This window comes from Bombyx mori, chromosome 11, assembly GCF_030269925.1.
Source record: "Bombyx mori chromosome 11, ASM3026992v2".
In the NCBI taxonomy this organism is placed as follows: domain Eukaryota; kingdom Metazoa; phylum Arthropoda; class Insecta; order Lepidoptera; family Bombycidae; genus Bombyx; species Bombyx mori.
The window spans coordinates 14248980-14321068 of record NC_085117.1 but is presented as its reverse complement, the minus strand read 5'-3'; the positions used below and the strand labels follow the sequence as shown (position 1 = coordinate 14321068).

Genomic DNA, 72089 nt, shown 5'->3' with positions numbered 1-72089 from the left:
TGAATATTTTTTTCCTTGAACTATATTGCGCGAGTTTAGTCTATCTCCGGCTGCATCGATGGTATTGTGTACTTCACGTGGAAATCGTGGAAGATGTGAAATTCAGGCTTCAGCAGTCTCGGAGAACTCAAATCTCTTTCAAAATCACTACGGAAGGACGCGGGACTCTGGCACGTACTTTTTATCAAGAAAACCTCAATGTAAATATATCCTCTTATGTTACAATAATTCTATCCAAATTAAGGATACAATAAATATTGTTCCTCAACAAACAAAAACAAATAATTATAACACCAATAGCAGTTCTGTTTTTTTATAATTCTATGTCCATCCCCTTAACCAAGTGTATTGTCTCTGCGTAGATGGTTTTTGTTCTAATAAACCCTTAACGTTTGTTAATGAACGAAATAACCTCTCCTGTTTATTAGTTTGTTTTGTGTTAATGAAAATACTTTTCCCTTTGTCGGGTTTCATTTACAACGATACATGTATGATATTTTGTACAATAGCAATTCTATTCTAAATTGCAAATGACGTGGGATCTTAATGCATCGACATAATCACTTGTTTTTGTTTTCCAACGTGGTTCCAATAAATGGTAAACTTATTTGATGGTAATTTATAAATTTTGATGAAAAGGATATAGATTCCAGAATAGGTATGCGCCATTAGTTTAGATATTATTATGAGGATAGTGTGTGACTTTAGTACTAATTTAGATTGAGACTTTTCTAGATAAACTTAACTCATATTTTAGTGGAATGCAATTATAAGCCCCGGGAGTGTCACATGTCTAATGGGGGAAACGCACACATTGACACTTACGAACACATTCAAATGTCTCATCCATACATGACAGGGTTGCCAACTGTTAAAAACTTAAATTAATTCGAATTTTTCGGCCAGTTTCGACCTACTTATATCTATAGGAAAATGAAATGCTGTTCGCTGGTAATCGCATTATTTTAGAGTGGCTGATCCGATTTTACTATTCGAGGTCTTAAAATCTCTGTGTTAGTCCAAATGAGGTTAGAATAATATATATAAAAGTAGGTCGAATAGAGCTTTAGGTTGTTTTTCGTATAACAATGGAGGTATCTGATTGGTTGTCTGAATTATGATTATTTTAGTGTATATTTGAGTGTGCCCATGGATTTATAAATAAAAATGGTGGGTAGCGCCACAAGCAGATTTCAATAATTTTCTAATAATTGTGTCTGAATAGACCTTGGTTTAGACAGTGGTAATTGAGATGAATATTCTTTCTCTGTCCCACAAAAAGCTTTATTATACAATTAATACAGCGCTCTTGAACGATGACGTCATTACAACTTCAACTTTATCATTTTTAAAGAGTTGCTATCTTTATTATCTTTAGCAGGGTTTTTTATTTTTTTAAATAGTCGACAAATGGTTTCTGTTTATAGGACGTAATGTCTGTAGTTGATTTGCATTCTACGCAGAAGTGATACAATAAGTTTGCGGGTCTTAACAGTGAAACAAATAACATATCTACATACATGTGCGATGGGCCACAATATCGAGCCATGATCATCCGAATTGTGGGTATTATTGTCATAAAATTGAATTGTTTTTGTAACATGTGACTGTGTATTTTCGTTTTCATCATGTATTAATTCATCATTATTATTTCATTTATTTCATTAATTTTTGTATCTTAAGCTGTACCGAAATTAAGAATTTAAGAGAAGTAATTAAGAATAAGCATTGATTTCAGAAAATTCATTGGGTATTACATTACATTTAACATATTACATTTTACGTATTGATATAATATATTTTTTACTACCAAGCAGTAGCATATTTTAGCTGTGAGAACAGAACAGAACAGTAGTCGACTACATGTCTGAGTCTCTGAGCTATGGCTACACAAAGACATCCTTAGCTCGTCTTTGTATAAATACCAAAAAATATAAAAATATTCCTACACGATCTATCAATTAATATTTTTAAAACATTAAGTTTTGCGTGACAGCCCTAATGTATACATACGTGTAACCGGACGTCACCCCAAGGATTAGTGGCGGCTATGAGATTACCACATCGGCCGCAAATGAAAAATCACCCATTTTAATTAATAATTCATTATCTAGTTCAATAACTTCAGTGAGTTCCGAACCAGAATATCGGTTTCATTAAATAAGCGTTCTATATGATTGTTCTTTTTAACTCAATTTTCATTATAGAAATATTACAGTTGCCTATAAGTATGATTTAATTTGTATATTTGATAGTTCAAAATTTTAGTCTTACATTTACAATCTAATTAAAAGTTTTAAAATTAAAGACGAATTCTCTATGTTAACGATTCACTAGACATTAAGATTTATGCGCCTCCTATATTATTTGAGTATCGCAAATAAAAAATTCAAAACCAAAATTCAAAGCAGAAATGTCATAAACCGTTTAGCGAACAACCAAACATTCATTATACATTATAGCAATAAACTTAACGTTTCATACACGTCGTATTGCTTACACAAATTAGTCCGAGGACACATTTAAATTCTAAAACAGCGTATCATAAATACTTACTCATTCAAAAATAATCCAATGCCTCTACGCCTTCGGTCACTGAGCGATGCGATTTAATTAAGCTAAGTTCATAAACTCACGAAACTTTCTGGTCGCGCATCGTAAATAACATCGAATACTCGTCTTGCTACGTATTTTGTTTACATTTCAAAAGCAGAACGTCACATGTATCCCGGAGTTTTGACAGTTGATCATAAACCAACACAAGCGCATTCAGATTTGCATAGTCGGCGTTGTCGAAGCGCGTATCGCGAGCTCTGGCTTCGCGCGTTCCGTTTCGCGTTTCTTTTTTGTTTTTGTCAGTTTACGTTCCGTTTTCAGCTCGTTTTTCGTGTGTCCGTCACACAGTCTGCGTTAGTACTGACCACAGCTTAGGGCGCCGGCCATGCGGCGGCTCGTGTGTGTGGAGCTTTCTGCACGCGATCTCACCGCGTGTTCACGAGCCGGCCGTGCGTCCGTGTGCGTATACACGAGCTTGTGTGCGTCGCAGGCTAGACTCATTGACTGCGGCCCTTATTGTATGAATGTGGAAAAATTATAGTGTCGAGTGTTTTGCCTGAAACCGCGTTGCGTATTGTTTATGACCCTTGTACCAGAGCACTTAAGTCTCCCAATTTGCGGAGGAAGTTAATGTCTCGCTATTTTGTCTTGAGACACATTATTTCTTACAAAGTACCGTAATTAAAATCGGCGAGCGCTCTGAACAATGATTTTTTTTTTTCATACATCTCGTAATTATATTTTATGGCTGCTATTAGTCATTTAAATATCCGAATTTGTAATGCTTAAGATAAAGTTCATGTTCTTTAATATTATAAATTGTTGCTTAATAAATCAATGTTCCTCTGAATAAACCAAAATAAAATAAATATTCAATGCTTCATTAAAAACATGCTTTCTATATATATTTTTCGAGCTAACAAGGACTCCGGAATATGAAATAAGAGCTTGATTTAGGTTACTTCTAATTTATCGAAATGTTATGAAACCTATCTTTATACAACAATTTAAATTAAAAGGCCAAATCTAAGACTATGTTACCAATGTAAATCGCCAGATGAGTTGAATGTTCCTTTGTGTTAAAATTTTAAGACCACCGAATCCATCCTCACTGTGAGCGTGAATGCTCAACTTTTTATTAGCTCAAATATGTTTTAATACCTAATGCTCAAATCTCGACTGCTGGGTAAGCTACTGTTTTTAGTTTTTGCTGCAGGACAGTACTATCTACCACGCTAGCTAGCAAGCCCACAGTACTTATTTTCGATCAGTAATGTTTTCAACTGAAGAAGAACACTACTAGATTCTTTTCTATATGCTATCTTTGCGCCGAGTTTCCGAAGTTTATCTGTTTGACTTCGCGCAAAAGAGGGCGGCTTATAGTATCGTTAATCGTGTTTTCACGCATTTAGAAGGTCTGAGTTTGAGAGAATTCAGTTCTCATTATTATTATCCACCATCATAAGGTGGAAATAGACCTTTTACGATACTCATTGTAATCATTGCATTGTCTTCGGATTTTCTTATTGGTCCCCACTGTCTGCTGATCCGGGATTCCCACTCAAGACTATGTCTGCTACTGCTACTGTCAGTTCGCTAGCTTGCGTGACCAGTTCACTGACAATAATAAATAAATAAATAGAAGTAAAAAGCCTTTTACTTCATTTTATTTTATTTTTATTTTTAAGTGGGTGGACGAGCTTACAGCCCACCTGGTGTTAAGTGGTTACCGGAGCCCATAGACATCTGTAACATAAATGCCACCACCCATCTTGATATATGAGTTTTAAGGTCTCAGTATAGTTACAACGGCTACCCAACTCTTTAAGCTAAAACGCATTACTGCTTCACGACAGATTTAAGTAGGGCAGTGGTACCCTCTCCTGTGGACTCGCAAGAGGTCCTGCCACCAGTAACATTTATTCACCTAGCATTATTGCTAACATTATTCACCTTATAATACAGTATTATAGGTACTTAATTTAAAATCTAATACAATATTCCAAGAACCAATAATACATGCTTTATTAAATAAATTTTAAGTTAGTTTAAAATCAATATCTTTTGACTAACTAGAAGAGAATCCGAGAAATAATAATAAATAAATTTCAAAATTTGAACAGTGGCAAAAGATCATCGAATTATTTTACATTACATTTATAGTTATAGTATATCATTTATTTAATTTAAAAATAAGTATTTTTCACTGACTATGCGGCTTGCTAATTCTATGAACTATTCTGATGACGTTTTTCTTCTATTGGTAACCTCGTTTCGACTTTGACCCTTGGAGCGACTATAACCTAGTTCATTCTTTAATTAATACGTTGGGTAATCGGGAACTTTCACACTATAGGCAAACGAGCTTACGGTCTCTTGATAAGCAGCTACCGGAGTCTATAGACTACAAGCCGAAGTGGAGATTGAGTTGAAGTAGCCTACTTTTTAAGGCGAAATCTTTTTATTAAAATATTTGTTCTTGCTTAGATAGGTGGAGGAGCTTACAGCCCACCTGGTGTTAAGTGGTTACTGGAGCCCATAGACATCTACAACGTAAATGCGCCACCCACCTTGCGATATAAAGTTCTAAGGTTTCAAGTATAATTACAACGGCTACTCGACCCTTCAAACCGAAACGCATTACTGCTTCACGGCAGAAATAGGCAGGGTGGTGGTACCTACCCGTGCGGACTCACAAGAGGTCCTACCACCAGTAATTACGCAAATTATAATTTTGCGGATTTGATTTTTATTACACGATGGTATTCCTTCACCGTGAAAGTCAATCGGAGGACGTATTTCATTAGAAAAATTGGTACCCGCCTGAGATTCGAACACCGGTGCACCGCTCAACACGTATGCACCGGACGTCTTATCTTTTAGGCCACGACGACTTCAAAAGTTGTTGTTAATCGTGTGTTGTTCAAATCTACGTATGCGTACGTGTTCAATCTTCATTAAATGTGAACTGTTGAAAATTAATAATATCATCAGATATTGTGCGTATTAATCAACAGTAAACAAACACAAATACATCATCGAAAACTTACAACTTGCATTCTCGGAGTTCGACTTGTACATTTATCAATAGCACGGCCAAGCGCGACATTACATTAAGAAAAATTTCCGAAACATAAATCGTATCGTATCGATATTAAGTTTTGAAGTTTTTGTAAAGTATTGTCCTAAGTTGTATCGAGTTATCGGCGAAGCTACAACAATAACTATATCTACCTGTATATAAAATGTAATCGACTATGAACGATGAAGAAGTAGTCGATTTTGAATTCAGCCATTCTTTCGGTATTTATTAAGCTCCTCAGTTTTACACTAAATTGTATTTTAAGCTTTAATCATCTGGAACTAGAGTTCGTTATTCAATAAAACAAATGTGTAATTCGATTCACGTGTGTAAAAAACGATCGTATTTTACTCGATAATTATAAGTTAGTCGATTTAATTACTGAACGTTTTTTGTACTTACGTCATGTCGATACGCCCAGTTTTTTTATGTTGAACTCACGATCAAAGATGTTGTAGAATGGCTGTTTAAGACCAGAATAAACTTATTGTTAATGAAATAATATATAGGTGATCTTGAATTTTCTGACGACTTCTTATGTGAAATATTTGTGGTTTGGACAAAAATTGACTATATATATGTCAACCACATTTGGTTGATACTTGTGTGGAAGTCATTAGTAAAAATTGTTAAGTACGTACTTCATGAGAAAAAATTGTACCTGCCTGCGGGATTCGAACGCAGGGACAGGTGTATCGCTGGATACGAGTGCATGACGCGTCTTATCCTTTAGGCCACGACTTCAGACTTCGAAATGCGGATTTTTTAAGGACGGACGGATTAGTTGTGGATTGAAAAGGTCTTTTCAATTTCAACAGGACAGGTAAAATTGCAGTAACCCACACAGAAGACTTAGAAGATCAGAATAGACATCATTGATTACGAATTTGAAAAAAATAAATAAATATCCAAACTTGACTAGAATAAGAATGGCCTATCTACACTTGAATAATCTGCATTAAAATCCTTTTGTTTATGTCCATAAGAGTGGATGAATTACTATAGTTTTGATTGAGCTATTCGTACGCAGGAAGTAATTAAGTTATATTGAAAAGCCTATTGTGCTTTCAGCAAATAAAATTGAATGGACATTTTGCTAATGAGCTATAGCCGTCGTATTATTGTTAAAAATATGTGTAGTAGGTATATTTAGTTACCTTTTTATTTTTATATTATATATCTCTTAAAATAATAGCGAAGCATTTTAAATTTTATGTCACGAAAAAAAATATTTTGTTTTTATTGCTGAGATGGGTGGATGAGCTCACAGCCCACCTGGTATTAAGTGGTTACTGGAGGCCATAGACATCTATAACGTAAATGCGCCACCCACCTAGAGATATAAGGTCTACGATCTCAGTATAGTTACAACGGCTGCCCCACCCTTAAAATCGAAACGCATTATTGCTTCACGGCAGAAACAGGCAGGGCGGTGGTACGTACCCGCTCGGACTCACAAGAGGTCCTACCACCAATATATATAATAAAGTCTTCAAAGAAATCGTGAATAAGTTTTTATTTAATAATGTTCTCTTATCTTTTGAACGAAGTAATAAATATAGTTCGCAGCTTCGGGTCAGCTTCAAACGAATCAATAAGGCGATTTATTCAAATTTCTAAAGGGCCACACATCATCCGCTCGCAAGCAGCGTCTTCAACTGCCGTACGTAATTATAATGATCGCGAACCAGTTACACGATGTACAAAAATTAAATAGAATTACCGAACATATGGCGGCGTCCGAGCGGAAGTTCGTATCGTCTGTCAGGCCCTTTAATATTATAATGAAACCTTCTCATTTTCTTTTAACTGACCATTCACAATGAGGACAATGAGTTCGGCTTGACGTGGGCTCATCCGGAGGGTTCGCGTTCCAAATTCAAATTCGTTTCTCAAAACATCTGATTTGCGTTTATGATGTCTTTCTGTGTTTGGTTTTTAATTCATAAGTTAATTGGAACGAGCCATCTTTAAGCTGTGAAATTATCAATAGAAAAAAAGTTTCAAATTCCATTTAGTCTTAATATCTTTAATTATATTTCAAGAATTTTGCGAGAATTAAAAAAAAATACCACACTATAAATTTTAATCTATGTCACACACATACAATTTTTTTTAAATATTTTATGACCTTATTTATGACCTAATTTAATCAATTGAAATGATATTAAATAAAAGTAAATGAGATAGGAAGAAATAAAGTCTCAATAAAATGGTGGTTGTTCTTCCTATCTAGCGTTCCCGCCAAAACAAGGCAAACGAAGCTTAAAAATGTCATTCTTAGCGTGCAGAAGAAGAAATAAGCGAACAAATAATATATAGTTCAACACCTTCTCCAAATCTGTTCGTCAACCGATTTTTTTATTTAATAAGTATTGCCTAACTTTAATGTTCTTAACTAAAATAGTTACTTGGAAACGGTTTTTATTAGACCGTTTGTAAAATTAAATAAATAAGAAAACCAAAAAGAAAATATACTACACAATCTTATGACTTGTCAAAAAAAAAATAACAAATAAAAAATGTGAGTATAAAACTCAAATAATTCACATATTATTTATTTATTTTTATTTATTTATTTATTACACTTCATGTAAAATTTACATTGGCGGACTTAATGCCTAAGGCATTCTATACCAGTCAACGAAAGGTAGTGCAGAGTGGGTAGTTGTAGGTGCAATGAAATTTATATTAAATTACAAAAAGTATATACATACATACATACACACATGCATACATACATATTATGGCAATAATAAGGCAAAATTTTGTCGCTATTTCTCTATAAAGTCATGTTTAGATTATAGATTATACATGTTATTCGTTAGTTGAAGAATGGAACGTTTTACTGCGTAACGCGGACGGACAATCGCTATGCGAGGAGTTTTACAACGAGGGCGGTTAAGAAGCTTCGCGTTAACTTGACTAATACTTACACCGAAAAACTAAAGTGAAGAACAAAAAAAGATGTGTGGTATCGTGGGACGTGGATACGAACGAAGTTCCTTATTAAGAAAATATTAATTTTAAGTTCTATTCGAGGTATAAAGAAAATAATTATTCGGGTATTACATAATTTTTTATTTTATTATGATTTTTTTATTGATAAAAAAAAAATCGCAAGGGTCAACCACTCCGCAGTACAAAGGAGCAGCCACACCCTGGAAGAACAGCCTGAATGATCACGTATCCCCTACGCCAGGTAAGTATGATTTAGTAAGAGAAATACGAGAACGTCTATCGGCTGTATAACATATCGTCACCGCGATTCAGGAATTGTTGAATTTACGTGCAGCGACATCTGTTGATAACAAACTAAATAGAAAAAATCTTACGTTACGGACGTTTTTTCCCGGTTAGTTTAACTTCGTTCCAAAATTGTTTTATAAACAGGAATAATTACTATAACGTTTATCTAAAATAATAATATTGAGTTCAGATCTCACCTGGTGTTAAGTGGTTACTAGAGTCCATGTACATCAGCGATGTAAATTTCGACATTGATCTTGAGGCATGAGTTCTAAGTCTCAGTTTTATAGTCCAAAGGCCGTCCCAGCGTTCAAACCGAAACGCATTACTGCTTCATCGCAGAAATAGGCAGGGTGGTAGTACCTGCCCGTGCGGGGTGACATAACTATCAGCCATCAATTTTTTTTTAATGAATTAAAAATTATCACTTAATTTATTTACGATCAACGCAGAACCTACCTCGCCTTTATTGATAGTTATGCCTATGTTTAATTTTTTCCTATTCGTACACTCTTGACAGAGTGGTCGTGGTCATGCATCAGTCGGATCCTGCGATACCGATGCTCTCGCGATGCGACGCCATGTGGCACGATGTTTCGCACAGTGAGAGCAAACATTTATGTTGGAGTGAGTAACAGATTTTATGAGGTCGGTCCATCGTGTTGGAGATCGTCCGCGAGATCTGTTGTTTTCCGATGTTTAATTTTAAGCTCAACCTATTGGGGGAACATCTCTAATCTCAAAAACATACTGTTTCCCATTCAATTTTTATTTACCATAGCCTATGTTTCTCTAAATTATTACACGACGGTGTAAAAGAAGACCTTTTAAAATTGAAAGTGACGTAAGTGCTGTTTTAGTGCGCAATCGGCGGGCGAAAGTCGTAAATCAAAGTTTTAGTGTCGAAATATTGGGATGCGTCGGCCACTGGGGTGGTCAATACGCGTTTTCAAGCCGTACAAGAAAAAATAAGAAACAATATAACATTCGCGCAATTGTTGGAAACATTCGCGTATTGTTCGGAGATGTATGGACGTATATGTCTCGGTCGCACGTCGACGTTCCATACATGAGATGTGATGGACAAGACGTTTAATGGTTTGTATTTTATAGTTTGAAACAATGTTGACTTATTCGTGTGGAAGCACAGGCAACGGTGTCAGTATTAGGGAACGAAATTTCCTAAATTAGGGCGTCTGCATTTTTGTAGTTACCTTGACGTAAATTTTCGAAAAATGAACTTTAAACCGCTTCATATTTTGATTATGACTATTATCATTTGAAAATGTTTATAATATGCTAACGCTTTTATCTTATGGCACATGGGACACAAAAACTGTAAACATTGTGGTACCAGCGCGATCGCAAGCTTCAGACTTCTCTATTACGAGCATAGTTGAAATCCAAATAAGAATAAGTAGTCCCAATTGTTTAAATGCTCACAGAGAGTCGTCTTGGGTGGTACGGACCTGTGATGCGGAGGGATAATGAGTAAGGTGATCACCGGACACTGGACCCGCTTCAAAAAAGGTCTGGAAGAGAGAGAGCGCTTCCGGGCATATGGGATATAAATATGACAACACTTAAAGCGGCATAGTGTGACAATTCAGGTTAGAAATATCTGGCGGAAACGAATTAGGAGAGTCGACCCTACCTAAAGTGGGATAAGAAAAAGGAGAAGAAGATTACTCTTGTAACTTTTAAGCCATGGTATTAATCATCGACACATCAAGTTAATGTACAACAAAATTAGTGTGTGTGTGTGTGTTTCTTTTCGTTTATTGCCCTTGTAGGAAGACCAGCATACGGCCTATTGACTTACGGACTTTAGCAATGCCAGGGGCAGAGCCAAGCCGCTGCCTACAACATGCTTACAATGTGTTTGTAACATCAAATGTGATATCGTTTAATTATGGATTTACCACTAACTATAGATCTGGGGACTTTACGGATATTTGATACAAGCTAATTCAAGAGTGTCCCTTTCATAATAACAGTTCTTAATTTCTTAGTAACAGTTCTTCAGTTGCCTTTCTTAGTACAAGTAACTTCCACCTCCATTCGAGATATTATGGGCTCAGGTAATCAATTAACGCAAGGGCTGTGTTCGTCCAAATCTGAAATAGGAATGATCTCTCCAATTGTTTTGAAGCAAGATGTGTACCAGTTTGAAGGAAAAGACATTAGGCAGTATGCAGCTTAGTTAGACCTTAGATAGATGATTAGACCAAATTAAACCAACCCATAACATCAAAGTTTAATCAACATCTTATGTTTCAACGGACAGTGAAATTGACGTTGTAATGTCTATATGCTCCAATTATAAAAGCAAATAGAGGAATTTAAAACCAATTTATTTGTAAAACGATATCTGATGCACGATCATTCTAAATATGTTCTCAAGCCTGGTAATAATTCAATTAGTTGTCTCAGCAACAAAGTTGAATATCAGATCCTTGAACGAGATAATAAATAGACGATGGACCGTGGTCCTTCAAGGAGTGTCAAATTTAATGACTCTTTCACAGTAAAGAACACTTCATACAAATCTTGAAAACCACTCTCTAATTATATATCTCCAGTTTTTATAATTTAATTTACAGTGGATTGTTTTGGGTGTTTGACAGGCAAACAGACTACTATTAAATTATATTTTTTACTGGTTTTTTAAATTTGACTTTTTATTATTATTCTTTTATTACTTAGATAGGTGGACGAGCTCACAGCCCACCTGATGTTAACTGGAGCCCATAGACATATACAACGTAAATGCGCCAACCACCATGAGATATAAATTCTAAGGTCTCAGTATAGTTACAACGGCTGCCCCACCCTTCAAACCGAAACGCATTACTGCTTCACGGCAGAAATAGGCCGGATGGTGGTACCTACCCGTGCGGACTCACAAGAGGTCCTACCACTAGTAATTACGCAAATTATAATTTTGCGGGTTTGATTTTTAGTACACGATGTTATTCCTTCACCGTGGAAGTCAATCGTGAACATTTGTTAAGTACGTATTTCATTAGAAAAATTGGTACCCCCTCCTGCGGGATTCGAACACCGGTGCATCGCTAGATACGAATGCACCGGACGTCTTATCCTTTAGGCCACGACGACTTACAAAAATTAAACTTATAACGTGATTGCTGAAAACAGAGCATACTGTGATAGACAGTTCGGTATCACTATCCTACTTATTTCTGCCATAAATTCGTTATGAACAATTGAGGATTCGATTTATCATCTCTAAGTGGGCAGCGGCTATTACGTGAAATCGCTTAAATAAAAATTTTTCGTCAAAAATCTATTGAATCGCATTAGTTGTAACTTGTTTTTGTCGAATTCTTAGAGCATCGAATAATTCTGATATAAATCTATTATAAATCGAGCTGTCAATGATTTCATAAATACAATGTTCCGAACATTCGGACCGAATCTATATTGAACAAAGACTGTAGAAGTTCTTCACTTTGCATTCCGATGATCACTATCACATTTTTCCAGTTTCCAATAAGCTGGTGACACCGAAGTTATCCTATAAGTCATATTGACATTCATTGGTAGGTAACTTGTCCTCATATTTTTCAAAAAATGAAAACAAAAAATATAACTATTATATGTATTTTTTACAGTAAAAGGTACTGTCAAATAACTTTGAAAAAATAATAAAATTTACATTAGTTTTTTCTTTTCTTTCGAAGTATTAAAATGACTCTTTGTTCATTATAATACGTCTTTAGCGTCCAGCACTTATTTATAGCAACATTTACAACTCTGTTTCGTGTGAGTAACAAGAGATGAGGAGCAATATTACTTTGAAACTATTACTTAGGTTCTCAGAAACGCGTCTTAGTATCTAAACAGTTTGTTGCAATATTTGATGAGCGAGAAGGTCCGTTACTAGTGTTTCTATAAAAAAATTAACAATAACTATTGCTGTAGAGCAACTTTAACGGTCTCAGTTTTTGGTTTTGTTTTATTTATTTAGTTTAAGCTCTTGGAACCCACTGCTGGGCATAAAGCATCCCCTTTTGATGCCATAATGTCGATCGCCTGCCAATCTTCTGCACGTCTGCCGCGCCATCCTGACCATGTCATTGGTCCACCGTATTGGTCCACCATAGGTCTTCCGGGATCCCTGTGACCTAAGTACCTCGTGACGGCCATGTGTGTGTGCCTGCAAATTTCGTATTGTTTAACTAAAAAAAAAACTTCTAACTGGAACTGTTTTATAAAGAGTCGTAAATAATGCACCGCTTTTGAGTAAGACATTTCATGTATGTATGTATACTATCAATAGTTTCTTACCAGATATTTTAGTGTTTCTAATCATCGTATTAGAATTTCTTAAAGTGTAAAAGAGATCAGTTCATAATATATTTTTCTGTTTGAAATACCTAGTTTTTTACATATATATTTAGTCAAGGTTTTTTGGATTTGGAATGTAATCTATACCTTTAGCTGTATCGATATGTTAATTTGTGGCCTGCACCATCTGTTACTAAGAATTGATGTTTAACAAGTAACTACCATCCAATGACGCCTGGTAGCGACAAACAAAAAATTATGAGATCAATAAACTGAAAAATGCATATATCAATCTAAGCTTTTAATTAAGAAAACTTTGACTGTTTAATATATGATAGTTATTAGTAGCTTATCGGTATCTGTGATCGCTTGCTTTTGGAAACAATCAGGAATTGTTTTTATCAGTTCGCAGCCAGGTCTTCGGTTTGTATCTCGGGACGGTTTTTTTTAATGCAGCATACTATGTGATGATGTATTTACGGTGAGGGAAGTTAACAGCATAAAAGCAGCAAGATGTATTGTACTCTATTCCAATTACGAAGTCTCTTTTGTCACTTCTTAGAACGTAACTCTTCACGTTTCGCATAATTTGAAATAATAATCATTTTTTGTTCATGTTCGTGGACATCATTTAAAAAATACACAATCAATCTAAAATATTAAACAATTAATTCACACACACACACACACACACACAATAACAATAATAACATCTGTCTCATGGGACTTCGTAATTGGAATAGAGTATAATTCAAGTAATTATTAGATATTAGGGCTGTACGATTTAACCGGTCAAGCCGGCTAAAAAAGTTAGCTACATTAATTAGCTAGTTAACCGATAGGCATAGCTAATTTAACCGGTTAACAGGATTAGCTCAGCAAATTAGCCAATAACTAACGATCTAAGCGGCTAATTCTTTTTTTCAGCTATTCACTGATTCCTTACCAAGATATTGATTATGAGCTTCCTGTGCGAACATATATGTATTTTTAGAGGCAGTAAGCAGCGGCTTGGCTGTGTCCCCGGTATTATTAGATAATATTCATGAACGACGGTGACCAACGACACTATCAGTCTCCCACTCAATTTCTCGCACGATCTTCTGGTTGGGTCGCGATTCCGATCCGGTGGTAGACTTTGTGAAGCAATGCTCTTGCTAGGGATAGTATTAGCAAATTCTGTCAGGTGGAATCCGTGAGCTCATGTACCCGTCTGCGTATAACTGGAATATCTCTTAGGCATCAGTAGGATAGTACCACCAGAATAAGTAGGGATAAAAAATAACATCAGGTACCTGAATTTCATTATAGACACTTCACCTGTGAAGCAGTCATGTGTCGAAAGGAGTAATCCTAATTCACTTCAGAATTCGATCTCACATCTCAAGGTCTGTGGCCTTAATCTTGCGGGCTGCGACCTCAATGGCACACTTACACCAATAAAAAAACGAATTTAAACAACAGCTCAGAATGCTGTAAATTGTACGACCCTACACTTGCGGTGTAGCTCACAGCGCTCAGACGTTTCCATAATTAATATCGGTTTGAAAACATTATCTGCGGTTTATTATTCTAGAAGAGAAAGCCTTTTGGTTATTACACTAATAATATCTACTTTGTTGTGAAAGCTATTAAGCGTGTAACGGATTTTTTTATCAATTATTAAATCATTTAGACAAAAACTTTATGTCCAGGGTGATTGATTTTGAAAACTACAATATTTTTTTATTGCTTAGATGAGTGGACGAGCTCACAGCCCACCTGATGTTAAGTGGTTACTGGAGCCCATATGCATCTACAATGTAAATGCGCCACCCACATTGAGATATAAGTTCTAAGATCTCAAGTATAGTTACAACGGCTGCCCCACCCTTCAATTTAGAATATACTGTCTTTTTTTTTGGTAGTAGCTAAATATGAAAATAGCAGATGAATTAAAACTGACGCTGAGCCATCAACAAATTTAGCCTTTTGTTAAGGAAAGCTCACTGTCGGATTATATTATGATTGTAATCAGTTCCTTAGTGTAATAATTTACGCATTTATATCGGCAGCTGTACGTTGATATCTCGGTCCGATGCATCGAGTTATTCGAGTCAACGATACGAACAAACGCGGATTCCCATTCCTTTTTGTATCCACATGATTCACCCGTGTACCGAACGCGTAATTCCTGCAAACAAGAAACACCAAACCATTATATCAGTGCCATAAGATATGAAACGTCATCTCTGATTAACTTTTATCGACGACAACCTCCGCAGTAACAACGCGTCCCATACGAGAACGATCTTAAATCTGTAATCTTAACTTTTTGCATTCCCCGGCACCTCCGACCACTATAACGACACAATAAACATATTTTATACGCGCTCACACATAATGTTTATATCGCCTTATAAGTAGATCGAGAAATAATAAAACTAAAGGAGCGCGAACGAACATCAAGAAAGCAATAACATCATTATCATAGCGAGTCGGCCATCTCTTTCCAATAGGTTTCACCCCTCCCTTGGCCCCGCCCACCGCGTATCTCCTCCGTCACCTGTATATCTCGAAACATTACACATATGCAAAACTTTCGCGCTCGCATCTCAACACACACACAGCCTCCGCACGTGAGCACCTCGCGGCGGCCGCGTGTGCGTGTCTGCAGGCTGCATTCTGTCTATGTGTGTTCTAGTATAAATCTGCAAGATAAAAATTGTGCTATATTACTTTAGGAGCGAGGGCAGACTGCGCATTTTCTTTTTTGTTCCTTTAGTAGTCTCGTAGGCGGGCCTAGTTGTTTGCACCTCGCACAGTGGTCGATGTTTCAGAGTTATCATCGAAGCGATACTCAAAGTATTAGTTGATGTTCCTTTGTCTTGTTTCGACTTGAGTACAATGCGAATGTTCATTTCTATTCAAATCGCATTTTTAGATATTTCATTCAAAGACAATCAATAATCAAAAGCATATATTACCAAACTTCGTTATAAAAATACAAAACAACAAAAAATATAAAATTTAACCACCGCTAAAATATTCTTCTATTTCAACATATTATTATTTTAGTCATATATGACTTGATGCCATTTGTCAAAAGAGATCTGTCAATATTGATCATCACGTTCAAGAAATGGTACGAATCTTGTTTATTCGTATCGACTACTTGCAAGCCTCGTTTGAATAAATTATGTAGTTTAAAAAAAAAACAAAAAAAAACACGTTTAAATAGCAAATCAAACTAACGATTAATTTAATATTTTTTATCTGTTAGGATATTAAACCAAATTTATATAACTACTAGCTGACCCAGCTGACTTCGTAGTGCCTCAATCGATAAATAAAAGACCTAAATTTTTGTATAAAATAAACTTAAAACAAACAAAAGGAATCGGTCCGACGGGGGACTCATCAAAGGAAAAACAAAATTGTTATTTTTATTTAATTCCGAGCATTTTCATATTTATCTACCTTTTAAACCTTCTCTGGACTTCCACAAATAATTCAAGACCAAAATTAGCCAAATCGGTTCAGCCGTTCTCGAGTTTTAGCGAGACTAATGAACAGCAATTCATTTTTATATATAGAGATTATAAAATTCCGTTAGGTATGCATAATTAAACACATACCAAGTAAATAAAATCATGATAAAAAAAAGCTTATTGTAGCGCTCAGACAATGCCTTAGAGCGGAGTTTATCTCAGCATCTAATTGTATATGTTAAATTTAACTCGGAAACACATAGATGAACGCAATGATTTAAAGAAGTCGCGATGAGGTTTTGGCCAGTGATGAGTGTTACGACGGTACATGGAAATCCATCTTAGTCTTACCTGACTCAATCGAGTTGTAAAAACTATGGGCTTCAATTAGGTGCGAAAACTGTATGTATGCACAGGTATGTAAGTGTGGCGAATAGCCATCACACAAACGCAAGATATTTGACAGATGCCTGATAAGCTTGCATACAGGCTTACATTCAAGTTCCGAACAACAATATTCGGACCGTCGCAGCGTCGGTCAATATTACCCGCTCGGAGGAAGATCTTCCCTTTGTCGTACAAACTGGTGACCTGCGACGGAACAATTTCAGCTTTCACACTTCATCATCAGCGCATCAAGAACTGCAGGTACCACAATGCCCGCATTAACGCAGATATAAACAAGTCATCAACACTCGTCCCACAGCAAGCCAGCATCCTCAACAGATCCATCGCAGCTGACTCGCCGCGCTTCCTGGTCCTTCGGCACGCACCTTCACTGCATCATCACGACCCTACAGTTCATCGCAGCCCACTGCCGGATCATCAACGCTTGGGGTCACGCATCTCCAGCGTGGTAGTTCTGCAAACATGGACTACTCACGGTACTGACGCATCATTCAAGCTCAGTCTCAACTCACCTCAGACTTCGAGCAGCACTGGCACTTGCAAGCTAATCTCAGCACGGACGGGAAATTATGTGGCGATCTACTAAACAACCACCCGCTCGGTGGAAGATCTTCCCTTTGTCGTATACCTACATAAGTTACGACATCTAATGAACATTGTCATTTCTTGCTACTATAACTAAATTTAATTTCAAAATCACTGTAAACATATAAATTATATTAAACATAAAAACCGCGTAGTTATTATAAAGCCCGTCACCAATTTTTCATCTATGAAAACAAAATTGATTTCAGTCACGGCTCTCGCTGCACTAATTATACGCATTGTATATGAAACAGTTATCAACTACAATTACAGGTCGACTGATTCATCGCATTGTTCAAACGTTGCACCCGTCATATTTGAATGTAAAAGTAATATTCGTACGCGAGCAATTATGTATTGTGAAATATCACGATGTGTTGTGACCTAAAATGTTGATGTCGATTCAGAATGGGAAGTATTAATGATTTTACGACTGCCTGGGCCTTCTATTTTAGCCGCGTTCTATGTGGTGACTGTTAATTGTGGTAGTTATTTTTAAATTCGAAGCTGCTTCCATCGGAGCAACCCTACTAGCTGTAGTAGATGCGTTTAGATACGGTAATTTTCAAGAGTCCACATTTACCAGTTACTAGAGGTAGTATCCAGCATCCAATGGATGGATGAAGGCAGCGCAGGACCGGTCTTTGTGGCGAGGCTTGGGGGAGGCCTATGTCCAGCATTGTTCGTCTGTGGGCTGATAAGAAGAAGAAGAAGAAGACGGAAGTACAATGAGCTCCAGCTGTGACCTCTTTTTCCTCACACGAGGTTCGAAAAAAATCTGAGACTTTCCTTTAGAAAATACTTTCCTGAAGCTTACGAGTATAAGTGACAAATCATCATCACGTGGGCTATAAGTTCTGCTGCGTTTAATGGTCAGAACTAGTTAGAATAATGCAAGCTCTTACGATCAACTTGATTTTTACGGGCTTTCTATTTATTCTTAAAACAGTGTGTTGAGCATGTTGGATTAAAAGAAATGTTGCAGTGCACTCTACGAAAAACATAGGCACGGAAACTTTGGCGTCGTGTCATGTAAGGTAAAACTGTGCGAGATAAAAATCTGTACTGAATTATTCCGGCTGGATGTAATGGTCATGCGTCTATACTAAGTGTCTAAGTACATCGCAAGCAATTTGGTGGTTAGTTACTAGAGCCCATGGATATCACAGAGTGGTTGCTGCAATCCGTCTTGAGGTATGAGGTTAAAGCGTCAAATTACCGTACAGCGGTTTAACCATTTAAAAGTGTGTGTGTGTGTGACAGCTTCATGACAATAAATTGTAGGTAAGAACTTTGCTGTGATGGCATCTCATTCTTAATTATTACGAATTCAATTACCACAGTTTCAAGTTTTTTATTATCCTTGTATGCAGATGATGACCTGGTGGTGAGTGGTTACCGTCGCTCATGGACTTCGGCAATGCCAAGCTGTTGCCTACCGAAAACGCATCCGTGTGTCAGAGTGTTAACAGTCATGTTGAATTTAGATTTTTTAAATCTATTTTTTGACACCTAATGTCCCCTTCCATTTGGTCATTAAAACTCTGACACATCTTATTTTGATTCTAAAATCATAATTTTTGGGTCATTTTGTGTATTTCATATTGGTAATTTTAAATTAATCACGTTCTTTGGTTAAGATTATTCGTGCGCTCTATCTTAAAGGTTAACAACAAACATTTTTGACTTATAAGTTCTGTCATCGTAGGAGGTATCTGCTTCCAAGCTGTGATTCTATAGGTTCTAGTAATGATTTACGTAAATTTTTCCCCAATCAGAGCATTGAAATAAAAAAAACAAATGTTTCTTGTGGCACTGAAAAACTCGAAAAACACTTTCTATAAATCTATACTAATATTATAAAGTTAAAGAGTTTGTTTGTTTGAACGCGCTAATCTCAAGAACTACTTTTCCAATTTGAAAAAATCTTTCAATGTTAAATAGTTCATTTATTGAGGAAGGCTAAAGGCTACATAACATCACGGTAAGAACATACACGGTAAGTAATAAATAATGTTTCAAAATAGGGCTTTAAATTGCTCTTTAATATTCTATAATTCAAAAATATTTTCACTTTCTACGTAAATGAAATAGGGGTGTAAAATTTAGCGTTATGCCAAAGTAACTATTCCACGCGGACGGAGTCGCGGGCAAAAACTAATATAATAATATAGAGCTGCTCGGTAAGAAATACGCAGTGCGTACACAATGCAATGCATTCAAAATAAAAATGAATAAAAAGCAGACAATGTTGAAACGACATTCATATAATTATAGTGTAATTACAATGTTTATTTAAACTGTAGCGCACCGTGATTGCGTCCCTTTGCCGTTCCTCTAATTAAACATTTTAATAATGTCACGTAAAGCGGCGGCTACAGTTTGTTATTTGTTAATCGTTAACTCAAACTTAATATTATGTTTACGAGAATTATAATTTGCGTTATTACTGGTGTTAGGAACTCTTGTGAGTCCGCGCGGGTAGTTACCAACACTCAGCCTATTTCTGCCGTGAAGCAGTAATCCGTTTCGGTTTGAAGGGTGGGGAAGCCGTTGTACCTATACTTGACACCTTAGAACTTATATCTCAAGGTGGGTGGCGCATTTACGTTGTAGATGTCTATGGACTTCAGTAACGAATTTACACCTGATGGGCTTTGAGCTCGTCCGCCAATCTAAGCAATAGAAAAAAATTATTGCGCTTGTAGGCAGATGAGTATACGGCCTGATGGTGAATGGTTACCGTCGCTCAGCAAAGTCAAGCTGTTACCTACCGTTAAGTAATACACTCTCCACGATTTTTTGTTCAGAAAAAAAAATACCAATCTATTTAATACCAGTCATTAAATTAACGCAACATCAAACGAGCAGACGCCTGTACTAATTACTGGCATTCCTTGACGACAATTTATTTCCCATTAAGCCTGCCGCGACCTTCGACGTGTTTCGGTCGCCCACCTCGATATTATAATGATGATTATTTTAATTTCGCTAACAACACTTTAATTACCCACCGAGCGGAGGTCACGTCAACTCGGACTCGTAATTATGAATCTTAACGTTTCGTCTTGCAATTATACGGGCCAGATTTACTGTGACGTCCGTTTTGATACGATTTTTATCACAGATAAATAATGAAGGAAAAAAAAAAAAATACTTGGGTTTCTTTTTGTATTCGTCTGAAGGTCACTATGGTTTGTAAATAGAAATTATTCATGGCGATCATTATATTATTAATGAAGATGTTATTTTTTAAATTTAATCACTTGTAATATATCGTAATTGTTTATATTCATGTATCCCAATCTTCCTATGTAATTTTTACCAACTTCAAAACCTCCGATTGATTTCAAAGCTCTTACACAGAATCAAGGATCAATGGCAAAACAATAATATTATTATTTTTGTCTAATTTATTAACTATTATTAGGAGATGTAAATTTTTTTTCGGGACCCCGGCCTGAAAAAAAAATTGGAAAGGGTAACACTATTCTGAAATTAACAATGTATATTTATAAAATAATTAAGAATTTAAGTAAGGAGATCTCCACATTTTCGTCTAGTTTAATAACAAAGCTTTTTCGCATTCACCTCAGATAACGAGGTCATTGACATCTCCACTGTCATTTATTTTCTTGAACTAGCAAGCCCGATCTCTTTAATCTCTGATTAAACGTCAAACTAAAAATTAGCGACACTTAATTATATATTTTATGACAGAAACAAATAGTAACCAGATTTAAAAAAAACTATGGAACTGAATTGTTATTTTTTTCCAGCAAATTAAATGCTGGCATAATATAGATAAAGGGTAAACTAATGAATGCGATTTAAAAACATATAAACTATAATTACTTAACTATTGGTGCAAATAATTGTTGGTCATGTGTTTTTGAATTCCTATAAAACGCCTGGATTTATATCATATTTATATTTGAATCAAATGGTCTATATAATAATAGTAAAAAATCGACATTGCTTGAAAACCTCAGAAATACCAGAGGCTCAAACAACTACGCACTCCTAATGATCTTAGATAGATCGATCAACCATTTAAATAAAAAACAGACTGTCTCTGATTTTATGAATTCGACGAGACGAGGTCACGATATTCGTATATTTAAATGATAATTTGCTTTCAACCTTAGAAGCAAAATTATACATAAATTTAATTACATTTTTTTAAATTTTAATTGTATATTTATGATAGGTAAACGAGTTGTCTAGACAAAAAAAAACTGGCATACAGATGTTAGGGCGTTTTTAAGAGGCGATTCATGGATAATGGTTCGTCGTTCATTCATGGTTTCGGTAGGCGGCGGCTTGGCTCTACTCCTGGCATTGCTGAAGTCCATGGGCGACGGTAACCACTTACCATCAGGTGGGCCGTATGCTCGTCCGCCTATAAGGGCAATAAAAAAAAATGAACTTGGACATGACGGAGTGAATGTCGCTGGACTTTAGATATGCAGTTGAAGTCTCAATTGTTTTGCGTAATGGCTGTCCGATCCATCAAACCAAAACGTTTGTCAGCCTTGCAGAAGAAATAACCAGGAATGGATACTGTCTATCAGTCACAATATTAGGGATTAGATCACGTGGTGATATCTATGCGCCCCTTTAGCTTGAGCTCGTCTGTCATTTTGACGTAATTAACCCACTGAGTTTCTTTTCCGGATCTTCTCAGTGGGTTGCGATTCCGACCCGGTAGTAGATTATGCGAACACTGCTCTTGCTACGGCTAGTGTTAGCAGATTCTCTCAGGTTGAGTATGAGAACTCAACAGCGGATAGGTAGCGAAAAAAAATGAGTGGTGTCGTGGGACACCGGATAGGAACGAAGTTCCTTATGATAAAAATATTAATGTTAAGTTCTATTCGAGGTATAAAGAAAATAATTATTCGGGTATACATTTTTTATTATGATTTTTTTATTGATAAAAATAGAAAAAAACTACTGTACAAATTTATCTACTTTATTTTATTCACAATGATTTATAAAAAAATATGTAATAAAAATATGCTATAACAATATAAAAATAAGTTAAGTCGTACACTGTGTGCATTACTAATTTTGTACGTTGTTACAAAGTTAAGTCCTACACTGGGTGCATTACTAATAAAAGTCTTACGTGACAGACGTTCTTTCCCGGTTAGGGTACTCCTCCGCATCGTCCCATAAGGAACTTCGTTCCAAAAAAACAAAAAAACAAAATGAACAGTGTACCTGTTGATTTTTTTCCCGGGATATTAAAAGTAAAGTCGTGTCCGTCGTTGTCGTCTAACTCGTGTAGGCTCTTAGCTCACTCTAACTCCACTGAAAATTACTAGAAAATCTCCCTAAATTTCCCAATAAAAATACTCAACCGTTTTGTCTGTATTTCACAACAAAGGCCCGCCACAAAACGTACATTCTCACCGACACTGATCCCTATTGTACCGGTCCTTATCTCGGCGACTAGAAATTTCACTAACGACGTCCACTCATGTCCGAACGACACAATGGAGGGATGAATTGAAACCGCGCTTAGACAAAGCCAATCGCGCGGGGATCGAGCGGTCAAAAGGCCTTAATGTTAGGGCGATGATTGGAGAGGATAAGTTATGTCGCGATTATTAATACTGGACTAGTAATCGATAAAAGCTATTGTACAAAATGAGTGATCCGAAATCGTTCCAAAAATCCATTTATTAATTTCACTATTAAAGCATTCAATTGTATAAATGTAACGTTTATCTTTAGTGCTTTCAGTGTTTTTTATTTGCAAAAAAAGTAAGCGGGTACTATTTTTGGTAAAATTCCAAATTATTAAAAAACATTTTCATGTAATATTGTGAAGTAAAGTGTCGACACATAATTAGAAAGGATCTGCTTGTTACTTTAAATTTTGTTTCATGGAAGATGTTATTAACAAAAAAAAACTAAACCCAACCTCTTATTAACATTAACATTACACGATCAATTATTTGTTAAACAATTGTTAAATAAGAAATATTGCGTCCAAATTTTATCTATCACTTTGAATATAATGCTTTTTTTTTTATTGCCCTTGTAGGCAGACGAGCATACGGCCCACCTGATGGTGAGTGGTTACCGTCGCCCATGGACTTCAGCAATGCCAGGGGCAGAGCCAAGCCGCTGCCTACCGCTTAATACTCTCCACAAGCCTCGTTTGAAGAAGGACATGTCATACTGCTCGGAAAACACCGTGGAGGGGAGCTCATTCCATAGCCGGATGGTACGTGGCAAAGAAGATCTCTGGAAACGCACTGTGGATGACCGCAGTGACTCCATGTAGTATGGATGAACTCTACTCCGGTGGCGGGCGGTGCGATGGTAAAAGCGAGATGCCGGTATCATGCTTGCTTTGATGCCTGCATCAATGCTTTGATGAAATTCCCAGTAGTTTATTCGTTCTATGAGTTGCTAATTCGATGACATTCATTAGTAGTTCCCACAACTTTAGCTCTATTATGGTAACTATAAAGTATATTTATAAGAAGTGTTCGGGCCTTAGAAACAAAAAGAAGGGTTATGTTTAGTGAACTATGTAGAAGTATTAGTTCCACTCTTCACAATTTACGCGGTTCGTTAGGCAGGGCGGCTTTGAATCAAATTTGTAAATGTATCGAAATTCGTATGAAGTTTTAATGCGTTATGCAATTTCTACCTAAAACAGATAGTGTTCTAAATATTTTCCATTAAATTTACTTACTGGTGGTAGGACCTGTTGTGAGTCCGCACTGGTAGGTACCACCACCCTGCCTATTTCTGCCGTAAAGCAGTAATGCGTTTCGGCTTGGGGTAGCCGTTGTAACTATACTGAGACCTTAGAACTTACATCTCAAGATGGGTGGCGCATTTACGTTGTAAATGTCTATGGACTTCAGTAACCACTTAACACCAGATGGTCTGTGAGCTCATCCACCCCTCTAAGCAATAAAAAAAAACTTTGTATAATTTTATGCATTATTCTAAGTTTACATTGATATATGCAGAATATGCATTATCACGCAAGCGTGCTATAAAAATTGAATCCTATTCTTCGAATACATTTTTACTTCGAGTAGCTCGTCACATCTTGTGCAAACTTTGTTTCTTAGATCAACGTCCGAACATACTTCAAGTGCGTAATCAAGCAATATTCTTCTTAATCAATCTCACCCACTGCGGGGGTCGATTCTACCAACAAAGGAATTGATTAAGTAAGTATACCACGATATTACCCCGCTGGTATTATTCTATATAATAAAGAGGGATCGGTAACCGTGGTACTTAATTAGAGAAAACTCGATTAGAATTCGTATTAATCTCGTAATAAGAAAGCGGAAGAAAAGTTTTACTGATTAGGTGATGGTATCAGTGCGGTGACGAATGTTCATAATGGCCTGGAGGTTGTCAGAAATATTTCAGATAATTTTGTTTGGATTATAATTTCCGAATTTTCTAGAATGGAATAAAATCTTGCTGTGCCAACCTCTAGTGGGATATGATGTAGACAAAGAAGAAGATAACTCCACACGAGCACACCAGGTGTATCACTACATTTATAGTCTTTTTAGATTTTATCAAAAATTCAATGAACGACAGTTTTAGCATAAAGATAAAACGAATCTCTAAAGCTAAGCGTAATAAATATGTAATATTTGCTTTAAATGTTTATTCAATTCATATTTGAACGGGCAGTGTACAACAAATGCGTTGATGACGCAATCAGAATTCTTCCGAGAGAGCACAAATTCTGGGAGTCAGCTGATTTTATTTGTATTACATTGCTGGGCGTGAAACATTAGTTTAATAAGATTTTCTATTTGACATGTTTAAATGTTTGTGTCACTATTAGTATTTTATTAATATTAGTAATAATTCTTCTGACTAGGTTTTTAAGAGTTTTTTTTCGCCGGATCGAATGTGTATTTCAAGTGTCTGTCATTGACGATGAACAGTTTGTTGGTTTTTTCCGATTTTTTGTAGTCAGTTTTATTAACTCGCCAACAACCCCCACCTCACAATTTTTTGTGACAGCAGAATATTTTTATAAATCAAACATTAGGCTTTGCGATCAGCAATTCGAAATCAATCAACCGAAGCTAAGAAATTATGTTTACGGTCAGCAAATCGACTACAGCCTCTCGCCACAATAGGGATGAGCGTTTACATAAGTAATTAGCTGAACCATACAGGCAGGGGACACGATATATTACTATACTGATAGTGATTGTAATCCATCGGTTCGATTGTGCGAAGTGGAGCGTTGTAATGAGCTTACAGCTTTTTTTTTTTTATTGTTTACATGGGTGGACGAGCTCACAGCCCACCTGGTGTTAAGTGGTTACTGGAGCCCATAGACTTCTAGAACGTAAATGCGCCACCCACCTTGAGATTTAAGTTCTAAGGGTCTCAGTATAGTTACAACGGCTGCCCCACCCTTCAAACCGAAACGCATTACTGCTTCACGGCAGAAATAGGCAGGGTGGTACCTACCCGCGCGGACTCACAAGAGGTCCTACCACCAGTAAAGCTTAATAATAATAATAATAATAAATTTTTATTTCAGAATTAAATTCCATATGAAGTGTTAGTAATACAAAATCTTTCTTAATGGGCGATGATTTTACTCGAACTCTTAATCGACAAAGCCATTGATGACAAAAAATAATTTATGTCTTTAGTTTTTAATCGCAGTGAATTGTTGCAGTGTTTTGTAAAAAATAATTGAAAGATAATATATAATGAAGTGAGAAACCGCTTATTTATTATAAAGCATGTTTCAGTAATCAGCTGTTGTTCAGCGTGACGCTTTAAACTTAATAGCTGCTTTAAAAAAAAAAAACTCGGATAATGAATAGCTTCGCTTCGCTTATCATCTTTAATGGATCCTATCTTTAGTTGTGTCTGTTGCTAGGTTTATTTACTTACGTGCTACGTCGCTACGGCGTAGCGTGGCGGTTACGTCTTTTCGTTGTTGTACAGTGTTTCTAATTAAAACATTCGCTGAGGTCACGCATTACTGATAGTTGGTGAAGTGTGTTTACTTAAGAAGAAAATAGATAGTGAACTTCGCGTTGTGAACGAAAAATTTATTTGCCTTTCTGGTAACGAGAAAGTAATTGTTATTTTAAACTGTATTAAGTTAACGTGGCTTATTCCAGACATTAAATAAATTTTATCTAGAGCTACGATAGAATGATGTGAGCTCTCTCTCAAAGGCTTCTGCTTTCATTGCCAAATTATCAGGCGTTCGGTTTATCACGGATGGTCGCTACCATTAATTGTGACATACAACTTCATGACATGTGTCTCAACTTTAATAAAAATTAAACATCAACATGCAATAACTTCTGTAAACTTAAATTTCATCATTCCAAATTTATTTTAATTTAATTTAATTTTAACACTATTAGAACACAGTTAATAAACGGTGCAAATCAAAAGTGTAAATCGAATGAAACTTTGTCACAGATTATCTTATTCTGTCAACATGAATCACGCAAGCAAATAAATCCGCCGAAACAACACGCATAGAGGCAACAACAACAAATTACCGAGAGAGAAGCTAATTTGGTAACTTTTTATATATTTTCCTTGGTCGGGTCTCATGGCTATTAATATGACGCCGTGTTTAATATCTGACATCTGTTACAAAAACTTTTATTATAAGACTAATCCATTGCACACTAGTAGGGGTAATGCACACAGCCCCGAAACAAACGCTCTGCGAACGCACACATCAATGGTGGCACTTAGTTTAGCTGCTTCCTTGGAGGAAACATTGTATGTATCCGTGAGATGATTCCGTTTAATTGCTATATATTTTAAAATAAATTGCTGTTCGTTAGTCTCGCTAAAACTCGAGAACGGCTGGACTAATTTGGCTAATTTTGGTCTTGAATTATTTGTGGAAGTCCAGAGAAGGTTTAAAAGGTAAAAATAAATATGAAAATGCTCGAAATTAAATAAAAATACCAATTTTGTTTTTCCTTTGCTGTGTCCCCCGACGGACGGATTCCTTTTGTTTGTGTTAAGTTTATATTATACAAAAGTTTGGGTCTTTTATTTATCGATTGAGGCACTACGAAGTCTGCCGGGTCAGCTAGTTGACAATATAATTTTGCAATTAAAACTACTTATTAGATTAATCTCACATTTACTATTGTTATTATATTCTTTTCCAACGTTTCGACAACTTTCCATTTTTCATGATCGCGGTCGTGGTCGTCTATGGTCACGGGGTTAAAATACTTTAATAATGTCTACGCTTTGCGAAAATCGAAAAAAAAAAACTTTTTGGATTTTGGGCTTAGGACTACATTTTTTTTTATTGCTTAGATGGGTGGACGAGCTCTAAGCTCACCTGGTGTGAAGTGGTTACTGAAGCCCATAGACATCTACAGCGTAAACGCGCCACCCGCCTTGAGATATAGGTTCTAAGGTCTCAAGTGTAGTTACAACGGCTGCCCCACCCTTCAAACCGAAACGCATTACTGCTTCACGGTAGAAATAGGCAGAGTGGTGGTATCTACCCGTGCGGACTCACAAGAGGTCCTACCACCAGTACCATTGGAAACGTCTTAAAAAAGGATTATCACATTATTATTATTCAATTACGTATTGTTAAATATAACGTTTGCATGGAGTCCGCTATGAGCCCGAAAACCATTGCATTGTTTCATTAACGAAGTAATTAATATCTGGATCTTTTCAATTAGGACGCTACGTATTTAGTCATTCTGATACTCCGCAATATTTTCATTAATGTAACGTAGCGAATAGCTACCTCACGGCTACTGACCGCCCGGCGGCGCCCACTCTCATCTGCTAGTTCTTAATTAAGTTAGCTTATATAACGAGAGATGCTCTCATTTAGATAACACCGTAACTTCTAAAAGAAGCTCAACTTTGACTACTTAGCGCCTCCGTTCTTAATGTTCTAAACTTGTTCGTATCGAACGCTGCGTTAATTAGACAAGTTTCAATTTATGCTCGATGTTTTGAGATGTGATATTGGCGGTTACGTCTCGTTGTATTTTATACGTATTTATTCGTTTTTGTTATTTGAGTAAACAAAAAATCCTAAAAAGTCCAATTTGAACAAGAATAAAAAGTAGTTATTTTTATCCTACATATTTTAACAGAATGATTGAGTTATTAATAAAGGATGGTGCAAATTCTACTGTTGGTCGGCTCATGGTTCATTCCGTGTGATGCCCAGTCCGACTGCCCAGTCCGTACAGTCTGTTAGCGATATTGTACAATACAATCGATATGCATTAGGACTTGATATTACAATGTAGATAACAGATACTTCGGACCAAAATTTTCTGCTACCTAATCACTGGTAGCCAAGGGGTTATTTCAGATCCTAATATACCGATATGTGACCTCACGGGCTCAACCTCAGAGACTTTGCTAACAGTTGCCCTAGCAAGAGAACTGCTTCGCTGTATCTACGACAGAATCACGACCCACTGAAAAAATCTGGCGATAAATCCAGTGGGTGGTATCTGTGGGCTAGTTAGCACGTTGAACTCTCAAATCACTGATTTCTTAGAGGATGGTGAGCGATGCTTAAATAGCCTAAAAGCATCGAGTGCTAATCCAGAGGATTCGGCAAGAAACGTTTTGGATGGCTTTGCGTTACCTCGTCGCCTGGGTCGGATATGTAATTATCTGAGGCCACGATAAGAGGGCTATCGTGATACGCAGCTTTATCAAAGTAGTATTTGACTGGCCAGTAGTATTTGATTTTGAATTTCGAAACTCGAACACTCTTTCTCATGTTTAATTATTTGAATTAGTGTATTATTTGAATGGATAGCGAGAAAGGAAAAGACAAGGGTGTATCGGAACCATTTCTAAAATTTAAGACAGGTAATTGATAACAGCACTTGATGAGATAATACTGAAATTGAGCAAAGATTATATACTACTTCTGATCTTTTGCATTGGACGTAATGTAATAAAAATATATACCAACCGACGCGCGGATTTCAATGGGTTTGGTTACCAACTACCTTCATTTTAATTAATTATTAGTTTAGTAAATGAACATATTTTTTTCATCAAACTTAACACTCTATTGTTTTCCCGTCCCGTCGTACCGAAAGACATTAACTTCTCACCACAAACAGTCGTTAGTGATTATGACAGATGCTGTCAAAGGGGTGACACTTGACTGATAATTACGTTCGAAAACTGTAATTTTTTCTAAATTATGTCACATTTCTTGAGTAATTTGAAGAAATAAGCAGTTTGGATCCATAATTTGAGCCAATTGCTGTATGTAATATGTAAGCACGTAAATAGTCTGCGATTATTCGATATATCCATTGAATTTGATTTGTGAAAATATTTCTGTCAATCATTAAGTATATTATAATCAATCATTATATTACATATACTGAGAATTGTACTATTTCTAATGTACTTATTTATGTTATTATGATTATACTATATTTATTAACATTTTATCAATTGTCCTATATTTTTTTATATACTGTATAAAAATAGATAGCCGCTGACGGCAGTGATGACAGATGGTATTTTCATGTGGTCTTTCATTATGCCCCCTTCACAGGAAGCCTCAAAGTCAATAGAGCAATGGAGAGAGCTATGTGTTTCTTTGAGAGATTTGCAGGAGAACTATGGTAATTGACATGGATCGAAAGATCACAAACTTAAAGTAGCCGTGGGCAAGGCGCATTGATATTAGGACGGATGGCCCTGGTAGCTAAAAAGTTCTCGGATTAACACGATACTCCCAAAGGTGTGCTAGGTCTTCAGTAAGGTGGAAGAGGTGTTGAAGGTCTCTGAAATGCACTCGCGAGCAGCGCAGGGGCGTCACTCTGGCGTACCCTGGTAGAGGCCTTTATACAGCAGTGGATATCTGTTGGCCGGTAATGAAAAAAAAATCATTTTAATCGCTCTAAATGAATTAGCGACCTTATGGCCCGGTGTGTTTAGAATTCAAAATTAAAATACGAGATTGTAATTTCAAATATACTGTTTAATCACACAACACCCAACAATCGGATTATTATTTGAATTTCTGTACCTACCCCGACATGAGTACCGCGATTTTTTGTTCGTATTTCATCCTACCATAATTAAAGGTAATGCCAGCTAGGTGTAAAAACCGTCGAGGTAATGACATTTTAATTGTGCGAGTGATTACGACGCGTCGACTGTGGTCGTGTCGTCCTGTTATTACGAATAATTGCATTACGGTTCGTTACGAAGGAAAAGAACCAAATAAGGTTTAATTGACACGTTACTTTCTTTGTCTGTAACAACACGTGGTCGGTTCACACGTGTAGTTTTCAGGGGGAACATCTCTTCAATAGTAATTCTGTTTACGAGATTTTTTTTACGCAAAATTCAAGACTGATATGTATATGATCAAATGTTTTATTTGTTACAAGCGTATGGTTTTTTTTCCTACCTATGTTGATAGCCTTGAGAGACTATATCAGCTTCGCCCTAACGTGTAGGTGAGCTTATGGGGCTCAAACCGGAGTGTTGCTAACATTGACCGTAGCAAGAGCAGTGCTTCGCAGAATCTACCACCGGATCGGAAACGCGACCCACTGAGAAGATTCGGCGAGAAACTCAGTGGGCTTAGCATATGTACGCTATTTTCATACTTATACATATTGGAAATTAATGTATCTCTTACATCTGTCATACATATTTCACGCTTGATGCATCAAGTGGTTAAATTTAAAGCATTTTAAATTTTTCATAAATTTTAAGCCAAAGTTAAATTTTAAGGTTTCTTCCGGGGCATTTATGAAAGAGGTTTAGAATATTTCAAAAACTCTTACAGTGTTGTTACAAATGCGATTTCAGTGTTCACTAGTATCCAATGTATCTATTCTATTTTCTTTTTCATTACAGAGTCGTCTATTACCATCTAAAGGTATTTGTCAAATGAAACAACATAATAACCGTCCCACACACAATAAACGAAACACTTCGTGATTCTATTGTGAGCAAAAAAGAAATTTAATCATGAGAAACAATAATAATGACTTCTAAGAAATTAGACTGAGTAAGTACGGGAGCCACGCAACTTAAGCTTGGGCTGTTACTTTTGAATACCGCACTCGTTTTTTGACAATCGAAATTCTATCTAATCGTCCGCGTTTTACGTGCTATATTCTTTTGAAACGTCCACGTGATTTCACTATTGTTAGTCTGTATGACTATCAATTATGTCCATAGTGTATGAGAGTGCTTTGTGATCGAACAGTAGCTTTCATTTGGTCAGCTCGGCGATTGAAAATTAAAGAACCGATATAATTTCGAGATGAGAATAGTGATGTAGGTGTGCCCTAATTATAAGCATAGCATCGATAGTCCACCTAATATATAGTATGCTTATGTATTATAGTATATGTTTATTATTAAATCATATATGATTTTTGTTATTATATAAATAATATTTGACCCAAACACCTTAAGCTATAATAGATAAAGAAATCTAATTTATTTGTCAGAATTTACTAATCCATATTTTTTTGTACGGCTCGTTTTAAAAAAAATCGTTAGTTTCGTAGTTTAGAATTGTTTAATTTACCACAGTAGGCACTCATAAAACTTTACAAATTTCTGATAATTATTGTGTAATTCGATCAGCAAATTATATTTAGAAAAAACTATAATACATATAATTAATGAACCTATAAAGAATTAAAAGGCCTTAAAACTATCGTAATCATTTTCATTTAAATTCGATAAAGTACATCACTAGCGAATCAACATTAACACGTCACTCGTGGAGATGATAATAGCCCAGGAGCCGTGCCCCAGTTAATTGCTTTAATAACTTCCTGTGTCAAAATAACAAAAGAGCGCTGCGCCGTATTAACGAAACTGGTAACGTTGCGGCCATGCTCTACGGCTCGTGGTCTATGATCAAGTTATAGAATGGACAAGCGGAATTCGGATTGATAAAATTAATACAATTGATTAATTTTAGCGGCGAGATAATGGGTCCATAGAACACATCGTCTTGCAAAGAAGCGTGGACGAGACCACGCGGGAGGTAACCAAAGCCGTATAAAATATCGCAAATTGTAATATACGACCCAGCAAATAGCTCAACTACTTGCTGGGTCGTATATTGGAAATCTGCTTTTATACTGGCTATATAATTTTTTATTTCTAATTGGGAAGGTGAAGAATGTAGAATCTAATACAATATTATATCTTTGCTTTTCGGTGCACTTCTAAATCGCCAAGCATTAATATACTCCCATTCGTCAAAGCAACCGTTGCAGTTAATATTCATACATCAATGTACATTATCAAACAGATATACCAACTCCTAGCCTATTGCTGCCGCCAAACAATTGCGAGTTCGTAGCAACGCGGTTGCGATTTCAATACTTTTTTCAAAATTGGAATTCATTCTGTTCTGATTATCGTCTCATTATCATTATCGTAAATTTTTCAAATTGTTTGAATTAAATTTTACGCAATGAAAATTATTTTTGTAGGTACGTACATTAAAAAACAGCTCTCGGTCACAATTTAATTGAAGTCATTACAGCTTCTACCTACTTACGAGTCAAATCATAAATAATTGCATCCAAAATAAACATACAGTTATTAACATTGAATGTACAGAGTAATTTTCGGAAATTATATTTACGGTACCGTTCCGAACTGGTGTCGGATGAAAAGCTGAACGATTTTAACTTTTTTGGGAACGTGCAATTATGGTTTGTATTGTATTCTGTGTTAAGTGATGAGGTAATATTGTTTAAGGTAATTAAAAAGAATATTATTATCTATCTATATATATAAATGAATTGCTGTTCGTTAGTCTCGCTAAAACTCGAGAACGGCTGGACCGATTTGGCTAATTTTGGTCTTGAATTGTTTGTGGAAGTCCAGAGAAGGTTTAAAAGATAGATAAATATGAAAATGCTCGGAATTAAGTAAAAATCACAATTTTGTTTTTCCTTTGATGTGTCGTCCCCCGTCGGACGGATTCCTTTTGTTTGTTTTAAGTTTATTTGATACATAAGTTTAGGTGTTTTATTTATCGATTGAGGCACTACGAAGTCTGCTGGGTCAGCTAGTAGTTATATAAATTTAGTTTAATATCCTAACAGATTCAAAATATTAAATTAATCGTGAGTTTGGTTTGCTATTTAAACTTGTTTTTATTTATTTATTTTTAAACTACATAATTTATTCAAACGAGGCTTGCAAGTAGTCGATACGAATAAACAATATTCGTAGCATTTCTTGAACGAGATGATCAATATTGACAGATCCATTTTGACAAATGGCATCAAGTCATATATGACTAAAATTATATCGATTGTCGAAAAATTATCGATTGAGGCACTACGAAGTCTGCCGGGTCAGTAAGTTAAAAATAATATTATTGTTGTTAAATAAATATCACAGTAATCGATTAGTGTGATATTTATTTAAAACGTCACCTTGGATAAATTTAATTTTGCATAGTTATTTTATAACATGCATTCGAACGAGATAATAAATTGAAGCAAAATTCCTGGTCGCTTAAAATGTCTGTCAACGACATTCGAATTCCATTGATGATTCTAACACTATTTATACGTAACCTGGTAAAATATTGTTTTTCTCAATGTTTTTTTTCAGTCCGTGTGTTGCGATTCCCCTTTTTGCTTTGACTATCAAGTCATTTAGATATCTCTAGATTTAGAAATTATCGTATAGTACATACATAAATAAAAAACATACTAGTTTGGAACACCATCAGAAAATATTCATGTATCGAAGTCATCATGGCCTAAAGTATAAGACGTCCGGTGCATTCGTATCTAGCGATGCAACGGTGTTCGAATCCCGCAGGCGGGTACCAATTTTTCTAATGAAATACGTACTTGACAAATGCTCACGATTGACATCGACGGTGAAGGAATAACACCATGTAATAAAAATCAAACCCTCAAAATTATAATTTTCGTAGTTACTGGTGGTAGGACCTCTTGTGAGTCCGCACGGGTACCAGCACCCGGCCTATTTCTGCAGTGAAGCAGTAATGCGTTTCGGTTTGAAGGGTGGGGCAGTCGTAACTATACTGAGACCTTAGAACTTATATCTCAATGTGGGTGGCACGTTTACGTTGTAGATATCTATGGGCTCCAATAACCACTTAGCACCAGGTGGGCTGTGAGCTCGTCGACCCATCAAAGCAATAAAAATAAAAAAGTTGGAACAGCTCCTTAGGCTACAAAAGATTAGATAGGTAGCCAAAAAAAAGTTGCTAAACGTGAAAAGTATGTAATGTGCAAAACGACAATAATCTCAGGAAATCAGTTACATAAAACTACACGTGCATCGTCGTCCGAACAATACGCTATAAAATAATATTAGCAGGTTTTTATAATAATTATAATGAGTAATGACAGCGTTATTACTATGTTGCAAGGACGCAATACTGTGTTACAATATGTTGAAGATATAATGTTATGGTTTAACGCTTGGTCCAAGCTAAAGGAGAGCCGCTTTTTCTTGAATAAATGTTAATAACTCTTATTTTAGATTTGACATATGCTCTCTTGTTGAGATAGATTATTTATTATTAAATCCTATAAGAAATATAAAATCAGACGTGCGGTAGAAAAAAATTACATTTGCCGTATTCAAATATTTGACAAGACATTGTAAAGTAATTTTTACTTGAGTGCTACACATATTATATTTACAGATACAGTTACATTAATTGAGTGTTTTCTGTGGTTTATTATGATTATTATGTTTTATCGTAATATTTCCTTTCATCAAATGTATTTCGTAATGCCAAAATAACCTGAAATATTTACCTATCTAAATACTTAGTTTTGCTGTTTATATTCTACCACAATATCACCCTATTTTTCATTAGCGACGGTGACGTCATCATTTCATAAACATCATGGAATCAGCCACTCTCCGCCATATACAATATTTTTAAATAGTATATTTATATATACGAGGTAAAATAAGATTGGTTTTTATTTAGATAGCATAAAAAGGTAGTAAACTTTTAAAAATTGGAACTGTACTATTGAATACAGATGATCTTTTTTTTGCTTGTAAATTGGGACTTCACTCTTAATTTTGAAGCCGGCCAAACAGCATTGGCATTTTTTTGTAAATTTTTAAAACTCCAGTTTCATTGTGCACATCAGCGGGGACGTCTGCTCTGCGACTAATAAAAAAAGTATTGAATCAAAATTGATCTGTCAATTTAAATTTTAATTATTTGTGGGTGTTTTAGACCGCGCTCACGGTAAGCGTAAGTCTGATGGCTCTTTTTAGAAGTTATCGCTTGTGCCTTAAGTATCTAACTACTCAAGGAAGGAAGCGACAGATCGCAACTAACAATTCAGAAGGGTCCGAACGTCACGGGACGGTAGCCGTTGCGCCGCAATTATAATTAATGTTTCCTTTTCAACATGCTACGCCGATTTGTGACCCGGTCTATTCACTCGTTTGGTGACGAGTTAACACTGGTGGTTAAATGACCGCCACAAGCCAAAGACGTCACAACACGAACGAATTCGAAATAACAATTTATTTATTTATTGCTTAGATGGTTAGACGAGCTCAAAGCCCTCCTGGTGTTAAGTGGTTACTGGAGCCCATAGATATCTACAACGTAAATGCGCCACCCACTTTGAGATATAAAGTTCTAAGGTCTCAAGTATAGTTACAACGGCTGCCCCACCTTTCAAACTGAAACGCATTACTGCTTCACGGCCGAAATAGGCAGGGTGGTGGTACCCACCCGCGCGGACTCACAAGAGGTCCTACCACCAGTAAGTTACCTATCATCAAAGTTATATAAATAAAAAATGTAAATGAGAAAATCTAAGAAAATTCCTGGTTTTACATGTTAAATTTTCATTATAATTGACTTCGACATAATGATTTCTACATCAAAATTTTCCTTTCATAGATTTTTCGTCTTTGTTACATCAAGATTTTTAAGCCAATCACTTGAACCATCTTTATCCTAAGTACTCTTATTAACTAAATATATTAGTATCTTTTGAATCATATAGCTTAGAAATAGTCTAAGTCATGATTACACAATTTTTGTTACTTATATTATATAAAAAGTTAATAATTAAAAATAATAAATGTGGTAGAGTAGATAACTGACGGACAAATTATAAGTTGTTGCTTTCCCTCATTGGAACAACAGCAATGAGAATGTTGCTGTACTGAGAGGTCAAGGTCTCGGTCCTACCCATTCGAGCCGGAATGGACGATATATACATTTTTGGGCCTAGATTTGGATAGACAAGGCTTAACGGACACTTAAGAATCTAAATCATATATCACGTCCACACTCACTAAACTTTGTTAGGCCCATAAAAACTTTGTGGTGTTTCAATAGGGTGCAAATCAACCTGTGTCTTGTCTCATTCAAACAAAGATACTTTGTCATGTTGGTAATCCGCTTCGCTGAAAGATACATTTATGAGACTTCGGTCATCTTAAGCCATATCTAGTTTTTCATTATACATCGGTGGTATGTATGTCCTTACTTAAGTTTACAAATAATTCCTACCCTGATTTTTTTATCTTGGGAATGGTTGTTAAGGAAATGAATTGTAAACCAAATCGTGTTGCGATATCATCGCTGGCACCTTGAACCGATGAAGAAAAAAAGAGGAACTAAAACTCTAAGCAACAACACAAATTCAAACAGGTCTCAACCAACAGTTTGCGGGAAAAAAAAGAAAAATTGACGCAATCAAATTCGGAGGACTTGGGGCTTGTCTCTATCACACTTTAATTAAGGAAAGCCATGAACTCAAAACTAGCCTATATTATGGCTACACAAATAAGTTTTTTAAATAATAATTAATGAACTAAGGACGCAAAACACATCCAATATACGTGAGCGTTTAAATTTTCCCGGTATCAGTGTATGTTTAATTAACAAATTATGTCATAATAAATAGATGTTCAAACGATTTTCAAAGTATCGCTAATAGTTAACCTTCATTGAATTTTTTTTCCTACCTATGCCTTGAGATGCTATTTCAGCTTCTCCTGGACGTGTAGGTGAGCTCACGGGGCTCAAACCAGGGGTGTTGCTAACACTGACTACTAACACAATCTACCACCGGATCGGAAACGCGACCCACTGAGAAGATCCGGCGAGAAACTCAGTGGGCTGTGTCTATGGGTTAATTCACGCATCACGTATAATTACTATTGGTTATGCTGGAAATATCTTATATATTTTATCATTAACTAACCTAACATTGGTTACTGTAGTCCGTGGACATCACAACAGCAATACAACTGCTTACGTTAAGACATTACTTCCATCTATCCGTTACCTTCAATAATTGCAGATGCTTGCCTTATTTCGCCCTCAATTTTCAGAGGCATGACGTCACAAGACTCCAAGCGTAATTCGTCTTTTTATTAAGCTTAGTTCTTATACCTCTTCATTATAATTAAGCAGCTGTACCTACCACCGTTTCGTAAGCTGAACAAGGAACCTATTTTAAATTACTACACAAACACGTGTGGACACATACCGTGTTAGACGAAGGTAATTAATTTCTATGAGTTTCCTACACAAAAGAGCACGTGTTTATACAATGAGACGAATTTATTTGATGTTAAATTCAAACGAATAACGAATGTATTTTTTGTTCGTCGAAATGGTATGTCACAACATAATTATCTGTTCAGTGGAGAGCTTCTTAAATTTACATTTTATTACACATCTGCAGTCGTGGTCGAGATTATATACTGTCACTTATTAATCAGAGTGAAAGGAAGCTAAAAACAAAGTCACGTGAAAGTGATGATGATTTTGTATATTTTTTTTTGCATTAGGCAGAGTTGAGTTACCATCGCAGCGGCCCCCACCGGAATATAATTCATCTGTACTACCTAAAACCGCTGCTTTCATCGACAGACGTACAAACGGCCGTGTGGTGTAGTGGTAAGTGACATTGTAACTACACAATGCGGTCGTGGGTTCGAATCCCGAAGATATTATGTATGATAAATTTGCGATACTTTTGTGAAAAAGGTAACAAAACATCGGCACAGGTGTATCAAGATACAATTCTTGAGAAGGTAGTGAAGCCCCTTAAGAACACCATGTTCAATAATCAAGAATGGTCCTTCCAGCAAGACTCGGCGCCAGGTCATAAAGCTCGGTCTACGCAGTCTTGGTTGAAAACGAACGTTTCGGACTTCATCAGAGCTGAAGACTGGCCGTCGTCTAGTCTCGATCTTAATCCGCTGGATTATGATTTATTGTCAGTTTTAGAGAGTACGGCGTGCTCTAAACGCCATGATAGTTTGGAGTCCCTAAAACAATCCATACGATTGGCAGTGAAAATTTTTCCCATGGAAAGTGTGCGTGCTTCTATTGATAACTGAACTCAACGTTTAAAGGACTGTATTGCAGCCAATGGAGACCACTTCAAATAAGCTTTTTATACTTTAAATTGTTTTATATTTATGTATTAAACTAACACACTGTAAAAGTAATAAATGTTATTTGCAATAGATTTTTTTTAATTTGTAACAGTATTTACGGCCAGACTAAGTATACAAATATATTCTTTCTTCGAACGAGGCTTGCGCAAAGTACTCAGTGGAAGGCAGCGGCTTGGCTGTACCCCTGGTATTGCTGACGTCCATTTGCGACGGTAACCACCGAGCATCAGGTGGGCTGTATCCTCGCTTGCCTATAAAGGCTATAAAAAAGAATTTAAAAGCTACAGTTTAAATAGTTATCTTCCTTTAAATAGTTATCAGCAATGCCAAGATTCCGTTTACATCGGGGATATTTTACGCAATTGTTTTTCTATAAAAACAGAGTTTTTCGTATGATGCAGAACGGCGTTAGTTCCTCTATTTCATTTTAAATAGTTACCACCACCACTTCACCAACAGGGGTTGCCAAGAATACTAGTTCCCATCAAGATTACCGGCAGCTAATTTGAGGTATTTTAACAAGGCTTGGTAATAGTTACCAACTTGGTACTACCAATCAGGTCGTTTTCAGATTAGAACATCATTTCTCCGTAAAGCTAATTTTATGTTTTGTTTTCAATTTTTGACCAGCGTGTTGTGTTATGTTACATAATACACATCAATTGTATTGAAATAACAGCTGCACTTCTTCAAGACGAATTGTCTTAGTTTAATGTACCTTATTCTGAAACGTCACATTAGGCAAAACACAGATTTTGTAACTTCTCCGAGTTCAGTAAAAACTCAAATACAACGTTTAAAATTGTTCTAGACCCTACTCGGAACAATAAAATCAATTGAAATCAAAATGAAAAACGGATAATTATCGTTTATAAGAAAAACACCAAACAATTAGTCCGAACCGGCAATTACATGTAATCCTGTCATCAACTAAAATACATGCATGTGTTTAATTAAGCGATGAAACGCAAACTGTGAAATTACATGAAACATCAGACAATAAGTGCTAATAACGTATTACAGCAAAACATGGATACTATCTATTTAAGTTTCATTATAACTTAACAGACATTTAACGCCAATTATATTGTACTTACGTATAATTGCAGCTTGCTGGGATATGCTCAAGGGATTTCGAACTTTAAAACAATAACCATAAGATATATACAATAGAATTTCGTTATAAGTAGATGTATAAAGTTTATGGATAATTCTAGAGAAAAGGGGAAGAATTATTTCTTGATAAATTACAATAGAATTTTAATGTATCCTACGAGTGTGTAATGCATTTATAATTTGTTTGTTTTATCGTTTTTATTTGAATTTTATTGTATTTAATTGAGGTCGTTCGTATTCCAAAGTTGTTTAGGGTTGAATTCCGGATTTACTCATAAGTGTTTTATTCGGAAATTTATTGACGTGTTTAAAAGATTTTATCAGAATACTCATTTTACGGGTGGTATCATTCACATCACATTATTAGCATTTCAAATTACTTTTATTTCACATGAAATAAATTGTTTAAGAAGTACATAAATCTTTCAAATTTTACTAATAATTTAATATGTTTTACTATTAAAGCTTTAAAATGGCCGGATTTATAACACATTAAATATCTTTAAAGGGGAAAATTTCAAATGTGACATATTCAATTGAAAAGATGAAACCATGGAAATGTCTTTTAGATTTAGTCACATATCTTTATATATATATATTTCTTCTGTCCGTGTGTTTGTCACTGAACTCCTCCTAATCGGCTGGACCGATTTTAATGAAATTTTCTGTGTACCTTCAGGTGGATTTGAGGCGCTGCAGTCGGTATCTAGGTTATTGATCTTTCCTAGAAATAATTTATGTGGCAAAACAACGCTTGCCGGGCCAGCTAGTATTATATAAAATATAAATTTTCTATTTTAAAGTAAAGCAAAAGAGTTTCGTCAAACATTAATAAATTTGTTTTAACAAACAGTTTGTAAATTCTTTGAATTAACTACACACATTTCACACATGAAAGCCAGAAAATATACCGTTTATTAATACTTATATGTACTGACTTGTCCAACCTTCCGAAGGTTTAATTGAGGCTTTACATCCACTACAAAACGGCTAATTGTAGCTTAAAGTGTATATTGTAAGACGGTTTCTACACAGATATAGAGATTTCGGATATGATTTATCAAGAATGGTAAATGTATGCCGTAATTAAGTATGATCTAGAATTTGATTAGGACGTAAGAAAAGTGCTATACGGTAGGTAGGTAGCCTGGTATTGCCAATGTCGATTGTCGGCAGTATAAAAACCAATTAGGTTGCACGTTAAACTTTAAATGTTTATGAAAAATATGTCCTCTATTTTGGTGTACAAGCGTACAACTGTACTCCTTAGCACCAGTAATTACGCCAATTTATAAATATTGGGGAGTTTGGTTTAGCCTCTCAACGCTATCAGCATAGGTAGGAAATAAAGAAGTTTCACTTCAAAAATGCTCGAGATCATAAATAAATAAATAAATTGTACTACACGATATTTTATTGTGGAAGTAATTCGTTAGTCCGTGCTAGTTACATATTTCCTTGGAAAAAACGGTACCCACCTGCGGGATCTCACCTCTGGCATGTTCCCGTCGCTTTACAAAAGTGCACCAAACGCCTTAATTATTATTGCACTAAGTTAGAGAATGAACCTAAAGCCTACATAAAAAAAAATAGCCACGTCTAACCGTATCTTCTGTATATTTAAATGAAAGCTTTATGCAAACAATCCTTTCAAACAAAATTTCAGATAATATAAACTTTATATTTAAAAAAGGTTAAAATGGTTGTTCTAGACTCGCATTATCTGCGTTTATATGTGATCATCCATACACCTGATCCCTTCGGGTTTTGTGCCCTGGGGTGAATTGTACGGGCGACCACAACGAGGTATTATTGTAGTGAAAATAGCCAATTTAAATTACAATTAATTATTAAATAAACCGAAATTATTACAAGAAACTTTTTACAATATAACATTCAATTATTTTCAACAACCACTTAATATACCTTCAGGCTGTTTTGCGGTTCATTTTTTATGTTGATCCTACTCTTTGTTGTAATAATAATACAATAACAAAAGCATTGGTTATTAGTTGTTTAATGGTAGTGTGAGTTTTTAATAATTAAATAAACAAATATATTAAAAAGTATAATTTAAATTTATTGCATTCACATAGCTCATTGGAGCGACAATGTCTCGGGGAAATATTAACTCGAACTATCAATTGCTAAGTGTGATGGCTGTCTCATTCATAAAATCAAACGCATCCTTGTTTGGCGGTAGAAATAGCACGACGATAGTATCAACCCCTGCAGGCTATCAATACTAGTACAGCCTAAATTTTGTAAAGTTGGTTAGTTATTTTGTGTTTATTAAACTATATTGTTCTTTGCAGATTGAGGTCGTTTTCATACCCACAAGTGGAATTTGCGGGAACACTTTGAGATCAAAGATTTGATCGCATTAAAATTGCTGCTAAAATGACCTCCAACTGAAACTTATGACTGCGTCGTAATAATACATATATGTAGCAAAAACTGCGATTCGCATTTATGAACATACTACGGAGGCAAAGTGAAAAGAAATGTTTAAATAGTTTTTGTCTTTAATATACAATCAATCCCCTCCACGGTGCTTCCTGAGCGCTATGACATGTCCTTCTTTAAAAGAGGCTTCTGGAGAGTATAAAGCGGTAGGCAGCGGCTTGGCTCTGCACCTGGCATTGCTGAAGTCCATGGGCGACGGTAACCACTTACCATCAGGTGGGCCGTATGCTCGTCTGCCTACAAGGACAATAAAAAAAAAACTTCTTGATACTAGATATCTTCTGATGCAGTAACTTCTTAACGTTTATTACTTTAGTGAACTGTAAAATAAATTACTTAGCTATAAAGAAATAAATGGCGAAAACATATTTACCATTGTTGTGGTCTGACTCTGTTATTTGAATACAATTAAAGTTGTAGCAAAGTGTCGCGGTCGTCTGAAAGTATAGTGCTTGCTTTGAAAAGTGTTTCATTTCCGTTCAGAAAATAATATGATATCTATGCGGTAATTGTATGAGAATATTTATGCAAATAATTATTAATATAGTTAAAGTCGTTTAGCGCTAATAGTAACAGATGCATACGTATATTTTTGTAAATCATTAAAACTAATGTTTTATATTATTGTACTTTACTGATGAGCGTGCTTAACGGACTAGCTGATTTTAAGTGGATTTCAAAAAAAAATTATTAAAAAAAAAAATAATCTAAATTGTGAAAATATTTTTATTTTATCAATATTCACACCCCAAAAATTATCATAAAACAAAGTGTGAAACTGTAATACTACCTTTCAAACAAGCGTTCCATCGTTGCATTGTCTATCATAGCGATAAACAGACAACCTACAGACGAATGGTATATTATTACACAAAATAAACTTATCACCTCCCCGTATCTCACCCCGGATCGCGGAGGCGGCACCTTAATGACTGCTAATGAATGTTTTTATTATTTCACTGCTGTAAAATAATTTTCTTATACGGCGCCTCTTTATACCTAGATAAACATCGGAACTCGCTTCGCACCTCTATCTTGATAATCGAATTAATGCTCTCGTACCATTTCACGCTGCTTTATGGCTTTCTGTGTTGATAATACCGGGTTTTCGGTGCGTAATTTCGGGTTATCATTCGTATTCGATTGAATCGATACGAATATTTGGAGCACTCTCCGACGTTGGTGCGGAAGTAGCGTAATTCTCGCGAAATTAATGGTTTTTAATCTTGCTTAGATATAGTAGTACAAAAAAAGGGTGCGTGTACTTATGTACGCGCGTAAGAAGTTATACTTTATTTTTATTAAATTCATTTCTTTTTTTTTTAATATTAAATAATTAATAATAAATATTTAACTTTAATAATTTTATAATATTTAGTATGAATTATATTAAATAATAATTTTGTCATTTATATTACTAAAAAATGAATGCTAATAACACTTTTTTTACGAGTGTACATGCGCGAAGAAAGTTCACCTGCGGCTATATTCAGACTCGCCAAGTTACGTCGGTCGTATTGGAATGAGCGATTTAGTGGGCAACTTCATCCTGTTAATTTTGTGTCACGGTACGCGCGCATCGTAAAATTTCACTCTCATCAATTTTTCATAACGCGCCTAAAGAAGTATAACTTCAAAAAGCGATGATCTATTGGATGAATGAAAAAAAATTTCGGTCTCCCAAGTAGGATTTCCTCTTATTAGGGACACATGAGATAAGATAACCGATTGAATACTCAAATTTATTAACAAAAATAGTGAAAGTTACTCGAAATCGGACCCCATGATACAATAGAGAAAGTTATTAAACATCTGGGTAAGCAAGAACATAATTATGAGACTTTGTGGAAATTAACTGATGGCAAGTCAATCAAATGCAGCAAATTTCTCTTCGTTCTCATTAAACAAACAAACGGATGAGAATGAGTCATATAGGATTGTAATACATAAATAAAATACGTATTGTTTAAAAAATTAGACTAATAACACAACATAACAATTACGAACACCTGAAGGAAACATTCGGGAGATTTTCAAAGGAGATAACACGACCGTATCTAAACGACCCGCATATTAAACGTAACATAACTATAATGACGTACTTTTTGATTCGGCTATCTTTTGTTATGACGATCGTCGGGTGTTGTCTGATTATATGTAATTTAAATGCTTCGGATGCCCGAAATATGCTCCGAGGTGGCGAATTTGTAATAATTTTTGTGGCTGCACGGTTTTTATTGCTGTCTAATATTTGCGATTGTGTTTTTCAATTGCTGTAGTGATTTTTGTTCTAAAATTTCATTAAAATTTCCAAAGCACTGTTTGTGGCTAAGAAAAATGAATGTATGCAACTAAATCATTTACGATAACTAAAAATGTATTCGAATCATTTCAGATGGACATTAATTCTATTCCATTTTGTTCATAATATCTACACAAATGTTAGAATATTATAATTATGGTTACAACTTCTAATAGGAACGATAAATTTGATGTAATATTAAGAATGAAAGAAATTTTTACATTTAAAAAAACGAACGAATCTAAAAATCATTTATTTTGAGAGACTGAACTCAAATGACAATTGATCTAGGGATAAAAATTGAAAATAGAAACAAGACAATAGAGACAACAGAATAAATTTGATGGATTATGAAACAATTATCTTGGCAAAAGTAAAATAATACACCAATTCAATGATTTGATTAGTCTACAAAACTTATAAACTAAACCAATCCAATAAATCCAGACCGAAGAAAACATATGCACCGACTCGTTTTCATTAATACAAATCGTAAGACGAAAAATAAAAAAAATTGGTATCGATTAGTGTGTACATCTAAAACTGGATCAACGTTACATAATTAGCCCTCGATCCGATTTGTATCTGTTACACGGGAAAACATTTGCTCGATGTCTGTAGCGATTAATAAAACAAATAACAGACAAACACACACTGTTTAGAAGCTATGCAAATAGATTCGGCGCTGGATTATGTACTTTGGACAAGTGATCTCTGTTTGCCGATTGATTTGAATGCTAATATTAATCAGTCTCGTTATGGAAACGAACGCGAGTGTCGGATATATTTGAAAAATAATGTAAATTAACACAAGTCATGTACTAATCTATATTTTAGTTGTATCCTAATTGATGATAAAAGAAGATTCCTGTATAAATATAATTCTTGGTACAACCAGGATCAATGGGCTTAAGATTATATTAATTTTAAACTTTAAAAAATCTTTTTACTACAATTTATCTATTTCTAGTTATACAAGTTAATTGAACTCCTTTTAATAATATATATGATAAAGTAATCGCATTACAGTAGGCTGATAGATAATAGTAACGATAATAGTAAAAGGAGTGAGTTCTAGACTTTTTTTTAGGCTTTTTTTTTAGGATTACTGGTGGCCCGCAGGCCTTTCCAGTTTCACCAGGACAGGTGGGCGAGCAAAGGTTCAGCCAAGAGCGCTGAGATTTGCTAACAGCTGTCCGAGCGCCTACGAAGGAGAGCTTGCTACTCAAGAGCAGCTGCTTCGCGAATCTACTACCGGATCGGCATCGCGACCCGCTGAGAAGATCCGGCGAGAAACTTAGCGAGCTGATGCATGTGTAATCAAACTTTGTATTGGCCTTTGTATTTATTTTTCATAAGAAAAAGTTACATTAGAATACATGTTAGACAAGCTTCATATTTTAAATTAAGGTTTCGTTTCCAATTTATATTCCTAGAGAAACAAGTCACTTGCTCTAGAATTCTGAAATTTCATACAAGGTGTTTTTCATAAATTGTCTCTTCCTGTGTAGTAGTGTAGGTTAAAAACCAAGGAAATAATTTACGTCTCACGAATTTTATATGGAAGTCACTTTCGACTACAAAAGTAGTCGAATTCTACAAAAATGTCGGGCTACTTTAAAATGTTTTATTACTCAGTATACTCAATTGGAAAAGGAATAATCCGCAATTAATTTAAAAAAAAAAACTAATCGTTATTGTTTGCCATTGACGCATATTTAAATAATATTATGTTCGTTCTACTTTTAATCTCTATTGATAGTTAAACTTCTCTAAAACTTCCTCATATCATTTTTATGAATCCGAAAATACTAAATGTTTAAATCCATCGTCAATTTTAATTACCCCGCTTTTATGTCACATTCCTGTGAATGTCCACTTATTTATACGTCAGGAAGTTTTGCAAGACGATCAATAATTTTAGTTTTCGAATAAAATTATAGTGCCGGGAATTAATAACCGCTAACATAACGCGTAGTCACAAATGCAGTAATATCTGTTCATATCAGAAGAAAATGACAGATATAAGGCGTCGGTGAGTTCGGGCATTCGCCGAATTCTAAATATAAAGAAGTATTTACATTTGGCTATCGGGAGTAGGTAATTAATACAATCTTTGTTAGAGTGTAATTTGCCAGCTAATGCCGGCGTGTGTAATCTTCAAAGGGGATTTAGAAACACGCGTTCTAATCTATTTTAGTCGCGTTCTGAAACAGAGAAATATTTACAATCTCTCTGAAACACTTCGGCGCATCCGATGGCCGTTATGCGCGGGCGCATCGTAACTGACTCAGCTGGGATTTGATCGAGTCGGATCATGATTGAGACGTCTCATTAATGTCATGCGATTACTTGCATTCCTCGAATTAAATTGTTCGTAATGCGGAATTCGGTGGGTCTTGTATTTTAATGGCGTCGTAACTTTGATTTTAGAAACAATACTTTTTGCTTCATTTGATTGTAGGTGCTATACGTTTTATTGTTTTTTTTCTTGTTAAACGTTTCCCATATTGACTATTTTAAATTTCTTGTAATGTTACGTGATTTTTTATTTTCGATTCAATCCTAAATTGAAGTTTTTAGATAAAAATATTTGTTATTCTACAAAGTTAAAAAAAAAATTAGTATTGAATTTTTACACAAGCCACACAAGCATACATACAGGATACAGGTTACGCTGTCTGCACCTTAAGATTTAAGGCAAATATAAAAAATGTATTTTATATAAATTTTTTTAGTCAAAATTTTGGAACATCTTGAACATTCGAACAATAAGATGATAAAGCTAACACAAAACTAAGAAAACCATTTTGTTACAAATTGTATTACTCAGCAGACACCGGTTTGACTCCACAATTTGTCAATTTTACTACCGAGCCGTGGGTAGCGGCAGACGCTAAATCATAATCACACAATCGGACCCATTCCGACGTTATGAATCCTCTAAACAATATTGTAATGGGATTATGTTATTTTGTCATTTTGTCTCCGGCCCACGCGCTCGGTAATTAAAAACGAAAATAAACAGAGCGCTTCGAATCGTAAAAAGAGTATCTATGTCGGTTATAAATGAGTACAGATGAACGCAGAAGCAATAAAACCGATTCAAGTCACAGAAATAAATCTTATGAACATTCGAATGTATAGGTGAGAGAATATAGTGGCGTTTATTGTAATGTTGCTGAATATATCGGTGCCAAAGTGCCGGATCGGTCAACGAGGAGCGCAGTTAAAAGTTTTCGATTTAGACGCCATGTGGATCTATAAGTGGCACAATTCGTATTGTTTATGATTGAACAATAAAAATTTTAGAATTTGCAATAAATAAAGTTAAGAATGATGAAGAAATAAACAATACGGTTCACTGTTAGTGTTGACATTGAAGAGTTTGATTTAATAGTGAATGATGCACGTTAGCTCACATTACGCTTTCGATTCCGCATTGAAGTATAACAGCTATATTCTCGTCGTTATTACAAAGAAGCTTGTTACACTAATTTTGATAAGTCATTGTGAGGGTCGTTCGTATCACTATTTCCAAAGCGTTGCAATAAAAATTGGTCCAGATTCCACATCGAAAATAAGACGTTTTTGGTCGTCTGCCAAGTTCATTATGAGCGTTCATGAAATTTCACATTTGAATTATTTTACTGTCTGACTTATGGCCGTTACTTAAATATTTGGTAAACAAGAAAAATATAGCTTCTGATCGATCAAATTTAATGCGTTGCGATAAAGTTGTATCTTTGAGTGGATCGCGGTATTATGACGCTAGGTATGACGGGAGTTTTAATAATTGAATGCATTATCGAAAAAGAAACACATTTTGCTGAAGAACGTGGAATTAATTTTCAAAATGTTCCATTGTGTTCTTTTAGTTTCGAAACTTAATCTAAAAGATGAAACAGAACAATAAAGGTTATTATAATGAAACCAATGAAGATTGCGTAAGTCCAGTTTGCAATATGCAATCCAACAATAGAACGGGGAGTATTATGAATCATCCACGCCTGATCCATTCGCCGGCCGAAGATTATCGAACTAGAACACTAACACTTGCGGGATGCATTAAAACGCACGTGAACCTAATTTACGCATGCAAATAATCCAGACCGAACATCGCCAACTTTAACAAAGTAGCAGTTGATGCATCCAAATCCAGACCGAAGAAAACATATGCACCGACTCGTTTTCATTAATACAAATCGTAAGACGAAAAATAAAAAAAATTGGTATCGATTAGTGTGTACATCTAAAACTGGATCAACGTTACATAATTAGCCCTCGATCCGATTTGTATCTGTTACACGGGAAAACATTTGCTCGATGTCTGTAGCGATTAATAAAACAAATAACAGACAAACACACACTGTTTAGAAGCTATGCAAATAGATTCGGCGCTGGATTATGTACTTTGGACAAGTGATCTCTGTTTGCCGATTGATTTGAATGCTAATATTAATCAGTCTCGTTATGGAAACGAACGCGAGTGTCGGATATATTTGAAAAATAATGTAAATTAACACAAGTCATGTACTAATCTATATTTTAGTTGTATCCTAATTGATGATAAAAGAAGATTCCTGTATAAATATAATTCTTGGTACAACCAGGATCAATGGGCTTAAGATTATATTAATTTTAAACTTTAAAAAATCTTTTTACTACAATTTATCTATTTCTAGTTATACAAGTTAATTGAACTCCTTTTAATAATATATATGATAAAGTAATCGCATTACAGTAGGCTGATAGATAATAGTAACGATAATAGTAAAAGGAGTGAGTTCTAGACTTTTTTTTAGGCTTTTTTTTTAGGATTACTGGTGGCCCGCAGGCCTTTCCAGTTTCACCAGGACAGGTGGGCGAGCAAAGGTTCAGCCAAGAGCGCTGAGATTTGCTAACAGCTGTCCGAGCGCCTACGAAGGAGAGCTTGCTACTCAAGAGCAGCTGCTTCGCGAATCTACTACCGGATCGGCATCGCGACCCGCTGAGAAGATCCGGCGAGAAACTTAGCGAGCTGATGCATGTGTAATCAAACTTTGTATTGGCCTTTGTATTTATTTTTCATAAGAAAAAGTTACATTAGAATACATGTTAGACAAGCTTCATATTTTAAATTAAGGTTTCGTTTCCAATTTATATTCCTAGAGAAACAAGTCACTTGCTCTAGAATTCTGAAATTTCATACAAGGTGTTTTTCATAAATTGTCTCTTCCTGTGTAGTAGTGTAGGTTAAAAACCAAGGAAATAATTTACGTCTCACGAATTTTATATGGAAGTCACTTTCGACTACAAAAGTAGTCGAATTCTACAAAAATGTCGGGCTACTTTAAAATGTTTTATTACTCAGTATACTCAATTGGAAAAGGAATAATCCGCAATTAATTTAAAAAAAAAAACTAATCGTTATTGTTTGCCATTGACGCATATTTAAATAATATTATGTTCGTTCTACTTTTAATCTCTATTGATAGTTAAACTTCTCTAAAACTTCCTCATATCATTTTTATGAATCCGAAAATACTAAATGTTTAAATCCATCGTCAATTTTAATTACCCCGCTTTTATGTCACATTCCTGTGAATGTCCACTTATTTATACGTCAGGAAGTTTTGCAAGACGATCAATAATTTTAGTTTTCGAATAAAATTATAGTGCCGGGAATTAATAACCGCTAACATAACGCGTAGTCACAAATGCAGTAATATCTGTTCATATCAGAAGAAAATGACAGATATAAGGCGTCGGTGAGTTCGGGCATTCGCCGAATTCTAAATATAAAGAAGTATTTACATTTGGCTATCGGGAGTAGGTAATTAATACAATCTTTGTTAGAGTGTAATTTGCCAGCTAATGCCGGCGTGTGTAATCTTCAAAGGGGATTTAGAAACACGCGTTCTAATCTATTTTAGTCGCGTTCTGAAACAGAGAAATATTTACAATCTCTCTGAAACACTTCGGCGCATCCGATGGCCGTTATGCGCGGGCGCATCGTAACTGACTCAGCTGGGATTTGATCGAGTCGGATCATGATTGAGACGTCTCATTAATGTCATGCGATTACTTGCATTCCTCGAATTAAATTGTTCGTAATGCGGAATTCGGTGGGTCTTGTATTTTAATGGCGTCGTAACTTTGATTTTAGAAACAATACTTTTTGCTTCATTTGATTGTAGGTGCTATACGTTTTATTGTTTTTTTTCTTGTTAAACGTTTCCCATATTGACTATTTTAAATTTCTTGTAATGTTACGTGATTTTTTATTTTCGATTCAATCCTAAATTGAAGTTTTTAGATAAAAATATTTGTTATTCTACAAAGTTAAAAAAAAAATTAGTATTGAATTTTTACACAAGCCACACAAGCATACATACAGGATACAGGTTACGCTGTCTGCACCTTAAGATTTAAGGCAAATATAAAAAATGTATTTTATATAAATTTTTTTAGTCAAAATTTTGGAACATCTTTAACATTCGAACAATAAGATGATAAAGCTAACACAAAACTAAGAAAACCATTTTGTTACAAATTGTATTACTCAGCAGACACCGGTTTGACTCCACAATTTGTCAATTTTACTACCGAGCCGTGGGTAGCGGCAGACGCTAAATCATAATCACACAATCGGACCCATTCCGACGTTATGAATCCTCTAAACAATATTGTAATGGGATTATGTTATTTTGTCATTTTGTCTCCGGCCCACGCGCTCGGTAATTAAAAACGAAAATAAACAGAGCGCTTCGAATCGTAAAAAGAGTATCTATGTCGGTTATAAATGAGTACAGATGAACGCAGAAGCAATAAAACCGATTCAAGTCACAGAAATAAATCTTATGAACATTCGAATGTATAGGTGAGAGAATATAGTGGCGTTTATTGTAATGTTGCTGAATATATCGGTGCCAAAGTGCCGGATCGGTCAACGAGGAGCGCAGTTAAAAGTTTTCGATTTAGACGCCATGTGGATCTATAAGTGGCACAATTCGTATTGTTTATGATTGAACAATAAAAATTTTAGAATTTGCAATAAATAAAGTTAAGAATGATGAAGAAATAAACAATACGGTTCACTGTTAGTGTTGACATTGAAGAGTTTGATTTAATAGTGAATGATGCACGTTAGCTCACATTACGCTTTCGATTCCGCATTGAAGTATAACAGCTATATTCTCGTCGTTATTACAAAGAAGCTTGTTACACTAATTTTGATAAGTCATTGTGAGGGTCGTTCGTATCACTATTTCCAAAGCGTTGCAATAAAAATTGGTCCAGATTCCACATCGAAAATAAGACGTTTTTGGTCGTCTGCCAAGTTCATTATGAGCGTTCATGAAATTTCACATTTGAATTATTTTACTGTCTGACTTATGGCCGTTACTTAAATATTTGGTAAACAAGAAAAATATAGCTTCTGATCGATCAAATTTAATGCGTTGCGATAAAGTTGTATCTTTGAGTGGATCGCGGTATTATGACGCTAGGTATGACGGGAGTTTTAATAATTGAATGCATTATCGAAAAAGAAACACATTTTGCTGAAGAACGTGGAATTAATTTTCAAAATGTTCCATTGTGTTCTTTTAGTTTCGAAACTTAATCTAAAAGATGAAACAGAACAATAAAGGTTATTATAATGAAACCAATGAAGATTGCGTAAGTCCAGTTTGCAATATGCAATCCAACAATAGAACGGGGAGTATTATGAATCATCCACGCCTGATCCATTCGCCGGCCGAAGATTATCGAACTAGAACACTAACACTTGCGGGATGCATTAAAACGCACGTGAACCTAATTTACGCATGCAAATAATCCAGACCGAACATCGCCAACTTTAACAAAGTAGCAGTTGATGCATCAAACGACACGACATTTGCGGCTAATGAGTTTTAGACGTTAAAATATCTCGATAACCGCGTCCGTAGCGTAGCTGGACCTGGGAATCAATGCGAGTGCTAACTACAAGTCCCTGATAAATAGTGTGCAATCCGTTAGAACGTCTTTCCAAATTCAAGCTCATATCTAATTGGATTGGTTTGTTTAAAGTGCTCCTAATAAGCCAGCCAGAGTCACGCATATTGTTACAATTACAAACACATCGGTCGTGTTTACGCGTTCGCAATTAGATCACACATTGACGTATGCGATCGTTGGAGTTGTGTGCGTCCGATTGAGAAGTACTGCTGTATCTACGTTCGAAACTGATTAGCTGCGCCTGTGTCCGTTAATACTCGCGAAGATTCCTGTTTGTCGAACATTAAGTACGCTTCGAATTTTATTATTTAATGATTCATCTTAGGGGTTATAGAAATAGTACGGAATGCTTGAGCTGTTCGCGTTGAAAAGCCAGTAATAATAGAATATGTGCAACTGCCTCACTATATAAGTTTAGTGTTATTGCGCTTGTAATGTACGATGTTCGTTTTCGGTTTATTTAAAGACTGCTTTATGTTTTTAATTGCGTTTCGCGGATTATTTTCGGCCGTCAACTAAATTTTTACAGTTGTTTTTATTCGAACGACGTGACCGATGACAGAATTAAAGTTCTTTATGAATATTCTGCGGATTAAATTAAAATTATGTGGAATAAATTAGGTTATAAGACATGATTCTATATTCATAATAACGTTGCGTGGGCGCAGTTAATGGCTGCTCGTTTTGTATTTTTGCGTCTAGAAGTGAGTTGTTGATTAAAAAATGGATATGCACTCATGAAATTTTAAAGATTATTAAATTAATAAACATAAGAAAATTATATTTCTTTAGTGTTATAGTCAAACGAAAGGCATTAATCATCTTGACTGGTGTTTGTTTCGAGAATTTAGTTCAAAAAAACATTTCAAGTCATCAATGGCATACTAAATATTTATCTTCTATTTTCACACTTCTTCTCAATCGTTTGACTCTTTACAGTGGTCGTGATCGTCATTTAGTGTCAGAGGGGGCAGCCTTTATGCCTCTCACGATTTATATTAAATAATGTCGCAGAAGGGCCGATATCTTCATTATCTTTTGATATAGTGGGCGGATAGTGGGTAGTCGTACAATGAGATTGCACAACACGGTATGACAGTTCCGAGACGTCTTCACTCTTCCTAAATCAGGCAACGAATGTGCTTCGATTCAATCCGAGGGATGACACCTCGACTCTACCGAAGGATACCACCTTTATCCTTTTAAATTCGCCGGTACCTTAAGAGGCTATTTCTCCTGATCACGCAGGAGCCAGTGACCGTCGACGCCCTAAACACGTCCTTACGGATACATCAGATCCAATAACCTTTGCATTAGACACCTTCAGCTTTAACACTAGGAGCAGGCTTAGGAGCTCCGGTAACCGTACTCATCGAACCCGATAAAGAGTTCGACATGCAACCTAACCCATGAATCAGCTCGCTGAGTTTCTCACCGGATCTACTCAGCGGGTCGCGATTCCGATCCGGTAGTAGATTCATTCGCGAAGCAGTTGCTCTTGAGTTGTTAGATCTCCTTCGAAGGCGCTCGGGTGGCTGTTAGTAAATCACCCCTCCTGGCTGAGCCTTTGCTCGCTCACCTGTCCTGGTGAAACTGGAAAGGCCTCCGGGCCACCAGGAATCCTTCAATCCTAAAAAAAAGAGGTTATTTCAGCGACGTGTGGATGTATCGGTGAGCTCACGGGCTCAACCTGAGACAATTTTCTAACACTAGCCTTAGAAAAAGCATTGCTTCCCATAATCTACCACCGGGTCTGAATCATGACCCATTGGGAAAATCCAACGAGAAGCTCAGCATGCTATGGCTGGTGTATGTTCTGGTGTCGGAGGTAGATGTGAATTACGGAAACGATATACGGCTGTGCTGTTGCCACAATGCCGCTTGCCGAGGGAGAGAGACTACGATATGTTTACGTCTTTGTATTGCGAGGCCATTACCCTAGGCTCATTTTTAGAATATCAATTATTACGTCAACTTACGACAAAGTGCTATACCACGTTCAGTAATAAATTTATGTTCGAAAATTCTAAAGCTCTAAAAACATTATCCTGTTATATCATTATTACAGTCTTCGTATATTATTCACACAGTTTTTTTTAAATACCTTTTCTTTATATTATTCTGTACTTTTGCTTACAGATTGTCAAGATATTGCGACGCCTACACAGTTATGTGTAACTATTCTGCGTATTGCGGAGTCTTGTTGCATTCCGGTTCAAAGGTGGGACTGTCATTATAAGCTATGGTTGAGTGGTGGTCTAATGGAGCACCACCCCCTCTCTTCCCATAAGTGTCGTAAAAGACGAGTAATCGATTCACTGGAGAAGGCTGTCTTAGTAACAGTCGTAAGCAGAGACTTGGCATGCCCTTGTCGTTTTTGATATCTATGGTCGATGGTAATCAATAATCACCGAAGACTGTATCCTCGTCTGCCTACTAAGGCAGCAAAATAATGGGCAGTAACGTTGTGTCACTATTGAACCAGCATACTGGAATCGTCAACCGTCATTTGTTTTGCGTATTATGAGCTTGCGGACGTAGCGGGTAGGTACTGTCAGGTGGGACCTTATGTTTCAAGATGGATGCTGGTATTGACGTTGTGATGTCTATGGGTTCTGGTAACCAATTTGCACCAGTTGAGCTGTGAGATCACTTTTCCACAATACTAGAAAAAATAAATCTATTCAAATGAGACTTCGGCCCACTTTGTAACTGGAATGCGCGATTGGTTCTCAGCAAAATTTCGCCTGCCACGAGTTTTGATATTGCTAAACGCAAAGTGGATGCATTATGCCTGTTAATATGATGACGTTTGACCAGTTTCCGTTAACGTTTCGGTTCCGCCCTCACGAGCGTAGGCGCTACTTTGATTTGTATGTCATTAACGTTAATTTATTTAACACCAAAACTTGATATTTCATTGTAACGCCAGTCAGCGTTCATTTACACAATCGCAATGCACTTTATTATGTTTAACTTACAATAGAATGACCGTTTCGTAATACAGGCACGAAAGCGCCTAAATCTGAAATTAACGTGTGTATCAAGACCAAGTTAACAAGGTCCGTGTTCGTCCTCCGGAGCTTGATTAGCCTAGCGATTCTGTTTGGAGAATCGAAAATGAGAGGTCAATTTAGATCGGTCCGTTACTGGTTACTTGGAGCGAGCCTAAAGCAGTGCCATTAATGTCGATCATTAAATATGAATTATAAATATAAAGAAAGTACAAGGTAATCACGTCCGTCCATTTTTAGATTAAATATCACACTTCGGTCATTTGCTTTGTAATGTTGAGTGTAAACAATGTTTTTTTTTCTTAGTCTTTTATTGCAGACGGGCTGACGGTCCATTGCTCAGTGGTTAACTTCGATCATAGATGTTGGAAGGATTCTGTAACCTTCGACTGTAAAACTGATCTCTGAAAAGATGCTGTAGATGAAGACGAAAGTTCCAGAAATACAAGAGTTCAATGTTACCTTAATAGTGCTAAATTTTGAAATTGCTATCTTAATGGTGGTACAGTGATACTTTGAGACCGCGCTTATAGCTGTCATGCCGCATGTTTCTCGCGTCACATCCGTTATATAATGTTAGCCGGTATCTCAAAATTTCACTACCGTTGAGATGTACAATGGAAATGAAAAATATTTAACAAAATCCTTTAACGTCGATCACAAATTTTCCAACACTATTCTAACACGACACACAATATTTTACAATTAACAAAATAAAAATCACACGAAACTATATACACCCATTCGCTAATTAATCAAATCGTGAAAAACATCATAATTCACTACAAAAGAGTAGGATTAAATTATGTGTTTGTTTAAAATTGTGCCAATGTCACTGCTACAAAAATAGTGTCGGAGCGTATTAAAAAAAAAAAAACTTTTCAATTTTTATTTGGGAATGATATCACTCCAGTCCGGGAATTTTGTTTTAATTAAAATTTGAACGTAAACCGAATTAACGTTTGCTTGACATTTATTTAATTTTGTTCTTTATTTCCATTAAATAAAATCTGGTGATGTGGATTTTACATTACAATTTGTTATCGACAAAGACATGCTCTTTTAATTAATGTAGTTTTCTTTCAGAAATATACAAGATCTCCGGTACACTGATTTGTATTCTTGGATTTTCTTAAATAGCCGGACTGACTACTATTCAATACTCTACGAATGCATATTGTGTAGAGTTTTTTTTATTGCTTAGGTGGGTGGACCAGCTCATAGCCCACCTGGAGTTGAGTGGTTACTGGAGCCCATCTACAACGTAAATGTTACACCCACCTTGAGATACAAGTTCTAAGGCCTCAGTATAGTTACAACGGCTGCCCCACCCTTCAAACCGAAACGCATTAATGATTCACGTCAGAAATTCAAGGGCAGTGGTACCTACCCGTGCGGACTCAAAAGATTTTCTACCACCAGTAGACAAGAGGTCCTACCACCAGTAAATCTAGTTTTAACATTAACCTCCTTTATTACATATTGACACATTGATGCGAGAGGCAGTCCATGGATGGACAAAATACCTTGGGCCAATATTAGTTCTTTGGATATGCATTGCAATTGAACACACTTTTTTATTGCTTAGATGGATGAACGAGCTTTACAGCGTAAATGTCGCCACCTATCTTGAGATATGAGTTCCAAGGTCTCCGTTTTTACAGTACAACAGCTGTCCTACCCTCCAAACCGAAACGCATTTGTTCTTCATGGCAGAAATAGGCAGGATGGTGGTACCTACCCGTGTGGAATCACAATACGTTCTACCACCAGCAAGTAACTTCAAGTAATTCCTGCGATTAATAAATTCGCTCAACGCAACGAAACCAAGCAATTATTCTTTATATTCGTAACTAGAATATTTACGAAATGTTCATTCCTTCATGTAATCGATGCTTTTATTTTCATTGGTAAATTAATTTTCATGTGTCGCCCACGTAATTAGAGCGATTAAAGTGATAAAACGTTGTGACGTTTCAAATTACTGTCTTCAATTTGAAATAATAATCTTGATTCGAGTGTTTTGTAAAGCGTCGCAACATTACCGGCAATTTCGGTAATGCTCCGTGTGGCGGGTAGCCATCGTACAACGCAAGATATTTGACAGATGCCTGAATCTCGCTTACGACATTTTCAAGATAAGCTCGCATATATACAAGTTCCGAACAACAACATTCGGACCGTCGCGTCGTTCTACCGAGCAATATCACCCGCTCGGTGGAAGATCTTCCCTTTGTCGTATATTCCCCAAACTCCAGCCACATGAGCATCACAATCAAGATGTTTTATTAAAAACTTTAAAAAAAAAATAATAATTAACAAATATTGTTCGTTATAACAATCAATCATTGCGCATCAAAAACACAAACAAATAATAAAACTTTTCCAAGTTCATAATACACAAATCGTTGTACATTTATCACTCATTCCTCCTTCGAGATATAAAGGCTTTCATTAGCAAGTAACGTACGAGCTCGTATTGTCTTGCACACGTCCCCGATAACTCTCGACTGGCGATAATTTATTAATTTCGCCATGCCTTTTGTTTGTTCGCTATGATCAATGTGCTCTCCCCCTTAACGCTGTCAATGAGACCGACCTGTACAATTGATTGCTATACTGTGAAGATATGGCTTGAGTTTTTTTTTTTCCAATATAAAATTGGTTCACAATAATGTCTCAAATTCTCTATTATATTTTTTATTTTTATTGCTTAGATGGGTGGACGAGCTCACAGCCTACCTGGTGTTATGTGGTTACTGGAGCTCATAGAAATCTACAACGTAAATGCGCCACCCACTTTGAGATATAAGTTCTAAGGTCTCAGGTAAAGTTACAACAGCTGCCCCACCCTTAAAACCGAAACGCATTACTGCTTCACGGCAGAAATAGGCAGGGTGATGGTACCTACCCGTGTGGACTCACAATAGGTCCTAGCCACTTACCACTTACCACCAGGTGGGCTGTGAGCTCGTCCACCCATCTAAGCAATAAAAAAAAAAAAACTTAACGCGATGTGGACTGTGATCTCATCGGCTTTGTTACTGCAAAAAAGTACCATTGTAATCCCTCATATTTCTGGCTCAATGTATGTTCAATCTACTGTATGCATTTAATTAAAACGCCAACAAAAAGTGTAAAATATTGAAAACGGCCGTAAGAACTGTAATGTATTGATAACGTCTTTAATAATTTATGTCTGCGATGCGCATAAATCGACGAAAATAGTATACATTAATTTTCCAGACTCAATACATATTTTTAATTACAAGTAAATAAATATGTTCGTCTTGATACATGTTACGCTATCGCATCACAGTGTTTAGCAGTAAATGGGACGGTAGCCTTAAGCCTGGCGGTTAATGATAAGACTTTTGTTTCCGTGATTGCTCTTTGTTAATCATACTTTCTTAATTAAGGAAAACTTGCAACTAACTCCGCTAGATCGAGGATAAGAAGCAAGGCGCGGTGTTTGCGCTAACGATCGTTGTTATTATGTAACTTATTATAAAGTTGGAATTGCTTTTAGAGAACCTAACACTGTATTTAGAGTCTGATCACCTCATTCTATGTAATAGTGTTACGGGCTTAATGTGAACGTAAATTTTATTTCAAACAAATATAACATTTAATTTAGTTATTATTCTGAAATATTCGAGACATATGTTGATAAGCTTTAAAGGTCTTGTTCATGTAAGTTATCGGAGCTTTATAAGTTAATATAGGAAACCTGTTTAAAAGTGGTGTTCGTATTAAAAATCAATAAGTTCATGTGAGTAATTAAAATAAAAAACATATCGACGCTTGAAAGGCAAACGTGACTAAGCAACAATGCGTTAACTTTACAGTAGACTAATTTAAAGTTGAAATACCTGAAAAAAAATTCTATTTTAACGAATCTAGCTGTTGGATTGAAATTATTTTAATAGACCGAGAAATATATATTTTTTGCGCATCGAATATGGTTATTGCCTATCATTTATGTACAAAGCAGTTATTGTCGCTTAGTCACGTTTGCCTTTCAAGCGTTGATATGAGTATAACAAGAATTGAATACTATAACATGCCTAATACAAAACAAAGATTAGTTGTAAACTATTAGTACGGAATAGCGTTGAACAAAAAGTATTTTTCGAGAAATAGGTCATTGACTTCGTCCAAGTCCACTGAATGCGTAAGTCATGAAATCCTTAATTTGACCTTATAGACAATAGACAAACTACAAAGTACATTTGAATTGATTTTGGATGCGACCTTGAAACATTACGAAATAAACATGGTTAGATTTAAGGTGATGGCGGCAATCCTACCCTTGTGCTTGTGATTGGTATAGATGTGTGCGTACAAAGCTATCACTACGTGTTAATTGATATTCTTTGATGACTAAGATCTGGAAACTTCCATCATCTCATAACTTCAACTCGAATTTTGTAACGAAATTTGGAAGCGGTTCGAAAAATTCAACCTCGGTACGTGATTGCTTAGAATAATTGATACATACATAATTTTACAAGGAATTATCGCTTCTCACCCATTAGGACACGGACGCTTCGAGTCGTGATATTGAAATGCGGATTAAGTAAGCTTTATGACGCGTCGCCAAGAGCTGACTGATTCGTTTTGCATTTCAAAACAGGCGTACTAACGAAACATTATAATTTTAAAAGACGATGCCTTAAACAAACGGAGCAATGCGGCTCACGCATTTTTAATGTGCACTTGCATAATGCAAACCGCATAAGGCTTTGGCCTTTCACAATGTGCCCGAATCGCCAGTTAGCCGAGGGGCCATTCTCCTATCAATCTCATAGATGATAGGCCAGCTATCGGGAACCCGCGATGCATAATGCTCGGCGCAGATAGCTGTCTCGAGCACGAAGCCTCCAAGCTTCGCAATTTATTGTTTCACGATCTCGGGATAGCTCATTATTAAAACGGTTTGATACGTACGGAGGTGTTGCAGAGCCCGCGGCTAGCCTGCGCCAATTACTCCGCGAGACCGTGCCTCGCCGTACTTGTTTGACTTTAACAACAGACCGTTTGACTTTTACTAGCGGTTTCACATCCTCCGCGCTCGTACTATTAAGCCTCTTAAAGCGCACATTAAACCTTTTCAAAAAAAAACATAATTACGTTTAATATTCAATAACTGATTCGATTAAAATCCATTATAGAATATAAATTATTGTTTCATAACAAACAATAAAAGAATACGAGGTCAATTCGAACGACTGAGAATCCATTAGAAGCATAAAACGACGTCGATTGAACGTCGAACTAAAACAATTTTCTTCAACTTCAACAAACAAAATCGATTGGGCTTAATTGCCGGTTGATCAATAACTAATTGTGTTCACCACACGTACGACGATAAAGAATAATTACTGGCTGCCGGCCAAATAAATCGATCCACATCAAAACGCGAGGTTAATCCATCATTTAGATATAACGGCCCGATCGAAGCTTACTGTTTTTAATTTCCAAAATTATACCGCCGGTAAAATCGGGCCGAGGCGCCTAAGCACGTACGTAATTACCATGTCGTAAATTGTTGACCGCTAGTAGGGGTGGATCGGGTCGAGCGCCACTATCGCGACCTGTCGTGTATTTCTGTAATCGCTTTCATTCCGTAAAACGCGACATTAATTAAAATTTAGTTTCAGACCATTAGGCGCCGTCGCGTTTCTTCAAGTTTCATTTTTTCCGTCTGTAATTACAGAGTTCGGGCGCGAGGCTAAATGGGCAAGGTAATGATAAATAACATTGTATCGAACCAGCTCGTGAATTTCGTATTCAAATTAGTGCGACTAATAGTCTATAGGTGTGGAGTTAAATGCTGCATTGCGCGCTTATTAATGAACCGGCAATTTTTAATGCTGAATAAATTAAACAAATGAGACAGACACGTTGCAGCGCTGCTCTGGTAGTTCCGAGGAGTATTACGTGTGATTAGAAGACGGGGTTCGTCCGGGAACTGGTTTAGTTCACTTGCGAGACTCGTGACTGGTGAGATTTTACCGGTAATAAGGCTGTGTATACAGTGCGCGTTTAGTTATTAATTAACGGGTCGACAGTAAACAGAGCGCGGCTACCGGACTGCGCTCGGCACACAAAGCTATTTGCTCGACGCGACTTCGTCGGAGCGGCGTGGTGAATCTCATTACCCTGATTCTCAGAAAAGCGGCAGTGAGAAACCTTAAAAAAGACGATGCTAGTGCCATCGCTTCGGCACGCTTTTTATCTATTATTATCACAACGATACACAGAGCTGCTTTGTTGACTGTTACTTCGAAAGAAAAATAATATCCATACACACGTTTAAGAGACACCAAATATGGAGCATTTTGTGATATTATAGTTAATTGCAAGTCAATTCGTGGAGGCTTTACCCGTTTACCTTACACGTTTGTCGCTATATCAGGGTTGTATTTTAATTTTTGCTGGTGGTAGGACCTCTTGTGAGTCCGCACGGATAGGTACCACCACCCCGCCTGTTTCTGCCGTGAAGCAATAATGCGTTTCGGTTTGAATGGTGGGGCAGCCGTTGTAATTATACTGAGACCTTAGAACTCATATCTCAAGGTGGGTGGTGGCATTTACGTTGTAGATGTTTATGGGCTCCGGTAACCACTTAACATTAGGTGGGCCGTGAGCTCGTCCAACGGTCTAAGCAATAAAAAATTAAAAAAAAACCTGTGGACTGCCTTCGATGACAATAAAACAGGTGAAAATTTGCCTAAACAAGCATTGTACACATGACAATCTACATACAAGCTTTCAGAGAGACAAAAAATTATCATAAATTATCCACAAAGTATACCCAACAATTTAATTCAAACAAGAATTAGTAATTAAAGATATAATTGAACCACACTATTCATACCTGAAATGCCCCAACAAAAAACCAAAAAGTCCTCAAGGTTTCGTGTAAATAGCCTCCGGCTATTGACAGCACCAACATTCGTTCAAAGTCAAGTGGAAACTTCAGTCACTCAAAATCCGGCGGTCACGTTTCAAACACAGCGTTTTTAACAATTACGAATCAATTTAAATGTATTATAATGTTTCGAATTCGTTCGTTCGTTAGGGCGGGCGGAGTGGATGCGTGCGCGGTCGCCGATTCCTGAACCGTTTTGGTACGTATCTTAGGCAGAGTTTATGGTGTGTAAGCATATTGTTGCATGAAAGGGCATCGGTGCGTCTGTTCGCATAAACATTGCATATTAATGATGCGCGCGATCAAATGGCAATGTCGTTTGACGTTTAAGAGCGCGTTTCAAGTAAGCATTTTATATAAGTGAGATCTTAGATGCTCTGTTATCTATATACTATTAACACGTGAAGCAAAAACTTTGTACCCCTTTTAACGAAAATTGCGCGGACGGAGGAGTATGAAATTTTCCACACTTATAGAGCGAAGGAGTGCAAAATGTTAATATTTTCTTAAATTATGCATAAAAAATACATTAAATCAATAAATAAAAAAACATTACACACCTACCATGTATTTGACACATACGCATGCTTATTGTCAAACTTTTCTTATTTCCTATAGTCTGTGGTCAAATTGAGAATAGATTATATATTGTTTGTCTTTATTATTATTTGTCTAAAGTGTAGTCTTGGAGAAATCTAATAGATTCATAATAGTGTAAGGCTTATAATTTCAATTAAATGTTGTCGAATTTCGACAACCGGGGGACCACTAGTAAATTGAACAGTGTATAATAATATACTGTTGTAAAGGGCTGAAGGTATTTCTATGGTGACTTGTAGAATAGTGTCAAACTTTGACTCGTTTAAAAATTCTTGGGAATTTTGTGGTAGGATACATTTTAGCCTGCACTGCAGATACTACCATCTTGTCTAACGCAGCGGTCCATACGTTCTGGTAAGATAGCTACGATAAAATAAATACAATAAAACTAGAACTTCGACCTCGTGTATTAAGGTTGAATTTATGTTGTAGACCAGATGATTCGAGAGCTCCAAATTAGTTCAGAATAAACTTGTGAAAGGATGCAATATGTTAATATCTCCAGCTATTATTTAGAAGTACAAAGGTCTACTACTGAAAACTTTAATTATTGCTGCTACCATTTTCCTATCATCATCATCGGTCTACAGACGTTCACTGTTAGACTTAGAACTGATTTACTAGCTACTGGTCGTACGCTGACCATTTTATCGGATTCTGACAACCTTCAACATAATCCATTCTTATTATCCAATTAATATTATGATAAATTGTGGTAATCTCTTAGATTTGGAGAACACGGGGCTCGAAGACTTGGCGTATAGCTAAGATAAAATCGTATATTAAAAAAAATAAAACAATATTATTATCTCACCAGTCTCAAATATAACACAGCGTACATCAAAACGCAAGTTTTCAAATAAACACTAATTTCCTGAACCGATAAAATGTTTCCCTCTGATCTCCGAACGTTCTGTGTGTGAATTATTTTAATTAAGTAATTACACGTGAACAAACATTTCTTGGCATCAATATATCAGAGATATAATGGCTGGTTTTATCCATTTTAAAATAAAAATAACATTTTCATCATTATTTCTGAAGTTCGGTAGATCTATGGATTCTAGCAGAAATAATACGCACCGTAAACACTATATTAATGGTACGGAAACTCGATCGCTTATTTGAGGTTATTTGTGTTAAAGTTAGTCACTAGAAAATTATTGAAATTTTCACGGGTGATTGATACTAAATATAGAGCGTCATTATTCACAAGAATAGGTGTTCGGAACGCCCGTAAAAAGTTTAATTGTAAAGAAACAATTATCATATGTATTTTTATAATTGTTTCTTTGTTTTATCTATGGTTGTCAACAATAAACTGTCAGCGAGACTTTTTGGCGGGAACGCGATGAATGAAGTTGTGTGATTTGTTTTATTTTGTCTATTTAGTGTTTCTTCAGGTTTAAATGTGTATTATAGCGGTGGTTTATTGACTGTTTAATATCTGTAAAAGTGCACAAATGTGGAAAAATGAAACAAAGCCGTTGGACGTAACTTCTCGGGATCCTCCAAAAAGTTCACTGAAAAAAATCTCAGAAAATGACCACCATTTTTTTGAGATTATATTTCAAACCATCTCATCTCATTTTATTTCATTTCATTCCAGTTGATTAATGTCTCAAATTAATCATCTTCATTTCACTCCATATTATCATTTTTCATAAAAATAAGAATGTAAATTAAAATAACACATGACTTAAAGGTCTATAAAATCACTTAAAAAAAAAAAAACTGTCAGCAACGAAATGTGCATCTTATTTTTTTATTGTAAAATCTTCCTCATCAAAACCCAAAATATAAACAAGGAACCGTCCGCTACAATAGGTTTCGTACTTGCTTTTACATAGGCTGGGAAACCAACTTATAGTTCTGGTGTTAATTGTTTGGCATATTCCAATAACACAACAATTATGTAGATGCCACAGTTCTGTAAATGTGTTGGAACGGCTACCACAGGATTTGCCTTTTTAACCGACTTCAAAAAAGGAGAATTTTCTAAATTAGAATTTTTTTTTTATCAATGTTCTTCTCCATCGCTCCCTCATTGCTGAGGATCGTGACTCCGTTTTAGCTTGTCTACTGTCAGCCTCCATCGGTTCCGGTCAGTTGCCTGGTGTAATGTACGCAATGTTATCAATGTACGCAATGTATTAACCGACTCCGGAATAAACTCCTATCCGCTGTTTTCCACGAACCCTCCGAGATTTTCTACTTTAAATTTGGTTTGAAAAGAGTCCTTAGCTTACTTGTCAGTAAACGTGGATCTTACTTGTGATACGAGATGGGTTGTAAAATAGTCCTAAATTATGAGCAATAAATAAAAAAAGGACTCACTGCGTCCTTACAGCGAACAGCCAAAATACAGGAATAAAATCGGAGAGTACTATTCTGGTTCTTTCTGCTTTAAGGCTCCGTGCAGACTTCGACTTAATGTCTGAAGGTGGGCTGCGGTTTACCTGATGAAGTGTTCATGAACTTCCGTATCCCCTTATCACCGAAGAGAGGCGGGAACGAACTGATTTACCCATCTACACTAACGGGATCTAACAGTAGGTACATAAGTTCTGTAAAAAAAAACAACCGTGCTTTTGTTAAATCATTCTTGTTATTTTGTACAAATAATTGACTATCCAAACGGAACTAATTCAGGTGCGGCATCTAAATTAAAATTTTAAATTAATAATTTATTGAAACGAAGTTCCTTACGGCAGGCTTGGAGGAGATAGGAATTTTGCTGCGCGACCGAACTGAAAAAAATGTGATAGTAAAACCGTAAGAAAAAGTCCGTGGAATAAAACCACGACAGTCGTATACACAAGCGAGTAGTATATAAACCTTTCTCTTTCTCCTTCTTTTTGTAATTATTTCTATTTCTATGTAATTTTATGTTGTCAAACAAAAATAAAGAGACATATTTTGTTATTAGAATTGATAATTTGAATTACGATTATATATTTTTTACGTAATTTATTATTTCCTATAGAATACGGAATTTCCTAAATACTTTCCTGTACTTAAATAAAAACTAATCAGCAAAATTTAAGAGAAAAATCAAGAAAACCTACATAAAATTGAGCACGATTTCTTTTTTGCAAATTATGTCGATTCTATATTCGCCGAAGGAACTTCGTTCGTACCTGGTGTCCCACGACACCACATTTTACTCTTTTTTGATTTATAATCTCCATAAGTTTCAGTAACCAGTTTTCGCCAGTTTGACTGTGCGATTGTTGAACTGTCTACGGTATTAAAAAAAAAAAGATAATTTCAGAGATCATTTGAAATCATCAGAGATCATTTACCATCGCACCGCCCGCCACCGGAGTAGAGTTCATCCATACTGCCTGGAGTCACTGCGTTTATCCACAGTGCATTTCCAGAGATCTTTTTTGCCACTTACAATCCGGTTTTGTAATTAGCTGCCCTCCACGGTGTTTCCTGACTGCTATGACATATCCTTCTTCAAACGAGGCTTGTGGAGAGTACTTAACGGTAGACCGCGGCTTGGCCTTGCCTCTGGCATTTCTGACGTATGGACGTCAGCAATGTTACGACGGTAATCACTCAACATCAGGTGGGCCGTATGCTCGTTTGCCTACAGGGGTAGTAAAAAATATAATATATAAGTCATATTGAGTCATAATCTGAAGATCATACAAGAAAAAAGTATACACAATTTCCGTATGACTCAATCATTACACAAAGAGAGCGATACGAAAACAAATCATTAAATACATACTTACCGTTCATTTTCTTGAAACTCAAACACGCGAATCGATTACTGGTTTTTTTTTTTTTTTTTTATCGAGACGCGAAAACTTATAATGAGATGGATCTATTTCGGTCACTCTCCGAGTTCGGATAAGAATAACGCGGTGAAGCACTACTTTTATTCCAGATTCAACCTTGGACATCTAATCGAAAGTGTTGACACAAACCTCTATGATTTATGCATTTCATAAAATCCGAATCGAACGACGTAAAATCAAATATTATTATAGTATTTAATGGGTTACGTGGGCCTCTTTGTTTTATTGGTCTAGAAATAAACATTCAGTAATCTTCCTTCGAAATGCAGACGTGAGAAATGTACACTGTCTAACTAGGCAGATAATATTTGTAGCTCATCTTAATAGGTTTTCGTTTATGTAAATTACGCGGTCATTATTCACCGGATCTATACGTGTATTTTACAAGGAAACTATTATTATAATAAACAACACTAAATATTCATGATACATTTTATTTAAAGTCGAATGTGCTATTGAAAATGTTTAGTTTTAGCATACGTTATACGCAGGAACTACATATTTGATAATTATAAAGAGAAATTACGTAATTAAGAAGTCTGACTATTATAGTTATGCCGCAATAAGTGTTCTTTTATTCAAAAAAATAAAACAACGTCTAATATTGTTGAAATTTTTGTTAAGGACCCGAGCGGAGCCGGAGCGGGCCGCTAGTAGATAATAAACATCCAGATAAGAGCAAACAAACCTGTTCGTCGCACAAGGTTTGCCCGATCGGAGAATCGAACCCACGACCCTTGATGCAACAGTCAGACCTCGGCCCTTCTCTTCTCCCCTTCTTCCTCTCAGGAGGCGCCGGAGTCCGACATAACCCGGTCCGTTACCCCCCTCGACCGGGTATCTGTAAATGGATTCCCCAGCGTAAAAAAAAAAAAGGGCCGCTAATTACTGCACCACCGAGACTGTCAGTTTTATTTGGATAGTCTTAGCGTTGAGAATCTCATAATATTAGTTGAGGCCATCAACGTCGGTACTGTCGATCCTGCGTACTTGAAGTCTAGTTTTGAAGTCATCGTAGCTAATTATAGTTCAGGAATGCATGAATTCCGAAAAATTACAATTAAATTAAAATATGCCAAAATAAACGACCCCTGAACCGAGAACGGTTAGTTTAAGACTGCAAGTCGGTTAAAAGCTTGAACTATTCGCGTAAAGTTTAATATACTCGATGGCGGCTAACAAAGTCCTCAGATCTGATGAACCAGCCTACGCAAACAAAATAATCATTCCGCCTAATTAACTACAATCTCACCTTTGTGTAAAGAGCGTCGGTGGCGGTAATTGTGCGTTGATTATTTTTGGAAGATTACCTACAATCCGAAACGAGCTTTATTGGCATCGCTTAAGACTTCGATTCCTTAATCAATTCTCATCCAGATTGAGTCCAGTTAATTAGGGCACTCGTTAATAAAACTCTTGATCGGCGTAATTAACCTAATTACGTCAGGTGTCATACGTAGGTCAGATCTTTAATTATAGCTGTGCCGAGAGTACCTACGTATTTAGGAAGAACCATTTCAAAAATTAATCACAGCTAGCTTATTTTTCTTGTGTTTGTGTCACTTAGTATTCAAACTGGGAATTACGATTTCATCGGGCAGTAATGGGTAGTATGGTAGCAAGTTGTACAGGCTCAGAGCTTTTTTATCCCCAATCCTTTTTACTGAGAAGATCCGGCAAGAACTTTAATCTTAGTCTATGGGATAGCTTGTTCGTCGAGCTCTTCATCGTAATCGACGACAGCACCGAGAGTGGACGTCGGCTTTGCGTTGCCCTGTCGTCCGGGTCGGATAAGTAATTAGCGGCGGCCACGATAAGAGGACTATCGTGTCTTGTCGCTTTGTAGATGTAGCGTTCTGACGCTACCTTAAGGTACTTACGTGTCGGTTCTAAATTTATATCGTCGTGAAGGACGACATAAGAGTAGTTTCAATATGTTTTCGAATCGAAATCTCGGGCCTAAAATATTAATTTGAGATGTATCACAATACTCAGGCACCGGCAAAAAATTAATAATATATGAAGTTCCTAGATTGCAATAGCCTGGAATTAGCTTTCCTCAGAGCTGTTCGCGGAGTGCGATGATGTCAAATCAGGACTGAAGAGAGTTTTCAATTTTACTGATAGTGAGCGGCGGTGATGACGACCAACGCCTTCGATATGGAAGAATAAACGGTTTGCCTGTTTAGTTTTTTATTGATTTTTTGTAATTTATGGCAATCGTGAATTAATTCCATTGAGCTGTTTCTATATACCGTCAATTATTATTGACACTTACGGGAAGCATTTTGGACCAGCAATGTACAGTAAATAGGTGCCGTTTAAACAAATATGCCTCTTTCCGTTTTTAGCATTAGTCGCAGGTAAGCCTTTTCAGGATCAATAAATAACATTTATTTTAATTTTTGTTTATAATGTGTATGATCATTATTGTATTAAACGCAGTTTGGATAAATAGTAAATTGTGATTTAGTATAGTTCAATTAATGTTTTAATCGCGACAATAATGTGCGATATGCCGCTTTAAGTGTGTAGTGATAAACGCGTAGTGATTCAATTTAGAGTTAGAAAGATCAAGAAATGGCAAATAATTAATATATATTTTTTAATCTCATGTCTACCGCCTTATTACTGTAACGAAATTAGAAGTACCTATAAAATTAAATCATTCTTTTTTGTATTTAATAAATAACCCATTAACAAACAAAAACTTGTGTGTATATTAACTGCTGCTTTGTATTAGAGCTCCATATCGTGATTTTGGAAAAAAATAATACGTCTTTTTATTCAATTTTCTTCATTTCATGCCATTCGTAATGTCCAATCTTAATTTAACATATCCGAATCTATACAACTTAAGCTCTACGCCCGCTTTCGAAATGCGGGCGTCGTCCACCTAATTGTTGTGAATTAATTGTTACATCCATTTAAAAACCACAGGCGAGAGACCATTGTGTACCCTCGGCAATTGTCGTTTAATTCTAACACAGATTGGAGCGGTAATTTCTATCATTGAACGTACCAATGTATTTAATTGGTCGTTTTGATTATATGGGCTCGTAAACTCGTTGCTTTGTTACTAAGAGAGGAGCCTGATTTTACAGTTGAAGTTATGTGGTGTTGTGGATCTGGATGGTACGAGCAGCCAAACAGTGGAGTGTGTGTGTGTGTGTGTGTGTGTTTTTACGAGAAATTCTCAAGCCGCTATGCAGTAGCTTAGAAAGTTGTACTAGCTAAAACACTCGCGACTTTGACGCAATTTTAATAGGAAATCTTAGATTTATGTTATTTATTATTCATCTTTTACTACACTAAATCGCTTTGTAACAGGAGCTAGCACACCAAAATTAAGATACCGAATAAGTTTATTAGACTTTGTTCTGCACCTAAAGTTAACATAACTATTTTCGTTGTATTATTTGTGTGAGAGAATCGTTCTCTGAGAATACGCCTATCGCGTGATTGACTTTAGACAAATGATTTTTTTATTTTAATTGCATAATCTTTGGAGACCGTTGTAAATCAGCTGTAAATCAATAGAACGGTTCTTGGCCGTGAAAATAAACAGAATTGTGGTTGGGGTGGATACCAACTATAAGCTCTACTAATTTGAAACAAAATTATAAATTTGCATGTTTCATTGTATAACACGATGACGCAGAAGTCCGGCATTGATTGTAGAAGAGGTTTGAGGGATTTGAACTCGGGAATCACATCGCTTGATATGAATACACTGACGTTCAATCCTTCAAGGTCACGGGCGATTCAAAATAAAACGGTACATTGAAGCGGGTAATTTTGTAATGATACTTCTTTTCTGCGTAATAAGAGTCTAGTTTTTAAAACATTATTTTTTTTTATAACGCGTATTTCAAATTTAGAACGCAGTAAAATAAAAATAAAAGACAAGAATAATTATTATAAACGTCATTGCGTCAGTGACTCACCTTCGCACGCATGCCACAATTAATCCCTTTCAGATGAAATCATTTCACGATTTCACGGACACCTCATTATAAGACTGGCATTCCATTCTTTCAATTTTAAAATATTTTTTTTAATAAAATTATCATCAAAAGAACGCTTTTGCTAAACCATTGACTTGTATTATGGCGAATAAAACTCATAAATAATATTAATAGATATCGCGTCCTCAATTTATGTCGTTTTCGAAATCGTTACGATTTTTTTTCCGCATCGTTTATCACTGAAACGCTTTTTTACCTTCGAAAAAATGAGTATTTTTGTTCTATGCTAAAAAAATATTTGTACTTATTTGTATTTTTTTGTTACGTATTAGTATGGTAGGTGGTTGTCTATTATATTTGTTTTTTATATTACAATTTTTGCTCCTAGCAGCCATGCGATGCTATTTTAAGGTAAATATCGATTGAAGACTGCTGTCAGGATAGTGGCATTTTGGTGCCTAAATAACTGATATTGATGATTGATTTTTACATTTACATAGACGCAACAATTTGATTACTTCGTTTGATTGAAAATTTAACAGCTCTGTTCGTATTTCAAGAGATTGCTAAGAAAATATTAGATTAACACATTTATATTGATTACGCACGAAGACCCCACTCTCAAACGAATCGACGCATTTAGAAAACATTAAATTACATTAATTGCTTGTGTGTTCTTTGAAAGAAAACTTTTAATTAGAATGCGGTCCGTTATTAGAGGATTTAAAACGCTCACACGCCTGCGTCACGTCCCCCGAAGTGTGA

At 35.9% G+C, this 72089-nt stretch overlaps 1 long non-coding RNA gene across 1 annotated transcript; it reads right to left on the bottom strand.

The window, feature by feature from the left end:
• Positions 1-15219: 15219 nt before the first annotated feature.
• On the bottom strand, positions 15220-63122 carry LOC134199720 (uncharacterized). Its single transcript, XR_009974333.1, has 3 exons — positions 62891-63122; positions 15917-17704; positions 15220-15371 (listed from the first exon to the last, which is right to left on the bottom strand). It is a non-coding gene; the product is annotated as an uncharacterized LOC134199720 (long non-coding RNA).
• Positions 63123-72089: the final 8967 nt, after the last annotated feature.